Raw genomic sequence first — 70,210 nt, 5'->3', positions numbered from 1 at the left:
GAACCCCCAGACCCCCCCAGGGACCCCCAGACCCCTCCAGGGACCCCCAGACCCCCCCCAAAGGATCCCAAACCCCCCCAGGAACCCCCCAGACCCCTCCAGGGACCCCCCCAAATCCCCTCAGGGCACCCCAGACCCCCCCAGGAACCCCCAGACCCCCCCCAAAGGATCCCAAACCCCCCCAGGAACCCCCAGACCCCCCCAGGAACCCCCAGATCCCCCCCAAAGGATCCCAAACCCCCCAGGAACCCCCCAGATCCCCCCAGGACCCCCCAGACCCCCCCCAAAGGATCCCAAACCCCCCAGGAACCCCCAAACCCCCCCAGGACCCCCCAGATCCCCCCCAAAGGATCCCAAACCCCCCCAGGACCCCCGAGACCCCTCCAGGGACCCCCTCAAACCCCTCAGGACCCCCCCAGGAACCCCCAGACCCCCCCCAAAGGATCCCAAACCCCCCCAGGAACCCCCAGACCCCCCCAGGAACCCCCAGATCCCCCCCAGGGAACCCCCAGACCCCCCCCAGGAACCCCAGACCCCCCCCAAAGGATCCCAAACCCCCCCAGGACCCCCCGAGACCCCTCCAGGGACCCCCCAGACCCCACCCAGGGCATCCCAGATCCCCCCAGGAACCCCCAGACCCCCCCCAGGGCATCCCAAACCCCCTCAGGACCCCCCCAGACCCCTCCAGGGACCCCCCAAATCCCCTCAGGGCACCCCAGACCCCCCCAGGAACCCCCAGACCCCCCCCAGGGAACCCCCAGACCCCCCCCAAAGGATCCCAAATCCCCCCAGGAACCCCCCAGACCCCCCCAAAGGATCCCAAACCCCCCCAGGACCCCCCAGATCCCCCCCAAAGGATCCCAAACCCCCCCAGGAACCCCCAGACCCCTGAAGGGACCCCCCAGATCCCCCCCAAAGGATCCCAAACCCCCCCAGGACCCCCGAGACCCCTCCAGGGACCCCCTCAAACCCCTCAGGACCCCCCCAGGAACCCCCAGACCCCCCCCAAAGGATCCCAAACCCCCCCCCGGGCCCCCCAGATCCCCCCAGGGACCCCCCAGACCCCCCCCGCAAAGGATCCCAACCCCCCCAGGAACCCCCAGACCCCCCCAGGACCTCTCAAACCCCTCAGGACCCCCCCCGACCCACCCAGGGAACCCCAAAACCCCCCCCGGACACCCCAGACTTCCCCAGGACCCCCCAAACCCCCTCAGGACCCCCCCAGACCCCTCGAGGGAAACCCCAGACCCCCCCCCGGACACCCCAAATCCCCCCCCAAACCTCCCCCACCCCCCCTCGGATGCCCCAAACCCCCCCAGAACCCCCTCGGGACCCCCCAGAGCCCTCCAGGGAACCCCAGAGCCCCCCCAAAGGATCCCAAACTCCCCCAGGACCCCCCCAGATCCCCCGCTCAGGACCCCCTCAAATCCTCCAGACCCCTCACGGACCCCCCACAAACCCCCTCAAATCCCCCCAGGAACCCCCCAGACCCCTCCAGAGACCCCCCCAAATCCCCTCAGGGCACCCCAGACCCCCCCCAGGAACCCCCATATCCCCCCCAAAGGATCCCAAACTCCCCCAGGAACCCCCAGACCCCTCCAGGGAACCCCCAGACCCCCCCAGGACCCCCCAAACCCCCTCAGGACACCCCAGACCCCTCCAGGGAACCCCCAGACCCCCCCAGGACCCCCCAAACCCCCTCAGGACACCCCCAGACCCCTCCAGGGACCCCCCAGATCCCCCCCAGGGGATCCCAAACTCCTCCAGGACCCCCCAGACCCCTCCAGGGACCCCCCAGACCCCCCCAAAGGATCCCAAACTCCCCCAGGACACCCCCAGACCCCTCCAGGGAACCCCCAGACCCCCCCAGGACCCCTCAACCCCCCCCAGGACCCCCCAGACCCCTCCAGGGACCCCCCAGACCCCCCCCAGGGGATCCCAAACTCCTCCAGGACCCCCCAGACCCCTCCAGGGACCCCCCAGATCCCCCCCAAAGGATCCCAAACTCCCCCAGGAACCCCCAGACCCCTCCAGGAACCCCCCAGATCCCCCCCAAAGGATCCCAACCCCCCCCCAGACACCCCCAGACCCCTCCAAGGAACCCCCAAACCCCCCAGGACCCCCCAGACCCCCGCTCAGGACCCCCCCAAATCCTCCAGACCCCTCACGAACCCCCCACAAACCCCCTCAAATCCCCCCAGGACACCCAAGGACCCCCCCAGACCCCTCCAGGGACCCCCCAGACCCCTCCAGGGAACCCCAAGACCCCCCCAGGACCCCTCAACCCCCCCCAGGACCCCCCAGACCCCTCCAGGGACCCCCCAGACCCCCCCCAAAGGATCCCAAACTCCCCCAGGACACCCCCAGACCCCTCCAGGGAACCCCCAGACCCCCCCAGGACCCCTCAACCCCCCCCAGGACCCCCCAGACCCCTCCAGGGACCCCCCAGACCCCCCCCAAAGGATCCCAACCCCCCCCCAGACACCCCCAGACCCCTCCAGGGAACCCCCAGACCCCCCTCAGGACCCCCCAAACCCCCCCAGGACACCCCAGACCCCTCCAGGGACCCCCCAGACCCCCCCCAAAGGATCCCAACCCCCCCCCAGACACCCCCAGACCCCTCCAGGGAACCCCCAGACCCCCCTCAGGACCCCCCAAACCCCCCCAGGACACCCCAGACCCCTCCAGGGAACCCCCAGACCCTCCCCAGGACCCCTCAAACCCCCCAGCACCCCCCAAACCCTACAGACCCCCACCCAGGACCCCCCAAAACCCTTTCAGGACTCCCCCAGACCCCTCCAGGGAACCCCAAGACCCCCCAGGACACCCCAGACCCCCCCCCCAGGACCCCCTAAACCCCCCAGGACCCCCCCAGACCCCTCCAGGGAACCCCAAAACCCCCCCCCAGGACCCCCCAAACCCCCTCAGGACCCCCCCCGGACCCCTCCCCAACCCCTCTGGACCCCCCCATTTTCTCAGCCCCTCCCAGCCCCCCCCCCCAAACCCCTCCCATCCCCCCCCCAGGGCTTTATCAGCCCCCCCCAGACCCCCCCAAACCCCTCCCAAACCCCCCCGGCTCTATCAGCCCCCCCCAGCCCCTCCCCCGCTCCCCCAGATAAGCCTTATCAGCTCCCCCCCCCCCGGGCCTTATCAGCTCCCCCCGGGCCTTATCAGCCCCCCCCGGGCTGGATTTGACACCTCCCCCCCACAGTTCCCCGGGACCCCCAAATCCTGGGAACCCCCCCCACCCCCCCAATTCCCAGGGATCCCTAAAGTTCAGGAATTCCCCCCAAATCCCCAGGAACCCCAAATTCCAGGGGATCCCTAAACTTCAGGAATTCCCCCAAATCCTCGGGAACCCCAAATCCCTGGGATCCCCCAAATTCCTGGGGTCCCCCAACTCCCCCAGTTTCCCCCTTTTTGGGGTCTCCCCATTCCCGTTTTTGGGGTCTCCCAACTCCCCCAATTTCCCCCCTTTTTGGGGTCCCCCCATTCCCGTTTTTGGGGTCTCCCAACTCCCCCAATTTCCCCCATTTTTGGGGTCCCCCCATTCCCGTTTTTGGGGTCCCCCAACTCCCCCAATTTCCCCCATTTTTGGGGTCCCCCCATTCCCGTTTTTAGGGTCCCCCAACTCCCCCAGTTTCCCCATTTTTGGGGTCCCCCCGTTCCCGTTTTTGGGATCCCCCAACTCCCCAATTTCCCCCATTTTTGGGGTCCCCCCGTTCCCGTTTTTGGGGTCCCCCAACCCCCCAATTTCCCCCATTTTTGGGGTCCCCCCATTCCCGTTTTTAGTGTCCCCCAACCCCCCCAGTTTCCCCCTTTTTGGGGTCCCCCCGTTCCCGTTTTTGGGGTCCCCCAACCCCCCAGTTTCCCCCTTTTTGGGGTCCCCCCGTTCCCGTTTTTGGGGTCTCCCAACTCCCCCAATTTCCCCCATTTTTGGGGTCCCCCCGTTCCCGTTTTTGGGGTCCCCCAACTCCCCCAATTTCCCCCATTTTTGGGGTCCCCCATTCCCGTTTTTAGGGTCCCCCAACTCCCCCAGTTTCCCCATTTTTGGGGTCCCCCCGTTCCCGTTTTTGGGATCCCCCAACCCCCCCAGTTTCCCCATTTTTGGGGTCCCCCCGTTCCCGTTTTTAGGGTCCCCCAACTCCCCCAATTTCCCCCATTTTTGGGGTCCCCCAAACCCCCCAATTTCCCCCATTTTTGGGGTCACCCATTCCTGTTTTTAGGGTCCCCCAACTCCCCCAATTTCCCCCATTTTTGGGGTCCCCCCGTTCCCGTTTTTGGGGTCTCCCAACTCCCCCAGTTTCCCCCTTTTTGGGGTCCCCCCATTCCCGTTTTTAGGGTCCCCCAACTCCCCCAATTTCCCCCCTTTTTGGGGTCCCCCCGTTCCCGTTTTTGGGGCCTCCCAACCCCCCAATTTCCCCCATTTTTGGGGTCCCCCATTCTCGTTTTTAGGGTCCCCCAACTCCCCCAATTTCCCCCATTTTTGGGGTCCCCCCATTCCCGTTTTTGGGGTCCCCCAACCCCCCCAGTTTCCCCCTTTTTGGGGTCCCCCCATTCCCGTTTTTGGGGTCTCCCAACTCCCCCAATTTCCCCCATTTTTGGGGTCCCCCCGTTCCCGTTTTTGGGGTCCCCCAAACCCCCCAGTTTCCCCCATTTTTGGGGTCCCCCCATTCCCGTTTTTGGGGTCCCCCAAACCCCCCAATTTCCCCCATTTTTGGGGTCCCCCCATTCCCGTTTTTAGGGTCCCCCAACTCCCCCAATTTCCCCCTTTTTGGGGTCCCCCCGTTCCCGTTTTTGGGGTCCCCCAACTCCCCCAATTTCCCCCATTTTTGGGGTCCCCCCGTTCCCGTTTTTGGGGTCCCCCAACTCCCCCAATTTCCCCCATTTTTGGGGTCCCCCCATTCCCGTTTTTAGGGTCCCCCAACCCCCCCAGTTTCCCCATTTTTGGGGTCCCCCCGTTCCCGTTTTTGGGGTCCCCCAACTCCCCCAATTTCCCCCATTTTTGGGGTCCCCCCGTTCCCGTTTTTGGGGTCCCCCAACCCCCCAATTTCCCCCATTTTTGGGGTCCCCCCATTCCCGTTTTTAGTGTCCCCCAACCCCCCCAGTTTCCCCCTTTTTGGGGTCCCCCCGTTCCCGTTTTTGGGGTCCCCCAACCCCCCAGTTTCCCCCTTTTTGGGGTCCCCCCGTTCCCGTTTTTGGGGTCCCCCAACCCCCCAGTTTCCCCCTTTTTGGGGTCCCCCCGTTCCCGTTTTTGGGGTCCCCCAACTCCCCCAATTTCCCCCATTTTTGGGGTCCCCCATTCCCGTTTTTAGGGTCCCCCAACTCCCCCAGTTTCCCCATTTTTGGGGTCCCCCCGTTCCCGTTTTTGGGATCCCCCAACCCCCCCAGTTTCCCCATTTTTGGGGTCCCCCCGTTCCCGTTTTTAGGGTCCCCCAACTCCCCCAATTTCCCCCATTTTTGGGGTCCCCCAAACCCCCCAATTTCCCCCATTTTTGGGGTCCCCCCATTCCCGTTTTTGGGGTCCCCCAAACCCCCCAGTTTCCCCCATTTTTGGGGTCCCCCCATTCCCGTTTTTAGGGTCCCCCAACCCCCCCAGTTTCCCCATTTTTGGGGTCCCCGTCCCCGTTTTTGGGGTGTCCCGTACCCTGCTCCAGCGCCAGCCCCAGCGTGGCCCGCCCGGTCCTGCCGGTGGCCCCGAAGATGGCGATCTTCATCCCCTCTGCCATGGCCCGCTCCGGGACCGGACCGAACCGAACCGAACCGGGATCGGGATCGGGATCGGGATCGGGATCGGGATCGGGATCGGGATCGGGATCGGTACCGGGAGCGCTCCGGGACCGAGATCGGGACTGGAAACGGAACCGGCACTGGGAGCGCTCCGAGACCGCTCCGGGACCGGGATCAGCACCGGGATCGGCACCGGGATCGGCTCCGAAACCGCTCCGGGATCGGCTCCGGGATCGGCACCGGGATCGGCTCCGAAACCGCTCCGGGATCGGCTCCGCGATCGGTTCCGGGACCGGGATCGGCTCCGGGACCGGGATCGAGATCGGCACCGGGACCGGCTCCGGGACCGGGATCAAGATCGAGATCGGCTCCGGGATCGGCACCGGGACCGGGATCGGCTCCGGGACCGGGATCGAGATCGGCTCCGGGATCAGCACCGGGATCGGCTCCGAGACCGGGATCGAGATCGGGATCGCTCCAGGACCTCCGCGTTCGTTCCGGGCAGTTTTGGCCGCGCCCCCGGGCGGGACTGGGCGGGACTGGGCGGGACTGGGAGGGACTGGGCGGGACTGGGTGGGGCCCCCCCGGTTCGTATCGCGCGGGTCCAGGCGGGCCCGGTCCGTACGGGGCTGGCTCGGCCCCCTCGGTCCGTACGGGGCTGGGCTGACTGGTCCCAGTCCAGGGGATCCCAGTCCGGGGTATCCCAGTACGATCCCAGTCTGGGTTATCCCAGTCCGGGTTATCCCAGTACGATCCCAGTCCAGGGGATCCCACTCCGGGTTATCCCAGTCCGGGGTATCCCGGTACGATCCCAGTCCAGGTTATCCCAGTCCAGGTGATCCCAGTCCCTATGATCCCAGTCCAGTTTATCCCAGTAAAATCCCAGTCCAGGTTATCCCAGTACGATCCCAGTCCAGATTATCCCAGTCCAGATTTTCCCAGTCCGGGGTATCCCGGTAGGATCCCAGTCCGGGTTATCCCAGTATGATCCCAGTCCAGGTTATCCCAGTCCGGGGTATCCCGGTATGATCCCAGTCTGGGTTATCCCAGTCCAGGTTATCCCAGTAAAATCCCAGTCCAGGTTATCCCAGTACGATCCCAGTCCAGGTGATCCCAGTACAAGCCCAGTCCAGGTTATCCCAGTATGATTCCAGTCCAGGTTATCCCAGTATGATTCCAGTCCAGGTTATCCCAGTCCAGATTATCCCAGTCTGGGGTATCCCAGTATGATCTCAGTCTGGCTTATCCCAGTCCGGGTTATCCCAGTAGGATCCCAGTCCAGTTTATCCCAGTCCGGGGTATCCTGGTACGATCCCAGTCCGGGGTATCCTGGTACGATCCCAGTCCAGGTTATCCCAGTCCGGGTTATCCCAGTATGATCCCAGTCCAGGGGATCCCAGTCCGGGGTATTCTGGTATGATCCCAGTCCGGGTTATCCCAGTCCCTATGATCCCAGTCCAGGTTATCCCTGTCTGATCCCAGTCCAGGTTATCCCAGTACGATCCCAGTCCCTATGATCCCGGTCCAGTTTACCCCAGTACAATCCCAGTCCAGGGGATCCCAGTCCGGGGTATCCCAGTACGATCCCAGTCCAGGTTATCCCGGTATGATCCCAGTCCAGGTGATCCCAGCACAAACCCAGTCCAGGTGATCCCAGTCCGGGTTATCCCAGTCCGATCCCAGTCTGGGCTATCCCAGTACAATCCCAGTCTGGGTTATCCCAGTCTGGGTTATCCCGGTCCAGGTTATCCCAGTCCAGGTGATCCCAGTCCGGGTTATCCCAGTCCGATCCCAGCCTGGGCTATCCAGTACAATCCCAGTCTGGGTTATCCCAGTCTGGGTTATCCCAGTCCAGGTGATCCCAGTCCAGGTGATCCCAGTCCGGGTTATCCCAGTCCGATCCCAGTCTGGGTTATCCCGGTCCAGGTGATCCCAGTCCAGGTGATCCCAGTCCGGGTTATCCCAGTCCGATCCCAGTCTGGGTTATCCCAGTCCAGGTGATCCCAGTCCGGGTTATCCCAGTACAATCCCAGTCCAGGTGATCCCAGTCCAGGTGATCCCAGTCCGGGTTATCCCAGTACGATCCCAGTCCAGGTGATCCCAGTCCGGGTTATCCCAGTACAATCCCAGTCCAGGTGATCCCAGTCCAGGTGATCCCAGTCCGGGTTATCCCAGTACAATCCCAGTCCAGGTGATCCCAGTCCGGGTTATCCCAGTACGATCCCAGTCCAGGTGATCCCAGTCCAGGTGATCCCAGTCCGGGTTATCCCAGTCCGATCCCAGTCTGGGTTATCCCAGTCCAGGTGATCCCAGTCCGGGTTATCCCAGTACAATCCCAGTCCAGGTGATCCCAGTCCAGGTGATCCCAGTCCGGGTTATCCCAGTACAATCCCAGTCCAGGTGATCCCAGTCCGGGTTATCCCAGTACGATCCCAGTCCGGGTTATCCCAGTCCACTTTATCCCAGTACAATCCCAGTCCAGGTGATCCCAGTCCGGGTTATCCCAGTCCGATCCCAGTCTGGGCTATCCCAGTACAATCCCCCCACTGGGTGGGCGATCCCACCCCTGTACGGGGACTCCGTGAATGGCGTAACTGGGATAACTGGGATAACTGGGATAACTGGGATACTGGGATACTGGGGAAACTGGGATACTGGGGAGGATGGGATAATGGGAATACTGGGATAAAGGAGGGAAACTGGGATAATGGGGAACTGGGATAGTGGGGAACTGGGATAATGGGATAGTGGAGAGGACTGGGAGGCCGGGATAAGGGGAATTCCGGGATAAGGGGAATTCCGGGATAACGGGGACACAAACCGGGATAACGGGAATTTTGGGATAATGGGGACACCGGGATAACGGGAATACCGGGATAACACCAGGAATTCTGGGATCATGGAAATACCGGGATAACGGGAATTCCAGGATAACGGGAATACCGGGCTAACAGGAATTTCGGGATAATGGGAATTTCGAGATAAGGGGAATTCCGGGATAACGCTGACGCAAACCGGGATAACGGGGACACCGGGATAACGGGAATAACAGGGTAACAGGGAAATTGGGATAACGGGAATTCCGGGATAATGGGAATTCCGGGATAACGGGAATTTCGGGGATAACACTGACACAAACCGGGATAACGGGGACACCGGGATAACGGGAATTTCGGGATAACGGGAATTCGGGGATAACACTGACACAAACCAGGATAATGGGGAAATTGGGATAACGGGAATTCCGGGATAACGGGAATTCCGGGATAACGGGAATTTCGGGATAACGGGGAATTCCGGGATAACACAGACACAAACCGGGATAACGGGAATTCCAGGATAACGGGAATTCGGGGATAACACTGACACAAACTGGGATAACGGGAATTCCGGGATCATGAAAATACCAGGATAATGGGAATTCCGGGATAACGGGGACACCGGGATAACGGGAACACCGGGATAACACTGACACAAACTGGGATAACGGGAATTTCGGGATAACGGGAATTCCGGGATCATGAAAATACCAGGATAATGGGAATTTCGGGATAACGGGAATTCCGGGATCATGAAAATACCAGGATAACGGGAATTCCGGGATAACGGGAATTTCGGGATAACGGGAATTTTGGGATAACACTGACACAAACCGGGATAACGGGAATTCGGGGATAACGGGAATTCGGGGATAACACTGACACAAACTGGGATAACGGGGACACGGGGATAACGGGAATTCCGGGATCATGAAAATACCAGGATAATGGGAATTCCGGGATAACGGGGATTCCGGGATAACGGGAATTCCGGGATCATGAAAATACCAGGATAACGGGAATTCCGGGATAACGGGAATTTCGGGATAACGGGAATTCGGGGATAACACTGACACAAACCGGGATAACGGGAACACCGGGATAACGGGAATTCCGGGATCATGAAAATACCAGGATAATGGGAATTCCAGGATAATGGGGAATTCCGGGATAAAACTGACACAAACCGGGATAACGGGAATTCCAGGATAACGGGAATTCGGGGATAACACTGACACAAACTGGGATAACGGGAACACGGGGATAAAGGGAATTCCGGGATCATGAAAATACCAGGATAACGGGAATTTCGGGATAACGGGGATTCCGGGATCATGAAAATACCAGGATAACGGGAATTCCGGGATAACGGGAATTCGGGGATAACGGGAATTCCGGGATAACGGGAATTCGGGGATAACACTGACACAAACCGGGATAACGGGAACACCGGGATAACGGGAATTCCGGGATAACGGGGAATTCCGGGATCACGGAAATACCGGGATAACGGGGAATTTCGGGATAACGGGGAATTCGGGGATCACGGCAATCCCGGGATAACGCCGGGATATCGGGGTCCCCATCCCGGTTTGGGAATGGGATTGGGAATGGGGGGGGGGGGTGGGGTGGGGGAGGGGCGTGTCCCGGTGCGGGGGTGGGGGAGGGGCGCGGGCGGCGTCGCGCGCTCCGGGCGGGACCGGCGGCGGCAGCGGCGGCTGCGACCCCTCCCCCACCCCCCAAAAAACCGGTGAGTGGAGACCCCCACCCCCACCCCGGGACACCCCCCCCCCTTCATTCCCAGCATTCCCAGAATTCCCAACATTCCCAGAATTCCCGGCATCCCCCTCCCCCCCCCAATCCGGGCAGGTGATGGATGAGGATGAGGGAGGGGGAGGGGGGGGGATTTTGGGGGGTCCTGGGGGGGATTTTGGGGATCCTGGGGAGGGATTTGGGGGGGTCCGGGGGTGGTTGGGGGATGGGGGGGTCCCTCAAGGTCACCGGCGGGAGGGGCCGGGCCTTGGGGGGGGGGGGGTGGATTTGGGGAATTTGGGGGATTTGGGGGAATTTTAAGGGGTTTGGGGGAATTTGGGGGGGGTTTGGGGGGGTTTTAGGGGGGCCAGGAGGGGTTTTGGGGGGATTTCAGGGGGTCCTGGGGGGGTCTGGGGAGGGGAGAGGGGGATTGGGGGAAAATTTGGGTGATTTTGGGGGGTCCTGCGGGGGTTTTTTGGGGGTGACTTAGGGGGAGATTTTTGGGAGGGGTCCTGGGGGGATTTTGGGGGTCTCATGGCTGGATTTTGGGGGGGTTCCTGAGGGGATTTTGGGGGTCTCTGAAGATTTTTGGGAGGGGTCTCAGCTCCTTCTGGGGGTCCTGGGGGATTCTGGGGAGGGGAGAGGGGGATTTGGGGAAATTTTGGGTGATTTTGGGGGGGCTCCTGGGGGGATTTTGGGGGTCTCATGGCTGGATTTTGGGGGTCTCTGAAGATTTTGGGGTGGGGAGAGGGGGATTTGGGGAAATTTTGGGTGATTTTGGGGGGTCCTGGGGGGTTTTTTTGGGGGTCTCGGGGGGAGATTTTGGGGAGGGGTCCTGGGGGGATTTTGGGGGTCTCTGGAGATTTTTGGGAGGGGTCTCAGCCCCTTCAGGGGGTCCTGGGGGTTTCTGGGGAGGGGAGAGGGGGATTTGGGGAAATTTTGGGTGATTTTGGGGGGTCCTGCGGGGATTTTTTGGGGGTGACTTAGGGGGAGATTTTTGGGAGGGGTCCTGGGGGGATTTTGGGGGCACTTAGGGGGGGGATTTTGGGGGTCTCTGAAGATTTTTGGGAGGGGTCTCAGCCCCTTCAGGGGGTCCTGGGGGGTTCTGGGGAGGGGAGAGGGGGATTGGGGGAAATTTTGGGTGATTTTGGGGGGGCTCCTGGGGGGATTTTGGGGGTCTCATTTCTGGATTTTGGGGGTCTCTGAAGATTTTTGGGGGGGTCTCAGCCCCTTCTGGGGGGAGCCTAAAACAATTTGAGGGGTGGGGGGGGTCTCAGCCCCCACCCCCCAAACCTGAAGCCCCACCCCCAAATCTCTTCCAGGCTCCCCCTGAGGTCTTTGTGGGACCCTTCCCCAATTTGGGGGACCGCCCCCCACCCCCCCGACCCCGATGGCGGCCGAGCTGGACAACATGGACCCCGCCCCCCCCCCCAACAACAACAACGGCCCCTGGGACCCCCCGGACCCCCGCGGGTGGGGGGACCCCAAAATCTTCGAGTGCTCCCGGATCAAGGCCTTGGCTGGTGGGTGAAGCCCCCCTCCCCCCCCCAAAAAAAAACCCCCAACCCCCTCCCAAAAGAAACCCCAAAAAACTCCCCCCCCCCCCAAAAAAAACCCCAAAAAACCCCACATTTCACCAAAAAACCCTGGACCACCCCCCCAAAAAAATGCCCAAAAGACCACCCCCAAAAATGCCCCGAAAACACCCAAAAAAACCCTGGACCACTCCCTAAAAAATCGCCCCCAAAAAACCCCGAAAGTCCCCCAAATTTTCCCAAAAAACCCTGGACCACCCCCGCCAAAAATCCCAAAAAAACCCCCGCCAAAAAAACCCGCCCAAAACCCCCCAAAAAATCCTGGACCACCCCCCAAAAAAAAGCCCATAAAAACCCCAAATTTCCCAAAAAAACCCTCTGGACCAACCCCCCCCAAAAAAACCCAAAAATTTCCCCCCAAAACCACCAAAAAACCCCCAAATTTCCCCAAACAACCCTGGACTGACCCCCCCCAACAATCCCAAAATTCTCCCCCCCAAAAAACCCAAAAACCCCCAAACTTTCCCCAAAAATTCCTGGACCACCCCCAAAAAAGCCCTAACAATCTCCCCCCCAAAAAACCGCCAAAAATCTCCCCCCCAAAAAACCCCAAAAATCTTCCCCCAAAAAGCCCAGAACATCCCCAAATTTACCAAAAAAAATCCTGGACCACCCTCCAAAAAAAAGTCCAAAAAACCCCCAAATTTCCCCAAAAAATCCTGGACCATCCCGTCAAAAAAAACCCCAAAATCTCCCCACACTCTCCAAAAAACCCCCCTGAGACCCCAAAACCCCCAGACCCTCCCCCCAAAAAAAAGCCCCAAACCCCCAGACCCCCCAAAAACCCCCCCAGACCCTCCCCGAAAAAAACCCTGGATTTTTGGGGGGTCCTGAGTTCCGTGAGGGTCTCAAGGGTGGTTTTGGGGTGGATTTGGGGTGGATTTGGGGTGGATTTGGGGTTGTTTTGGGGTGGATTTGGGGTGGTTTTTGGGTGGATTTGGGGTGGATTTGGGGTTGTTTTGGGGTGGATTTGGGGTGGTTTTGGGGTGGATTTAGGGTGGATTTGGGGTGGATTTGGGGTCCCAGGGTGGATTTGGGGTGGATTTGGGGTGGTTTTGGGGTTGTTTTGGGGTGGATTTGGGGTGGTTTTGGGGTGGTTTTGGGGTGGTTTTGGGGTGGATTTGGGGTGGATTTGGGGTGGTTTTGGGGTGGATTTGGGGGTGGATTTGGGGTGGTTTTGGGGTCCCAGGGTGGATTTGGGGTGGATTTGGGGTGGATTTGGGGTTGTTTTGGGGTGGTTTTGGGGTGGATTTGGGGTGGTTTTGGGGTCCCAGGGTGGATTTGGGGTTGTTTTGGGGTGGATTTGGGGTGGTTTTGGGGTGGATTTGGGGTGGTTTTTGGGTGGATTTAGGGTGGATTTGGGGTGGATTTGGGGTGGTTTTGGGGTGGTTTTGGGGTCCCAGGGTGGATTTGGGGTTGTTTTGGGGTGGATTTGGGGTGGATTTGGGGTCCCAGGGTGGTTTTGGGGTGGATTTGGGGTGGATTTGGGGTGGTTTTGGGGTCCCAGGGTGGATTTGGGGTTGTTTTAGGGTGGATTTGGGGTGGTTTTGGGGTGGATTTGGGGTGGTTTTTGGGTGGATTTAGGGTGGATTTGGGGTGGATTTGGGGTGGTTTTGGGGTGGTTTTGGGGTCCCAGGGTGGATTTGGGGTTGTTTTGGGGTGGATTTGGGGTGGTTTTGGGGGCCCAGGGTGGTTTTGGGGTGGATTTGGGGTGGTTTTGGGGTGGATTTGGGGTCCCAGGGTGGATTTGGGGTTGTTTTGGGGTGGATTTGGGGTGGTTTTGGGGTGGATTTGGGGTGGATTTGGGGTCCCAGGGTGGATTTGGGGTTGTTTTGGGGTGGTTTTGGGGTGGATTTGGGGTGGATTTGGGGTGGTTTTGGGGTGGATTTGGGGTGGTTTTGGGGTGGTTTTGGGGTGGATTTGGGGTCCCAGGGTGGATTTGGGGTTGTTTTGGGGTGGTTTTGGGGTGGATTTGGGGTGGTTTTGGGGTGGATTTGGGGTTGTTTTGGGGTGGATTTGGGGTGGATTTGGGGTGGTTTTGGGGTGGATTTGGGGTGGTTTTGGGGTGGATTTGGGGTCCCAGGGTGGATTTGGGGTTGTTTTGGGGTGGTTTTTGGGTGGATTTGGGGTTGTTTTGGGGTGGTTTTTGGGTTGTTTTGGGGTGGATTTGGGGTCCCAGGGTGGATTTGGGGTGGATTTGGGGTGGATTTGGGATGGATTTGGGGTGGATTTGGGGTGGTTTTGGGGTCCCAGGGTGGATTTGGGGTTGTTTTGGGGTGGATTTGGGGTGGATTTGGGGTGGTTTTTGGGTGGTTTTGGGGTGGTTTTGGCGTGGATTTGGGGTGGTTTTGGGGTGGATTTGGGGTGGTTTTGGGGTCCCAGGGTGGATTTAGGGTGGTTTTGGGGTGGTTTTGGGGTGGATTTGGGGTCCCAGGGTGGATTTGGGGTGGTTTTGGGGTGGTTTTGGGGTGGTTTTGGGGTGGTTTTGGGGTGGATTTGGGGTGGTTTTGGGGTGGATTTGGGGTGGTTTTGGGGTCCCAGGGTGGTTTTGGGGTGGATTTGGGGTGGATTTGGGGTGGTTTTGGGGTGGTTTTGGGGTGGATTTGGGGTGGATTTGGGGTGGTTTTGGGGTGGATTTGGGGTGGATTTGGGATGGATTTGGGGTGGATTTGGGGTGGTTTTGGGGTCCCAGGGTGGATTTGGGGTTGTTTTGGGGTGGATTTGGGGTGGATTTGGGGTGGATTTGGGGTGGTTTTGGGGTGGATTTGGGGTCCCAGGGTGGATTTGGGGTGGTTTTGGGGTGGTTTTGGGGTGGTTTTGGGGTGGATTTGGGGTGGTTTTGGGGTGGATTTGGGGTGGATTTGGGGTCCCAGGGTGGATTTGGGGTGGATTTGGGGTTGTTTTGGGGTGGATTTGGGGTGGATTTGGGGTGGTTTTGGGGTGGATTTGGGGTGGATTTGGGGTGGATTTGGGGTGGTTTTGGGGTCCCAGGGTGGATTTGGGGTTGTTTTGGGGTGGATTTGGGGTGGTTTTGGGGTGGATTTGGGGTGGTTTTTGGGTGGATTTAGGGTGGATTTGGGGTGGATTTGGGGTGGATTTGGGGTGGATTTGGGGTGGTTTTGGGGTTCCAGGGTGGATTTGGGATGGATTTGGGGTGGATTTGGGGTCCCAGGATGGTTTTGGGGTGGATTTGGGGTGGATTTGGGGTGGTTTTGGGGTCCCAGGGTGGTTTGGGGTGACCCCAATGACCCCCAGACGATCAGTGCAGAAGGAGATCTCCGCCAAGGGGGTGAACGCACACCTGGGGTGGGGTCCTGAGTTCCGTGGGGGTCTTAGGGTGCTTTTGGGGTGTTTTTGGGGTGCATTTGGGGGTCCCGAGATGTTTTTGGGGTGACCCCGCTGTCCCACCCCCCAGATGAGCGGGATGCGGTGCAGAAGAAGACCTTCACCAAGTGGGTGAACGCGCACCTGGCGCGCGCCGCCTGCCGCGTCGGGGACCTGTACTCGGACCTGCGCGACGGCTTCGTGCTCACGCGGCTGCTCGAGGTGCTCTCGGGGGAGACCCTGGTGAGAGGAGAGCCGCCGGCGTCTTCATCGCCATCATCATCGGCATCGTCATCATCATCATTGCCATGAGCGGCGTTGTTGTCATCATCATCTTCTACCATCCTCATCATCGTCACCATCATCATCATCATGAGTGGCATCGTCATCATCATCATTGCCCTCTGTCATCTTCATTATCATTGTCACCATCATCATCGTCATCATTGTCACCATCATTGTCATCGTCATCGTCATCATCATCGTCATCTTCATTACCATGAGCGGCGTTGTTGTCATCATCATCTTCTACCATCCTCATCATCATCACCATCATCATGAGTGACATCATCATCGTCGTCCTCTATCATCTTCATTATCATCGTCACCATCGTCATCGTCATCATCATCATCGTTGTCATCGTCATCATCGTCACCATCATCGTCATCATCTTCATTACCATGAGCGGCGTTGTTGTCATCATCATTTTCTGCCATCCTTATCATCATCACCATCATCATCATCATGAGTGGCATCATCATCATCATCGTCGTCCTCTATCATCTTCATTGTCATTGTCACCATCGTCATTGTCATCATCATCATCATTGTCATCGTCATCATCGTCACCATCATTGTCATCGTCATCATCATCATCATCGTCATCATCTTCATTACCATGAGCGGCGTTGTTGTCATCATCATCTTCTACCATCCTTATCATCGTCACCATCATCATGAGTGACATCATCATCGTCATCCTCTATCATCTTCATTGTCATTGTCACCATCATCATTGTCATCATCATCATCGTTGTCATCATCGTCATCATTGTCACCATCATTGTCATCATCTTCATTACCATGAGCGGCGTTGTTGTCATCATCATCTTCTACCATCCTCATCATCATCACCATCATCATGAGTGGCATTGTCATCATCATCGTCGTCCTCTATCATCTTCATTGTCATTGTCACCATCATCATTGTCATCATCATCATCATTGTCATCATCATCATCATCGTCACCATCATTGTCATCGTCATCATCATCATCATCATCGTCATCATCATTACCATGAGCGGCGTTGTTGTCATCATCATCTTCTACCATCCTTATCATCATCACCATCATCATGACTGGCATCATCATCATCATCGTCGTCCTCTATCATCTTCATTGTCATTGTCACCATCATCATTGTCATCATCATCATCGTTGTCATCATCGTCATCATTGTCACCATCATTGTCATCATCTTCATTACCATGAGCGGCGTTGTTGTCATCATCATCTTCTACCATCCTCATCATCATCACCATCATCATGAGTGGCATCATCATCGTCGTCCTCTATCATCTTCATTGTCATTGTCACCATCATCATTGTCATCATCATCATCATTGTCATCATCATCATCATCGTCACCATCATTGTCATCGTCATCATCATCATCGTCATCATCATTACCATGAGCGGCGTTGTTGTCATCATCTTCTACCATCCTCATCATCATCACCATCCTCATCATTATGAATCTCATCATCGTCATTGCCGTGAGTGCCATCGACGTCGTCAAACTGAGCACCATCTTCTACCATCGCGAACGTCATCATCATCCTCATCCTCATCATCATCGTCATCATCACTGTGGGCGCCATCATCATCTAGACGTCATCATCATCATCATCACCGTGAGCATCATCATCACCATCGTTATGAGCAGCATCACCATCAGCATCACCATCATCATCTACCATCACCAGCACCACCATCATCATCATCACCATTGCCATGAGCAGCACCAGCATCATCAACATGAGCATCATCATCATCATCATCATCATGAGCGTCATCACCAGCATCATTGTCACCATCATCATCACCGTGAGCATCATCGTCAACATCGTTATGAGCAGCATCACCATCATCATCACCATCATCATCATCATCATCTGCCATCACCAGCACCATCCTCATTTTTACCGTGAGCATCATCATCTACCATCACCAGCACCACCATCATCATCATCATCACCATTGTCATGAGCAGCATCATCAACATGAGCATCATCATCATCATCATCATCGTGAGCGTCATCAACATCCTTATGAGCAGCATCACCATCATCATCATCATCATCTGCCATCAGCAGCACCATCATCATCATCACCATTGCCGTGAGCATCATCATCATCATCTACCAGCACCACCATCATCATCATTGCCACCATTGCCATGAGCAGCACCAGCATCATCAACATGAGTGTCATCATCATCATCATCATCATCATCATCATCATCATCGTGAGCGTCATCACCGGCATCGGCATCGTCATCACCGTGAGCATCATCGTCAACATCATTATGAGCAGCATCATCATCACCATCATCATCATCATCTGCCATCACCAGCACCATCATCATCATCATCGTCACCATTGCCATGAGCAGCACCAGCATCATCAACATGAGCATCATCATCATCATCATCATCATCATCATCATGAGCGTCATCATCACCGGTATTGTCACCGTCATCACCGCGAGCATCATTGTCAACATCGTTATGAGCAGCATCACCATCATCATCATCATTTGCCATCACCAGCACCATCATCATCGTTACCATGAGCATCATCATCATCATCTACCAGCACCAACGTTATCATCATCATCATCATCATCATCTGCCATCACCAGCACCATCATCATCATCATCATCATCTGCCATCACCAGCGCCATCATCATCGTTCCCATGAGCATCATCATCATCATCTGCCATCACCAGCACCATCATCATCATCATCATCATCATCTGCCATCACCAGCGCCATCATCATCGTTCCCATGAGCATCATCATCATCATCTGCCATCACCAGCACCATCATCATCATCATCATCATCATCATCATCATCATCTGCCATCACCAGCACCATCATCATCATCATCATCATCATCATCATCATCATCTGCCATCACCAGCGCCATCATCATCGTTCCCATGAGCATCATCATCATCATCTGCCATCACCAGCACCATCATCATCATCATCATCATCATCATCATCTGCCATCACCAGCGCCGCCATCATCGTTCCCATGAGCATCATCATCATCATCTGCCATCACCAGCACCATCATCATCATCATCATCTGCCATCACCAGCGCCATCATCATCGTTCCCATGAGCATCATCATCTACTATCGCCAACATTATCGTCATCATTATCACCATCATCACCATCTACCATCACCAACGTTATCATCATCACCATCATCATCACCATCATCTACCATCGCCAACGTTAGCATCATCATCATCACCATCACCATCATCACCACCATCACCATCATCATCACCATCATCATCATCACCATGAGCAGCATCACCAGTTTGGGTTGATCTGGGACCTCCCCATCACCCCTCACCTCCCACCACCACCAGTTTGGGACCACTTCTGGTGGGGTGGGGGTGGCAGGACCCTCTCCGAGCTGGGGGTCCCCGGTGTCCCCTCCCCCCCTCTCCCAGCCCAAGCCGACGCGGGGCCGGATGCGGATCCACTCCTTGGAGAACGTGGACAAGGCCCTGCAGTTCCTCAAGGAGCAACGCGTCCACCTGGAGAACGTCGGCTCCCACGACATCGTGGACGGCAACCACCGCCTGACCCTCGGCCTCATCTGGACCATCATCCTCCGCTTCCAGGTGCCACCAGGGTCCCGTCCGTGTCCATCCCCCCCACTTTGTCCCCTCCGGCCACCCCTCGGTGTCCCCTGACCGTCCTCCCCCAGATCCAGGTGATCAAAATCAAGACCGAGGACAACCGGGAGACGCGCTCGGCCAAGGACGCGCTGCTGCTCTGGTGCCAGATGAAGACGGCGGGGTGAGGACCAGAGCTGGTGGTGTGGACCTCCCAGAAGGTCTGGTGACCCCTGGTGACCTCCTCGTGTCCCTCACAGCTACCCCGAGGTCAACATCCAGAACTTCACCACCAGCTGGAGGGACGGCCTGGCCTTCAACGCCCTCATCCACAGGCACCGGTCAGCGCCGGGGGGTGGACACTGGGGAGGACCTCCTGGATGTCAGGGTCACCTCTGAGGGTTTGGTGGGGGTCAAGGTGATCGTGTCCCTCCCCACCCCACCCCATCCAGGCCGGATCTCATCGACTTCCACAAGTTGACCAAGTCCAACGCCACCTACAACCTCCAGCAGGCCTTCAACACGGCCGAGCAGCACCTGGGGCTCAGCAAACTGCTGGACCCCGAAGGTACGGATGGGGTCCATCTGTCCATCTGTCCATCCGTCCATCCGTCCATCTGTCCATCTGTCCATCATCTGTCCGGTCACAGGGCCTGGGGCATCTCCACCCATCCAGTTTTCCACCTCCAAGTGCTTTTTTGGGAGTCGGGGTTTTTTTGGGAAGGGTCAAGGTTGAGGGATCAGCCCCAGCGTTGGTGGGACCATCCCTGGTGGTCCTGGGGGTGGGGGTTTGGGGGGTGGCCTGACCCTCTGCTCCCCACCAGATGTCAACATGGAGGACCCCGACGAGAAGTCCATCATCACCTACGTGGTGTCCTTCTACCACTACTTCTCCAAGATGAAGGCGCTGGCGGTGGAGGGGAAGCGCATCGGGAAGGTGGGGTTGACCCCCGTCCTGGGGGTCTCCATCCTTTGCTCCATGAGGTGTCCATCCCTCTGTCCAGCCCTTGGTCCATCCCTTTGTCCATCCCATTGTCCATCCCCATCTCCATGGATGTCCCATCCATTACTCCATCCATGTCCCATCCGTTGGTCCATCCCTCTGTCCATCCCATTGTCCACCCCCATCTCCATGGATGTCGTGTCCATCCCTCCATCCATCCCATTGTCCATCCCCATCTCCATGGATGTCGTGTCCATCCCTCCATCCATCCCATTGTCCACCCCCATCTCCATGGATGTCGTGTCCATCCCTTTGTCCATCCCATTGCCCATCCCCACCTCCATGGATGTCCCATCCATTATTCCATCCATGTCCCATCCCTCCGTCCATCCCTTTGTCCATCCCATTGTCCACCCCCATCTCCATGGATGTCGTGTCCATCCTTCAGTCCACCCCTCGGTCCACCCCTCAGTCCATCCCTTGGTCCATCCCTCCATCCATCCCATTGTCCATCCCCATCTCCATGGATGTTGTGTCCACCCCTCCGTCCATCCCATTGTCCATCCCATCTCCATGGATGTCATGTCCATCCCTCGGTCCATCCCTTTGTCCATCCCTTGGTCCATCCCATTGTCCATCCCATTGTCCATCCCCATCTCCATGGATGTCCCATCCATTACTCCATCCATGTCCCATCCCTTGGTCCATCCCTCCATCCATCCCATTGTCCACCCCCATCTCCATGGATGTCGTGTCCATCCCTCTGTCCATCCCTTTGTCCATCCCATTGTCCACCCCCATCTCCATGGATGTTGTGTCCATCCCTCCGTCCATCCCTTTGTCCATCTCATTGTCCACCCCCATCTCCATGGATGTCCCATCCATTACTCCATCCATGTCCATCCCTTTGTCCATCCCTCCATCCACCCCTTTGTCCACCCTCACCTCCATGGCCATCCCACCCCTCCTCCCTGGCCACCAGCCAGGCCACGACCACCCAAGTCCTCAGCCTGGCTGGACCCTGGTGACCCCTCCAGCCCCGTGTGACTCTCAGAGGGCTCCTGTAGGACCTCACCAGGTCCTCTTGGAGGACTCCGGTGGGACCTCCCCAGGCCTTCCAACCCCACCCCAAAATCCCACCAGGTCCTCTTGGGGGACTCCTGTAGGACCTCCCCAGGCCCTCCAACCCCACCCCAAAATCCCACCAGGTCCTCTTGGGGGACTCCTGTAGGACCTCCCCAGGCCCTCCAACCCCACCCCAAAATCCCACCAGGTCCTGGACCAGGTGATGGAGATTGCGGCCATCACGGCGCGCTACGAGGCGCTGGCGGCCGAGCTGCTGGCCTGGATCCACCACACCATCACCATCATCACCAACCAGAAGTTCGCCAACTCCCTGACGGGCGTCCAGCAGCAGCTCCAGGCCTTCACCGCCTTCTGCACCCTGGAGAAACCCGTCAAGTGAGGACCTCCTGGGCTGGGGTGGGCTGGGACCTCACCCTGCTGGTGGTGGTGGGAATGGGGAGGTCCCAGTTCAGCCTGAACTGGTGGTGGTGGGACCTGGGAGGTGGTTATGATGTCCCAGCTCGTGGTGGTGGTGATGGTCATGGGGAGGTCCCAGCTCATGGTGATGGTCATGGGGAGGTCCCAGCTCATGGTGGTGGTGGTAGGACCTGGGAGGTGGTGGGGATGCCCAGCTCATGGTGGTGGTGGTCATGGGGAGGTCCCAGTTCAACCTGAACTGGTGGTGGTGGTGGTGGTGGTGGTCATGGAGAGGTCCCAGTACAGCCTGAACTGGTGGTGGTGGGACTCGGGGGGTGGTGGGGAGGTCCCAGCTCATGGTGGTGGTGGTCATGGGGAGGTCCCAGTTCAACCTGAACTGGTGGTGGTGGGACCTGGGGGGTGGTGGTGATGTCCCAGCTCGTGGTGGTGGTGGTGGTCACGGGGAGGTCCCAGTTCAGCCTGAACTGGTGGTGGTGGTGGGGATGTCCCAGCTCATGGTGGTGGTGATGGTCATGGGGAGGTCCCAGCTCATGGTGATGGTCATGGGGAGGTCCCAGCTCATGGTGGTGGTGGTAGGACCTGGGAGGTGGTGGGGATGCCCAGCTCATGGTGGTGGTGGTCATGGTCATGGAGAGGTCCCAGTTCAGCCTGAACTGGTGGTGGTGAGACCTGGGGGGTGGTGGGGAGGTCCCAGCTCATAGTGGTGGTCATGGGAAGGTTCCAGCTCATGGTGGTGGTCATGGAGAGGTCCCAGTTCAGCCTGAACTGGTGGTGGTGGGACCTGGGAGGTGGTGGGGATGCCCAGCTCATGGTGGTGGTGGTGGTCATGGGGAGGTCCCAGCTCATGGTGATGGTCATGGGGAGGTCCCAGCTCATGGTGGTGGTGGTAGGACCTGGGAGGTGGTGGGGATGCCCAGCTCATGGTGGTGGTGGTGGTGGTCATGGAGAGGTCCCAGTTCAGCCTGAACTGGTGGTGGTGGGACCCGGGGGGTGGTGGGGATGTCCCAGCTTGTGGTGATGGTCATGGAGAGGTCCCAGCTCATGGTGGTGGTGCTCATGGGGACATCCCAGTTCAGCCTGAACTGGCAATGGGACATCAGGGTGGTGATGATGGTGGTGATGTCCCAGCTCATCGTGGTGGTGATGGGCAGGTCCCAGTTGAGCCCAAACTGGTCATGGATGGTACCTGGAGGGTGGTGATGTCCCAACTCATTGTGGTGGTGGTGTTGAGGAGGTCCCAGTTGAGCCCAAACTGGTTTCAGTGGGACCCGGGGGCCGATGGTGACATCCCAGTTCGTGGAGGTGGTGACAGGGGACCTCCCCACCGGTGCCACCCCACAGGTTCCAGGAGAAGGGGAACCTCGAGGTGCTGCTCTTCACCATCCAGAGTAAACTCCGGGCCACCAACCGCAAGCTCTACGTGCCCAGCGAGGGCAAAAGCATCTCCGACATCAACAAGGTGAGGACGTGGCCATGGAATCCCACCACCCTTGGGGACACGCCCGTGGGGTTGGGGACACCAGTGACGAGCCCATGTCCTCACCCACCAGGCCTGGACCTGCCTGGAGAAGGCGGAGCATGAGCGGGAGGTGGCCTTGAGGAACGAGCTGATCCGGCAGGAGAAGCTGGAGCTGCTGGCCCAGCGCTTCGACCACAAGGCCATCATGAGGGAGACGTGGCTCAACGAGAACCAGCGCCTCGTCTCGCAGGTGGGGTGGGCTGGGCTGGGCTGGGAGGGTCGTGGGGGACCTTCAGCCTGGGGTGGAACAATCCCTGGGTGGGGTGGGGGTGAGGAGCACGGTGGTGGATGGTGGGACCTCATCGGTGGTGGTGGGATCTCATTGGGTTCCTTGTTGACCATGGATGGAGTGGTGGGACCTCCTTGACCAGGGAAGGGAGGGTTGGATCTCATTGGGCTCCTTGTTGACCATGAAGGGCTGGTGGGATCTCCTTGACCAGGGATGGAGTGGTTGGACCTCATTGGGCTTCTCCTTGACCAGGGATGGAATGGTGGGACCTCCTTGACCAGGGAAGGGGTGGTGGGATCTCCTTGACCAGGGGAGGGGTGGTTGGACCTCATTGGGCTTCTCCTTGACCAGGAATGGAGTGGAGGGATGTCCTTGACCAGGGAAGGGAGGGTTGGACCTCATTGGGGTCCTTGTTGACCGTGGAGGGCCGGTGGGACCTCCTTGACCAGGGAAGGGGTGGTTGGACCTCATTGGGCTTCTCCTTGACCAGGGATGGAATGGTGGGACCTCCTTGACCAGGGAAGGGGTGGTTGGACTTCATTGGGCTTCTCCTTGACGAGGGATGGAGTGGTGGGACCTCCTTGGCCAGGGAAGGGGGTGGTTGGACATCACTGACCAAGGAAGGATGGTGGGACCTCATTGAGGTCTTCACTGAGGACCAGAGAGGAGTAGTTGGACCTCATTGGGCTCCTCCTTGACCATGGAGAGCTGGTGGGACCTCCTTGAGCTCCTCCTTGACCGCTGAGGACCCCACCCCACCCTGCGTCACCTCCCGCCCCTTCAGGACAACTTCGGCTACGACCTGCCGGCGGTGGAGGCGGCCATGAAGAAGCACGAGGCCATCGAGGCTGACATCTCCTCGTACCAGGAGCGCATCCAGGTGGTGGTGGAGCTGGCCCTGGAGATGGAGTCCGAGGGCTACTACGACACGCGACGCATCGGCGCCCAGAAGGACAACATCCTGCGCCAGTGGGCGCTGCTGACCGAGCTGGTCCGCGCCCGCCGTGCCCGCCTCGAGCAGAACCTGGCTCTCCAGAAGATCTTCCAGGAGATGGTCTACATGATCGACTGGATGGAGGAGATGCAGGTAGAGACGGAGGAGATTCGGGAGTGGCGGCAAAATTTGGGCGGCGTCGGATGAGGCGGTGTCGTTCTTTTCCAGGTTCTTCTGGTCTCCAAGGATTTGGGGAAGCATCTGCTGGAGGTTGAGGACCTCCTGCAGAAGCACGGGCTGCTGGAGGCCGACATCTCCGCCCAGACCGAGCGCGTCCAGGCCCTCAACGCCGCCGCGCTGAAGTTCTCGGAGCTGGAGGGTAACGGGGGCCACCGGGGTGGGCGACGGGGAGAGGGAGATGCTTGGCCTTGGGAAGGGTCAACCAAGGTCTTGGTGGGCCATGGAAGGGTCAACCCAAGGTATTGGTGGAGAAGGGTCAGCCCAAGGTCTTGGTGGGCCATGGAAGAAAGATCAACCAAGGTCTTGGTGAAGGCTCAACCCAAGGTCTTAGTGGGCCATGGAAGAAAGGTCAACTCAAGGTGTTGGTGGGCCATGGAAGAAAGGTCAACCAAGGTCTTGGTGGACTATGGAAGGGTCAACCAAGGTCTTGGTGAAGGCTCAACCCAAGGTCTTGGTGGGCCACAGAAGAAAGGTCAACTCAAGGTCTTGGTGGACCATGGAAGGGTCAACCAAGGTCTTGGTGAAGGCTCAACCCAAGGTCTTGGTGGGCCACAGAAGAAGGGTCAACTCAGGGTGTTGGTGGGCCATGGAAGGGTCAACCAAGGTCTTGGTGGAGGCTCAACCCAAGGTCTTGGTGGGCCACAGAAGAAGGGTCAACTCAAGGTGTTGGTGGGCCATGGAAGGGTCAACCAAGGTCTCAGTGGACCATGGAAGGGTCAACCAAGGTCTTTGTGGACCATGGAAGGGTCAACCCAAGGTGCTGGTGGGCCACAGAAGAAAGGTCAACTCAAGGTCTTGGTGGGCCATGGAAGGGTCAACCCAAGGTCTTGGTGGAGAAGGGTCAGCCCAAGGCCTTGGTGGGCCATGGAAGAAAGGTCAACTCAAGGTCTTGGTGGACCATGGAAAGGTTGACCCAAGGCTTTGGTGGATTATAGAAAGGTCAACCCAAGGTTGTGGTGGGCCATAGAAAGGTTGGCCCAAGGTCACGGTGGACTTTAGAAGGCTCAAACCAAGGTCTCGGTGAGCCATGAAAGGGTCAATCCAAAATCTTGATAGACCATGGAAAAAGGATCAACCCAAGGTCTTGGTGGGCCATGGAAGGGTCAACCCAAGGTCCTGGTGGGCCACCTCCAAGAATCCCCACAGAACCAATGAGCTTGAAAAACCCCTCTGAGATCTTCAAGTCCAACCTACGACCGGACCCCGCCCTGTCCCCCAGAGTGCCACGTCCGGTCCTTCCTTGGACACCCCTGGGGCCACCACTCCCTGGACACCCCGTCCCGACATCTGAAACTCCTTCTCTCGGTCCAGGCTACCAACCCTGCGACCCCCAGATCATCTGCAACCGTGTCAACCACGTCCAGACGTGCCTGGAGGAGCTGGAGGAGCTGGCGGCCAAGAGGCGGAAGGAGCTGGAGGATTCCCGCCAGCTCTGGACCTTCTTCCAGGAGATGGAGGAGGCCGAGGCTTGGATCCGCGAGAAGGAGAAGATCTTGGCCGCCAAGACCTGCGGCCGCGACCTCAGCAGCGTCATGACCTTGACCAACAAACACAAGACCATGTTGGGCGAGCTGGGCAACCGCCGGGCGCTGCTGCACCAAACCATGAAGAAAGGCGAGAAGATCTTGGCCAAGAAGTCCTTCAGCTCCGTGGGCATCCAGGAGAAGATGCGGGAAGTGTGCCTGCGGTGGAAGAAGCTGGAGGAGGTCACGGGGCTTCACCAGCAGCGCCTGGAGGACGCCCTCAACTTCTTCCAGTTCAGCGCCGAGACGGACGACCTGGTGGCCTGGCTGCAGGACATGTACCGCATCGTGTCCAGCGACGACTTCGGCCACGACGATTACTCCACCCAAGCCCTCCTCCGCAAGCACCGCGCGGTGGTGGAGGAGGTGGAGAAGCACCGGGCGTCCGTCTTGTCCCTCCGGAAGCAGTTGGCTCTCCTGGCACCCGACCACCGGCAAGGGGTGGACGTCCAGATCCGCGTGGTGGAGGTGGAGCAGCTCTACGGGGAGGTGGCCGAGGTGGCCGTGCTGAGGACGCAGTGGCTGCAGGACGCGCTGGCCGTCTACAGGATGTTCAGCGAGGTCCACGCCTGCGAGGTGTGGGTGGATGAGAAGGAGCAGTGGCTGGAGAAGATGGAGGTGCCTGAGGAGCTCGATGAGGTCGAGGTGGTCCAGCATAGGTGGGTGGAGGTGGGGTGGGATGGGACAGGGCCGGACCTTGAGGTCCATCGTGCCGTGATGGACCTGCCCGTGTCCATCTGCTCAGGTTCGAGAGCCTGGACCAGGAGATGAACAGCGTCATGGGGCGGATCCTGGACGTCAACCAGGTGGTGCAGCAGCTGGTGGACGGAGGCCACCCCAGCTCGGACGAGGTCCGGTCCTGCCAGGACCACCTCAACAGCCGGTATGGGTGCGGGGGGGAACCCAAGGTGGACCTTGACCTTCTTGAGGTCTCCTTGGTGGGGGTGGCTTGGAGACCCCCAACCTTGTGGTTGTCCAGTGGTGGGATGTCCCCATGGGTTCCAGATCTCCAGGACAATGAGCCAAGCCCATCCTGGGGGTCCCAAGGTGGTCCTTGACCTTGGGGTCTCCTTGGTGGGGGTGGCTTTGAGACCTCCAACCTTGTGGTTGTCCAGTGGTGGGATGTCCCCATGGGTTCCATCTCTCCAGGACAATGAGCCAAGCCCATCCTGGGGGTCCCAAGGTGGACCTTGACCTTCTTGAGGTCTCCTTGGTGAGGGTGGCTTGGAGACCCCCAACCTTGTGGTTGTCCAGTGGTGGGATGTCCCCATGGGTTCCACCTCTCCGGGACAATGACCCAAGCCCATCCTGAGGGTCTCAAGGTGGACCTTGACCTTCTTGAGGTCTCCTTGGTGGGGGTGGCTTTGAGACCCCCAACCTTGTGGTTGTCCAGTGGTGGGATGTCCCCATGGGTTCCAGATCTCCAGGACAATGAGCCAAGCCCATCCTGAGGGTCCCAAGGTGGACCTTGACCTTCTTGAGGTCTCCTTGGTGAGGGTGGCTTGAAGACCCCCAACCTTGTGGTTGTCCAGTGGTGGGATGGATGTCCCCATGGGTTCCAGATCTCCAGGACAATGAGCCAAGCCCATCCTGAGGGTCCCAAGGTGGACTTTGACCTTCTTGGGGCCTCCTGGATCAGATGAACTTTGTTTGGGGCTGCCTGGAGACCCCCAACTTGTGGTTCTCCACTGGTGGGACATCCCCATGGAGTCCAGGTCTCCAGGCCAACATTCCCAGCCCATCCCAAGGCTTGGTGCTGATCCTGGTGGGCTCCATCCCAGCTCGGGGCAGGTCTCACCCCGCTCCTGTCCCCGTCCCCAGCTGGAACCGGGTGGTGGAGCTGGTGGAGAACAAGAAGGGCCAGCTCAGCTCCGTGCTGAAGATCCAGAACTTCCTCCTGGAGTGCAGCGAGATGAAGGCGCAGGTGCGGGAGAAGAGGAAAGCCATCGAGGCCACCCAGTCCGGTGGCAGCGACCTGGGCGGGGTCCTGGCCCTGCAGCGCCGCCTGTCCACCATGGAGGCCGCCCTGGTGGTCCTGGAGCCGCGACTGGTGGAGCTCCAGCAGGAGGGAGAGGCTTTGGCCGCCGCCCACCCCGGCCGCGCCCTGGAGATCCTGCTGCCCTTCGAGGAGATCAGCGAGGAGTGGGACAACCTCAAGAGGGCCCTCCAAGGGTGTGAGGACACCTTGACCATCGCTGGCCGCCTCCAGCAGTTCATCCAGGACCTGGACAACTTCTTGGGGTGGTTGGTGAAGACGCAAGCGGCCGTGGGCTCCGAGGAGGTCCCCGACAGCTTGGCCGAGGCCGAGAGGCTGCTGAACGTCCACGTGGCCCTCAAGGAGGAGATCAATGGCTACGAGGAGGACTACGCCAAGATCCAGGCGGCCAGCGAGCTGCTGGCCGTGGAGGAGATGGAGGTGCCCTACCTGTCCCTCCAGCAGTGGCTGCAGAAGTTGGACGCGGGCTGGGGGAAGCTCCTGCAGAGCTGGGAGATGAGGAGGGAGGTCCTGGTGCAGTCCCACGTCTTCCACCTCTTCCTCCGGGACGTCCAGCAGTGCCAGAACAGCCTCTACAACCAGGTCTGGGAGGAGGTGGTCTTGGGTGGTGGGAATGGGTGGGAGAAGGTCTGGAGTGATGGAGATGATGGGTGGGAGAAGGTCCTGGTTGATGAGGTTGGGTGGGGGAAAGTCCTGGTTGATGGAGGTTGGGTGGGAGAAGACCTTGGATGATGGAGATGATGGATGGGTGATGGAGATGATGGGTGGGAGAAGGTCCTGGTTGATGGAGGTTGGGTGGGAGAAGATCTTGGATGATGGAGATGGGTGGGAGAAGGTCTGGAGTGATGGAGATGATGGGTGGGTGGTGGGGATGATGGGTGGGAGAAGGTCCTGGTTGATGAGGTTGGGTGGGAGAAGATCTTGGATGATGGAGATGATGGATGGGTGATGGAGATGATGGATGGGTGATGGAGATGATGGGTGGGAGAAGGTCTGGAGTGATGGAGATGATGGATGGGTGATGGGGATGATGGGTGGGAGAAGGTCCTGGTTGATGGAGATGGGTGGGAGAAGGTCTGGAGTGATGGAGATGATGGGTGGGAGAAGGTCCTGGTTGATGAGGTTGGGTGGGAGAAGGCCCTGGTTGATGAGGTTGGGTGGGGGAAAGTCCTGGTTGATGGAGGTTGGGTGGGAGAAGACCTTGGATGATGGAGATGATGGATGGGTGATGGAGATGATGGATGGGAGAAGGTCCTGGTTGGTAGCAATGAGTGGTAGCAGGTCTTGGGTGGTGGCAATGGTTTGTAGAAGGTCTTGGGTGATGAGGTTGAGTAGGAAAAGGTCTTGGATGATGGGTTTGGGTGGGAGAAGATCTTGGATGATGGAGATGATGGATGGGTGATGGAGATGATGGGTGGGAGAAGATCTTGGATGATGGAGATGATGGATGGGTGATGGGGATGATGGGTGGGAGAAGGTCCTGGTTGATGAGGTTGGGTGGGAGAAGGTCCTGGTCGAAGGAGATGGGTGGGAGAAGGTCTTGGATGATGGAGTTGATGGATGGGAGAAGGTCCTGGTTGACGGAGATGGGTGGGAGAAGGTCTTGGATGATGGAGATGATGGATGGGAGAAGGTCCTGGTTGATAGCGATGAGTGGAAGCAGGTCTTGGGTGGTGGCAATGGTTTGTAGAAGGTCTTGGGTGATGGATTTGGGTGGGAGCAGCTCCTGGTGGATCTCCTGTGGCGTTGGGGTGACCACACCAAGGGCAGCGTAGAGGTCACCACCCCCACCAACACCCCCCCCCCCCCCCCAGGAGACCACCCTGGCCCACGCCGAGCTGCCGGACACGGTGGAAGGGGTGACCAAGGCGCTGAAGAAGCACAAGGACTTCACCACCACCCTGGAGCTGAACCTGCAGAAGGTCCAGCTGGTCCTGCAGGCCGGCGAGAGCCTCCGGCGCCAGCGCAACCTCCACAGCGACCGCGTGGCCGAGGCCATGGAGGCGCTCCGGGCCAAGTAGGTGCCCACCACGGAGACGCCCGACCCACCAGGACCACCCAGCAGCACCCAGGAGCCACCAAACACCACCTGGGACCCCAAAACACCACCCAGGAGCCACCAAACACCACCCAGGACCCCAAAACACCACCCAGGACCCTCCATCCTGACCCAGGACCCCAAAACACCACCCAGGACCCCAAAACACCACCCAGGACCCACCATCCTGACCCAGAACCCACCACCAGCACCCAGGAGCCACCAGCAGCACCCAGGACCCCAAAACACCACTCAGGAGCCCCCAATCACCACCCAGGACCCTCCATCCTGACCCAGGACCCCAAAACACCACCCAGGACCCCAAAACATCACCCAGGAACCCCCATCCTTACCCAGGACCCCAAAACACCACACAGGAACCCCCACCAGCACCCAGGAACCCCATCCTGACCCAGAACCCCAAAACACCACCCCAGGACCCTCCATCCCGACCCAGAACCCACCACCAGCACCCAGGGCCCACCAAACACCACCCAGGACCCCCATTCTGACCCCAAACCCTGCACTAACACCCAGGAACCACCAGCAGTTCCCAAGACCCCAAAACACCACCCAGGACCCACCAAACATCACCCAGGAGCCTCCATCCTCACCCAGGAGCCACCAAACACCACCCAGGACCCCCATCCTGACCCAGGACCCCAAAACACCACCCAGGACCCTCCATCCTGACCCAGAAGCCACCACCAGCACCCAGGAGTCACCAGCAGCTCCCAGGACCCCAAAACACCACCCAGGACCCTCCATCCTGACCCAGGACCCCAAAACACCACCCCAGGACCCCAAAACACCACCCAGGACCCCAAAACACCACCCAGGACCCTCCATCCTGACCCAGGACCCCAAAACACCACCCAGGACCCCAAAACACCACCCAGGACCCACCATCCTGACCCAGAACCCACCACCAGCACCCAGGAGCCACCAGCAGCACCCAGGACCCCAAAACACCACTCAGGAGCCCCCAATCACCACCCAGGACCCTCCATCCTGACCCAGGACCCCAAAACACCACCCAGGACCCCAAAACATCACCCAGGAACCCCCATCCTTACCCAGGACCCCAAAACACCACACAGGAACCCCCACCAGCACCCAGGAACCCCATCCTGACCCAGAACCCCAAAACACCACCCCAGGACCCTCCATCCCGACCCAGAACCCACCACCAGCACCCAGGGCCCACCAAACACCACCCAGGACCCCCATTCTGACCCCAAACCCTGCACTAACACCCAGGAACCACCAGCAGTTCCCAAGACCCCAAAACACCACCCAGGACCCACCAAACATCACCCAGGAGCCTCCATCCTCACCCAGGAGCCACCAAACACCACCCAGGACCCCCATCCTGACCCAGGACCCCAAAACACCACCCAGGACCCTCCATCCTGACCCAGAAGCCACCACCAGCACCCAGGAGTCACCAGCAGCTCCCAGGACCCCAAAACACCACCCAGGACCCTCCATCCTGACCCAGGACCCCAAAACACCACCCCAGGACCCCAAAACACCACCCAGGACCCCAAAACAGCACCCAGGACCCTCCATCCTGACCCAGGATCCCAAAACACCACCCAGGACCCCAAAACACCACCCAGGACCCCAAAACATCACCCAGGAACCCCCATCCTTACCCAGGACCCCAAAACACCACACAGGACCCTCCATCCTGACCCAGAAACCCAAAACACCACCCAGAACCCCACAACACCACCCAGGACCCCAAAACACCACCCAGGACCCTCCATCCTGACCCAGAACCCACCACCAGCACCCAGGGCCCACCAAACACCACCCAGGACCCCCATTCTGACCCCAAACCCTGCACTAACACCCAGGAGCCACCAGCAGTTCCCAGGACCCCAAAACACCACCCAGGACCCACCAAACACCACCCAGGAGCCTCCATCCTCACCCAGGAGCCACCAAACACCACCCAGGACCCCCATCCTGACCCAGGACCCCAAAACACCACCCAGGACTCCAAAACACCACCCAGGACCCTCCATCCTGACCCAGAAGCCACCACCAGCACCCAGGAGTCACCAGCAGCTCCCAGGACCCCAAAACACCACCCAGGACCCTCCATCCTGACCCAGGACCCCAAAACACCACCCCAGGACCCCAAAACACCACCCAGGACCCCCCATCCTCACCCAGGACCCCAAAACACCACTCAGGACCCCAAAACACCACCCAGGACCCACCATCCTGTCCCAGAACCCCAAAACACCACCCAGGACCCTCCATTCTGACCCAGGACCCCAAAACACCACCCAGGACCCTCCATTCTGACCCAGAACCCCAAAACACCACCCAGGAGCCTCCATCCTGACCCAGGACCCCAAAACACCACCCAGGACCCTCCATTCTGACCCAGAACCCCAAAACACCACCCAGGAGCCTCCATCCTGACCCAGGACCCCAAAACACCACCCAGGACCCCAAAACACCACCCAGGACCCCCCATCCTGACCCAGAACCCACCACCACCACCCAGGAGTCACCAGCAGCTCCCAGGACCCCAAAACACCACCCGGGACCCCAAAACACAACCCAGGGCCCCCCATCCTGACCCAGAACCCCAAAACACCACCCAGGACCCCAAAACACCACCCGGGACCCTCCATCCTGACCCGGGACCCCAAAACACCACTCAGGACCCCCCCATCTCCACCCAGAACCCACCATCAGCACCCAGGAACCACCAGTAGCTCCCAGGTCCCCAAAACACCACCCAGGACCCCAAAACACCACCCGGGACCCTCCATCCTGACCCGGGACCCCAAAACACCACTCAGGACCCCCCCATCTCCACCCAGAACCCACCATCAGCATCTGAGACCCCACTTCTCCACCCATGACCCCCCCAGCAGCACCCAGGACCCCAAAACACCACCCCAGGACCCCAAAACACCACCCCAGGACCCCAAAACACCACCCGGGACCCTCCATCCTGACCCAGAACCCACCACCAGCACCCAGGAACCACCAGTAGCTCCCAGGTCCCCAAAACACCACCCAGGACCCCAAAACACCACCCGGGACCCTCCATCCTGACCCGGGACCCCAAAACACCACTCAGGACCCCCCCATCTCCACCCAGAACCCACCATCAGCATCTGAGACCCCACTTCTCCACCCATGACCCCCCCAGCAGCACCCAGGACCCCAAAACACCACCCCAGGACCCCAAAACACCACCCCAGGACCCCAAAGCACCACCCAGGAGCCTCCATCCTGACCCAGGACCCCAAAACACCACCCAGGACCCCAAAACACCACCCAGGACCCCCCATCCTGACCCAGAACCCCAAAACACCACCCAGGACCCCAAAACAGCACCCAGGACCCCAAAACACCACCCAGGACCCTCCATCCTGACCCAGGACCCCAAAATACCACCCAGGAGCCTCCATCCTGACCCAGGACCCCAAAACACCACCCAGGACCCCAAAACACCCCCCAGGAGCCACCAAACACCACCCGGGACCCCTCCATCTCCACCCAGAACCCACCATCAGCATCTGAGACCCCACTTCTCCACCCAGGACCCCCCCAACAGCCCCCAGGACCCCAAAACACCACCCAGGACCCCAAAGCACCACCCAGGATCCTCCATCCTGACCCAGAACCCCAAAACACCACCCAGGACCCCAAAACACCACCCAGGACCCCCCATCCTGACCCAGAACCCCAAAACACCACCCAGGACCCCAAAACAGCACCCAGGGCCCCCCATCCTGACCCAGAACCCCAAAACACCACCCGGGACCCCAAAACAGCACCCAGGACCCTCCATCCTGACCCAGGACCCCAAAGCACCACCCAGGAGCCTCCATCCTGACCCAGGACCCCAAAACACCACCCAGGACCCCAAAACACCATCGAGGACCCTCGATCCCGACCCAGGACCCCAAAACACCACCCGGGACCCCAAAACACCACCCAGGACCCTCCATCCTCACCCTGGACCCCAGAACACCACCCAGGACCCTCCATCCCGACCCAGAACCCCAAAACACCCCCCAGGACCCCCCCAGGAGCGAGGACGGAGCTGGATCTGCTGGTGGATCCCAGATGGAACCTCGTGACTCAGTTTCCCTTTTGAGGGGACGTTCAGGGGTTCATTAGGGGTTCATTAAGGGTTCATTAGGGGTTCAGGAAGGGGTCATTAGGGAGTTCATTAGGGGTTAATGAAGGGGTCATTAGGGGGTTCATTAGGGGTTAATTAGGGAGTTCCCCTCCCCCCACCCGCAGGAGCCAACGCAACCATCAGCTGGCCCAGGAGTGGACGCGGCGGCTCCAGGACCACCTCGAGCTCCAGAGGTTCCTCCAGGACTGCCGCGAGGTCAGACCCGGCCTCCCGACCCCCCCCCGAGACCCCCGGACCCTCCCCCCAAAAACTCTGAGACCCCCCCCCCCCCAAAATTATCCATGGTGGGGGGCGAGCTCCAGGTTCTCCTGCAGGTGGGGAGTGGCCAGACCCCCTTGGTGTCACCTCTGGTGTCACCTGCAGGTCCATGGTGGGGTCCACATCAGGTCACTGGTGGGTTTTGGGGTGGGAGACCCCAAAAATCCCCCCCATAGTTGGACTGGGGGGGTCCCACCAGCCCCAGAGAGGCTCCTCAGCATCTCAGGGGGCTTCACCGGTGGTCGGGGTGGGACCTTCTGTGGTCCATCCTCAGCAGCTGCAAGGTCGGGGGGAGACCCAAAAATGTCCCCCCATGGATTTGAGGTCGGGCTTGGGGGTCCTCAAGACCCTCGGTGGTCCCCAAGATGCTCCTCAGCATCTCAGGGGGCTTCACCGGTGGTCAGGGTGGGACCTTCTGTGGTCCATCCTCAGCAGCTGCAAGGTCGGGGGGAGACCCAAAAATGTCCCCCCATGGATTTGAGGTCGGGCTTGGGGGTCCTCAAGACCCTCGCGAGTCCCACCAGCCCCACAGAAGCTCCTCGAGCCCCACAGATGCTCCTCAGCATCTCGGGGGGCTTCACCGGTGCTCAAGGTGGGACCTTCTGTGGTCCATCCTCAGCAGCTGCAAGGTCGGGGAGACCCAAAAATGTCCCCCCATGGATTTGGGGTCGGGGGGTCCCCAAGCCCTCCCCGGGTGTCCCCGCGCTGCTCCTCTGGGGGGGGGGCAATTCCCAGGATTTTGGGGGTGGGGGATTCCCAGGATTTTGGGGGTGGGGGATTCCCAGGATTTTGGGGTTGGGGATTCCCAGGATTTTGGGGTGAGGGAGTCCCAGGATTTTGGGGCTGGGGAATTCCCAGGATTTTGGGGTGAGGGAGTCCCAGGATTTTGGGGTGAGGGATTCCCAGGATTTTGGGGTTGGGGAGTCCCAGGATTTTGGGGTTGGGGAATTCCCAGGATTTTGGGGTGAGGGAGTCCCAGGATTTTGGGGTTGGGGAGTCCCAGAATTTTGGGGGTGAGGGAGTCCCAGGATTTTGGGGTGAGGGAGTCCCAGGATTTTGGGGTTGGGGGATTCCCAGGATTTTGGGGTGAGGGAGTCCCAGGATTTTGGGGTTGGGGGATTCCCAGGATTTTGGGTTGGTGGGGGGGGTCCATCCCCGGCAGCCCCGTTCCGGGAGGTTTGGCCGGATCCCGGCGGAGGCTCCTCGGGGCTCATCCGGCGCTCGCGCTCCGCCCGGGATCTGCTGCATCACGGCCGAGCCGCCACCGTCCTCATCCTCAGCCTTCATCCTCCATCCTCCCGCAGCCTCCGGGCAGCCTCCAGCGCCTTCCTCTTCCTCCTTCTCCATCCTCTTCGTCCTCCGTTCTCCATCCTCGTCCTCCGTTCTCCATCCTCATCCTCCTTTTCCATCCTCTTCATCCTCCTTCCCCATCCTCATCCTCCTCCCCCATCCTCTTCATCCTCCTCCCCCATCCTCTTCATCCTCCTTCCCCATCCTCATCCTCCTCTTCCATCCTCACCCCCCCCTCCACCATCTTCACCCCCCTCCATCCTCCCCCTCCTCCTCCATCATCCTCACCCCCCCTCCCCTCCCCCCCCGACCCTTCCAACCCCAAATCCGCCGGTTTTTGGGAAAAAAAAAAAAAAGGGGGGGGGGAGTGAGGGGGGAGAGGAGGAGGGGGCTCCTCTCGCCCTTTCCCTTCCTCTTTTTTTTGGGGGTTTTTTTTGGGGGGGGGAGGAAAGGGAAAAAAAAAAAAAGCGGGGGGGGGTCCTCCTCTTGCCCTTTTTCCGCTTTTTTTTTTGGAAAGGGGGGGGGGGAAACCCTGGATCGGGGGGGTGCTGAGCCGCCCCTCCCCCCGCAGCTGGATGGCTGGATCCGCGACAAGGCGCTGATGGCGGGGGACCCCTCGAGGGACCCCCCCCCGCGCCCCCCGAAACCGTGGCTGCAGCACCCCGCGTTCCTGGCCGAGCTGGCGCAGAACCGGGAATGGCTCGAGAGGATCGAGAAGGTTCGACGGGATTCGGGGGAGGGGGGGGGGATAAAAAAAAAATCATGGAAGGGGGCGGGTGGTCGCGGGGTGGGGGGGGGAGGGGCTGGGGGCGCTGTTGGGGAGGGGGGGGTTGGGGGTTCTGTTTCCCCCTCCCCCTCCCCTCCCCCCCCCCAGCGCGTTGCTGCAGCCCCCCCCCCCCCCCTCCCAGCCCCTCCCCCCCCCGTGGTTGCGTCGTTCGCCGCTGCAGCGCTGCAGCCCCCGCGTGGCCCCCCCGGGGGTCCCCAGGGTCCCCCCCCCCTCCCCCCGAGGTGTCCCCCCCCCCCACTGTCCCCGTGTCCCCTCCCCCCCCCCCCGGCGGTATCGCGATATTTCCCCCCCCCCCTCCAATTCCCAAAAAACCCCCCCCCGGTTGTCCCCCAGCCCAGCTGCCCCCCCCCAGCCCTGCACCCCCTTTTTTGCAGCCCCCCCTTCCCCCCCAAGCGACCCCAAAGATCCCCCCCACCCCCCCCCCCCCATATCCAACATCTCCTCCCCACCCCACCCCAAACGCCCCTCGTGATGAATTTGGGGGCCCCCCTGGACCCCCAAAACCCCCCCTTGACCCCATCACCCCCCCAGGGGAGAAGAAACTGCACCAACATCTCCCCAAACCCCCTCATGACAAATTTGGGGTCCCCCCTGGACCCCCAAAACCCCCTTGACCCCATCACCCCCATGAGAGGAGAAGAAGCTGCACCAACATCTCCCCAACCCCCTCGTGATGAATTTGGGGTCCCCCCCGGACCCCCAACCCCCCCCTTGACCCCATCATCCACCCCAGGAGGAGAAGAAGCTGCACCAACATCTCCCCAACCCCCTCGTGATGAATTTGGGGTCCCCTCTTGACCCCCAAAACCCACCCCAGGAGGAGAAGGAACTGCACCAACATCTCCCCAAACCCCCTCATGACAAATTTGGGGTCCCCCCTTGACCCCCAAACCCCCCCTTGTCCCCATCACCCCCACGAGAGGAGAAGGAGCTGCACCAACATCTCGCCAACCCTCTCGTGATGAATTTGGGGTCCCCTCTTGACCCCCAAAACCCCCCCCAGAGGAGAAGAAGCTGCACCAACATCTCCCCAACCCCCTGATGACAAATTTGGGGTCCCCCCTTGACCCCCAAACCTCCCCTTGACCCCATCACCCACCCCAGGAGGAGAAGAAGCTGCACCAACATCTCCCCAAACCCCCTCATGACAAATTTGGGGTCCCCCCTTGACCCCCAAACCTCCCCTTGACCCCATCAACCCCCATGAGAGGAGGAGCTGCACCAACATCTCCCCAACCCCCTCGTGATGAATTTGGGGTCCCCCCTGGACCCCCAAAACCCCACCTTGACCCCATCACCCACCCCAGGAGGAGACGGAGCTGCACCAACATCTCCCCAACCCCCTGATGACAAATTTGGGGTCCCCCCTGGACCCCCAAAACCCCCTTGTCCCCATCACCCACCCCAGGAGGAGAAGGAACTGCGCCAACATCTCCCCAAACCCCCTCATGACAAATTTGGGGTCCCCCCTGGACCCCCAAACCCCCCCTTGACCCCATCAACCCCCATGAGAGGAGAAGGAGCTGCACCAACATCTCCCCAACCCCCTCGTGATGAATTTGGGGTCCCCCCTGGACCCCCAAAACCCTCCTTGACCCCATAACCCCCATGAGAGGAGAAGGAGCTGCACCAACATCTCCCCAACCCCCTCGTGATGAATTTGGGGCCCCCCTTGACCCCCAAACCCCACCTTGACCCCATCACCCACCCCAGGAGGAGAAGAAGCTGCACCAACATCTTCCCAAACCCCCTCATGACAAATTTGGGGTCCCCCCTTGACCCCCAAAACCCCCTTGACCCCATCACCCCCATGAGAGGAGAAGAAGCTGCACCAACATCTCCCCAACCCCCTCGTGATGAATTTGGGTTCCCCCTGGACCCCCAAAACCCCCCTTGACCCCATCACCCACCCCAGGGGAGAAGAAACTGCACCAACATCTCCCCAAACCCCCTCATGACAAATTTGGGGTCCCCCCTTGACCCCCAAACCCCCCCTTGTCCCCATAACCCCCACGAGAGGAGAAGGAGCTGCACCAACATCTCGCCAACCCCCTCGTGCTGAATTTGGGGTCCCCTCTTGACCCCCAAAACCCACCCCAGAGGAGAAGAAGCTGCACCAACATCTCCCCAACCCCCTGATGACAAATTTGGGGTCCCCCCTGGACCCCCAAAACCCCCTTGACCCCATCACCCCCATGAGAGGAGGAGAAGCTGCACCAACATCTCCCCAACCCCCTGATGACAAATTTGGGGTCCCCCCTTGACCCCCAACCCCCCCTTGACCCCATCAACCCCCATGAGAGGAGAAGGAGCTGCACCAACATCTCCCCAACCCCCTCGTGATGAATTTGGGGTCCCCTCTTGACGCCCAAAACCCCACCTTGACCCCATCACCCACCCCAGGAGGAGAAGGAGCTGCACCAACATCTCCCCAACCCCCTCATGACAAATTTGGGGTCCCCCCTGGACCCCCAACCCCCCCCTTGACCCCATCACCCCCATGAGAGGAGGAGCTGCACCAACATCTCCCCAACCCCCTCGTGATGAATTTGGGGCCCCCCTTGACCCCCAAACCCCACCTTGACCCCATCACCCACCCCAGGAAGGTGAGGAGCTGGTGCAGGCCAAGCCGGAGCTGAGCGGGGCCGTGCGGCGGCAGCTGGAGGAGCTGCGGCGATGTTGGCTCGAGCTGGAGACCACGAGCCAGGCCCGGAGCCGGCGCTTGGCCGAGGCCGCGGCCGCCGAGCGCCTGGCGCGGAGCTACGCCGACATGGAGGCGCGGCTGGGCCGGCTCGAGGAGCAGCTGGAGACCGTGGGCAGCGGCTCCGCCGACCTGCGCAGCGTCAGCCGCCAGCTCAAGAGGCTGCAGGTGGGACTGGGGGGGAGACGCCAGGGACACCAGGTCTTGGGGGGATACCAGGTCTTGGGGGGATACCAGGTCTTGGGGGGATACCAGGTCTTGGGGGGACATCAGGTCTTGGGGGGATACCAGGTCTTGGGGGGACATCAGGTCTTGGGTGGACGTTGGGTGTTGGGAGGGATGTTGGGTGTTGGGGGTAGGTTCCAAGTCTTGGATGGTCATTGGGTGTTGGGGGGACATTGAGTGGTAGTGGGACACCAGGATGTGGACGGGACACCAGGATGTGAGGGGACACCAGGTCTTGGGGGGACACCAGGTCTTGGGGGGACGTTGGGTGTTGAGGGATGTTGGGTGTTGGGGGTAGGTTCCAAGTCTTGCATGGTCATCGGGTGTTGGGGGGACATTGGGTGTTGGAGGGACATCAGAATATGGGGGGACGTTGGGTGGTAGTGGGACACCAGGATGTGGAGGGGACACCAGGATGTGAGGGGACACCAGGTCTTGAGGGGACACCAGGCCTTGGGGGGACATTGGGTGGTGGGGGGAGAGAAGCTATGGAGAACACCAAGTCTTGGATGGTCATCGGGTGTTGGGGGGACATTGGGTGGTAGTGGGACACCAGGATGTGGAGGGGACCCCAGGTCTTGAGGGGACACCAGGATGTGAGGGGACACCAGGTCTTGAGGGGACACCAGGTCTTGGGGGGACACCAGGTCTTGGGGGGACGTTGGGTGTTGGAGGGATGTTGGGTGTTGGGGGTAGGTTCCAAGTCTTGCATGGTCATCGGGTGTTGGGGGGACATTGGGTGTTGGAGAGACATCAGGTCTTGGGAGGACGTTGGGTGGTAGTGGAACACCAGGATGTGAGGGGACACCAGGTCTTGGGGGGACATAGGGTGCTGGAGGGAGAGAAGCTATGGAGAACACCAAGTCTTGGATGGTCATTGGGTGCTGCGGGGACGTTGGGTGGTAGTGGGACATCAGGTCTTGGGGGGACGTTGGGTGGTAGTGGGACACCAGGATGTGGAGGGGACACCAGGATGTGAGGGGACACCAGGTCTTGAGGGGACACCAGGCCTTGGGGGGACATTGGGTGGTGGGGGGAGAGAAGCTATGGAGAACACCAAGTCTTGGATGGTCATCGGGTGTTGGGGGGACATTGGGTGGTAGTGGGACACCAGGATGTGGAGGGGACCCCAGGTCTTGAGGGGACACCAGGATGTGAGGGGACACCAGGTCTTGGGGGGACACCAGGTCTTGGGGGGACGTTGGGTGTTGAGGGATGTTGGGTGTTGGGGGTAGGTTCCAAGTCTTGCATGGTCATCGGGTGTTGGGGGGGACATTGGGTGTTGGAGAGACATCAGGTCTTGGGAGGACGTTGGGTGGTAGTGGAACACCAGGATGTGAGGGGACACCAGGTCTTGGGGGGACATAGGGTGCTGGAGGGAGAGAAGCTATGGAGAACACCAAGTCTTGGATGGTCATTGGGTGCTGCGGGGACGTTGGGTGGTAGTGGGACACCAGGATGTGGAGGGGACACCAGGATGTGGAGGGGACACCAGGTTTGGAGGGGACACCAGGTCTTGAGGGGACATTGGGTGCTGGGGGGAGAAAAGTTATGGAGAACACCAAGTCTTGCATGGTCATTGGGTGTTGGGGGGACATTGGGTGTTGGAGGGACATCAGAATATGGGGGGACGTTGGGTGGTAGTGGGACACCAGGATGTGGAGGGGACACCAGGATGTGAGGGGACACCAGGTCTTGGAGGGACGTTGGGTGTTGGAGGGACATTGGGTCTTGGGGGGACATTGGGTGCTGGGGTGAGAAGTTATGGAGAACACCAGGTCTTGGATGGTCATTGGGTGTTGTGGGGGACAACGGGTGTTGGAGGGACACCAGAATATGGGGGAACTCCAGGTTGTGGGGGACACCAAGTTATGAGGTAACACCAGGTTATGGGGGGACACCAGGTGCTGGGTGGACTTTGGGTGGCGTTGGGACATGAGGTTATGGGGGGACACAAGAGTTTGGGGGACACCAGATTATGGTGGACAGCAAATTATGAGGGGACACCAGGTTATGGGGTGACACCACAGTTTGGGGGACAGCGAATTATGGTGGACACCAAGTTATGGGGAGGACACCTGGTTTGGGTGGACACGAGATTATGGGGGGGGACACCACGTTATGGGAGGGACACCAGGTTATGGGGGTGACACCTGGTTTGGGGGGACACCAGATTATGGGGGGGGACACCACGTTAATAGAGGGACACCAGGTTATGGGGGTGACACCTGGTTTGGGGGGACACCAGGTTATGTGGAGACACCCAATGATGGGAGGGACACCAGATTATGGTGGACACCAAATTATGGACGCACCACGTTTTATGGGGAACACTCCATTGTGGTGCTGGAGGTCCCACCCTGGCCATCGTGGCCACCTTCCCGACCCCGTGTGTCCCCCGCGTGTCCCCAGACGATGGAGTCGCAGGTGGAGGAGTGGTACAAGGAGGTGGGCGAGCTGCAGGCGCAGGCGGCGGCGCTGCCGGCGCAGGCGGCCGGGCGGGACGTGGTGGGCGAGCGGCAGAGCGCGGTGGGGACGCGCATCGTGCGCCTCATCGAGCCCCTCAAGGAGCGCCGGAGGATCTTGCTGGCCTCCAAGGAGGTCCATCAGGTCAGCCATGAGCTGGAGGACGAGGTGGTGAGTACCGGGGTGAGGTAAGGTGGGGTGGGGTGGAAATGGGCGTGGAGTGGAGGTGGAGATGGAGATGGAGATGGGGATGGGGTGGAGATGGAGATGGGTGGAGATGGAGATGGGATGGAGATGGGTGGAGATGGGTGGAGATGGAGATGGAGATGGGGTGGGGTGGAAATGGAGATGGAGATGGAGATGGAGATGGAGATGGAGATGGAGATGGAGTGGGGACGGGGATGGGGAAGGGGATGGGTGGAGATGGAGGTGGAAATGGAGATGGAGATGGATGGAGATGGAGATGTGATGGAGATGGATGGGGGGAGATGGGTGGAGATGGGATGAGGGTGGAGATGGGATGGAGATAGATGGGGATGGAGATGGAAATGGGAAGGGGTGGAGATGAGATGGGATCGGGGTGGAGATGGGGATGGGGATGAAGATGAGGTAGGGATGGAGATGAAGATGGGATGAAGTTGGAGATGGATGCGATGGGGATGGAGATGAAGATGGGATGGGACGGGATGAAGTTGGAGATGGATGGGATGGAGATGGAGATGGGGTGGAGACGGAAATGGGGATGGGTTGGTCCTAAACTCCACCCAGTTGGTCCTAAACTCCCCCTGGCTGGTCCTTAACTCCACCTAAACCCCAGCCAGTCAGTCTTAAACTCCCGGTCAGTCCTAAACACCCCCTGATTACTCCTAGACCCCACCCAATCGGTCCTAAACCCCACCCGATTGGTCCTAAACTTCCCCAGTTGGTCCTAAACTCTCCCTGGTTGGTCCTAAACGCCACGTGCTCTACTCTAAACACCTGGTCAGTCCTAAATTCCCCCAGGTCAGAGCTGGGATGGAGACGGGATGGAGATGGAACTGGGGATGGGATGGAGATGAACACAGCAATGGGGATGGGGTGGGATGGGGGACACAGATGACGCCGAGGTCCACCCCCATCCCCAGATGTGGGTCCAGGACCGCCTGCCCTTGGCCATGCTGAAGGACCACGGCACCAACCTCCAGACCGTCCAACAGTTCATCAAGAAGAACCAGGTCAGCGCCCGCACCGCGGGAGAGGCGGGGGGACGCCCCACCCTGACCCCCCCACCCACCTCCACCCCACCCCACCCCTGCAGAACCTGCGCCGAGAGATCCAGGTGCACCGGCCCCGCGTGGACGAGGTGCTGGAACGCGCCGCCGCCGTTGCCTCCATCAAGAGCCCCGAGGCCGAGGGCGTCCGCTGCCTCCTGGAGCGGTTGGGGACGATGTGGGCGGAGCTGCAGGAGCAGACGGAGCGCCGGCAGCAGGCCCTGGATGCCACCTACCAGCTGGAGCAGTACTACTTCGACGTGGCCGAGGTGGAGTCGTGGCTGGGCGAGCAGGAGCTGCTCCTGATGAACGAGGAGAAGGGGAAGGTGCCCGTGGGGTTGGGTGGTTGGATTGAGTTGGTTGGGTTTGGTGGTTGGGTGAATTGGGGGTTGGGTTGGGTTGGTTGGGTGAGGTTGGGTTGGGGCCGTTGGGATGGTTTGATCAGGTGGATTGGGTTTGTTGGGTTGGTTGAGTTGGTGGGGTTGGGTTGGGTTGGTTGGGTGGGGTTGGTTGGATGAGTCGGGTTGGGTTGGTGGGGTCGGGTTGGTTGGGTTGGTTGACTTGGTTGGGTTGGTTGGATTGGTGGGGTGGTTGGATGAGTTGGGTTGGGTTGGTTGGGTGGTTGGGTTGGGTTGAGTGCATTGTTTGGGTGGCGGGGTTGAGTTGAGTGCTGTTGGGTTGAGATGGTTGGCTTGGTTGAGTTGGATTGAGTGCATTGATTGAGTTGGTTGGGTTGGGTTGGGTTGGGTTGGTTGGATTGGGTTGGTTGGGTGGGTTGGGTTGTTTGAGTTGTTGGGTTGGTTGGGTTGGGTTGGTTGGGTGGTTGGGTTGGTTGGGTTGGTTGGTTGGGTTGGTTGGGTTGGTTGAGTGGTTGGGTTGGGTTGGTTGGGTTGGGTTGGGTTGGGTTGATTGAGTGGTTGGTTGGGTTGGTTGAGTGGTTGGGTTGGCCAGGTTGGGTTGGGTTGGTTCGGTGGTTGGGTTGGGTTGGGTTGAGTTAATTGAGTTTCTTGGGTTGGTTGGGTGGTTGGGTTGGTTGGTTGGGATGGGTTGGGTTGGTTGAGTGGTTGGGTTGGTTGGTTGGGTTGGGTGGTTGGGTGGGGTTGGTTGGGTTGGGTTGGTTGGGTTGACTTGGTTGGGTTGGTTGGGTTGGGTTGGTTGAGTGGTTGGGTTGGGTTGGGTTGGGTTGGTTGGGTTGGGTTGGGTTGGTTGAGTGGTTGGTTGGGTGATTGGGTTGGTCGGGTTGGGTTGGGTTGGGTTGATTGAGTGGTTGGTTGGGTTGGTTGAGTGGTTGGGTTGGGTTGGGTTGGTTGGGTTGGGTTGGTTGCTTGAGTTGTTGGGTTGGTTGGGTTGGTTGTTTGAGTTGTCAGGTCGAGTGGGTTGGGTCAGGTTGGGTTGGGTTGGTCAGGTTGGGTTGGTCGGGTTGGGTTGGGTTGGTCGGGTTGGGTTGGGTTGGTCGGGTTGGGTTGGTCAGGTTGGGTTGGGTTGAGTTGAGTTCATTGAATTTCTTGGGTTGGTTGGGTGGGCTCTAATCTAAGACCCCCCCAACCCCTCCCCCCCCCCCCAGGACGAGCAGAGCACCCTCCAACTCCTCAAGAAGCACCTCCTCACCGAGCAAACCATCGAGAACTACGAGGAGACCATCGCCCAACTCTCCCGCCAGTGCCGCGCCCTCCTGGAGCTCGGCCACCCCCAGAGGTGCGCCCACCCCCCGCTCACCCCCGGCCCCCCCGGGCGCCGCCGCGGTGCCGCCGGGGCTGACGGGCGCTGTGTCCCTTGCCCAGCGAACAGGTCAGCAGGCGGCAGTCGCAGGTTGACCGGCTGTACGTGTCTCTGAAGGACCTGGTGGAGGAGCGCAAGGTCAAGCTGGAGCAGCAGTACTGGCTCTACCAGCTCAACCGCGAGGTGGACGAGCTGGAGCACTGGATCGCCGAGAAGGAGGTGGTGGCCGGCTCGCCCGAGCTGGGGCAGGACTTCGAGCACGTCACGGTGAGGACGGAGGGATGGACACGGCCAGGAGTGCGGTGGGGTGGCTTTTGTGCCGTGGTTGAGGGGGATGGAATGGTTGGTGGGGGTCGTGGTGGAGGTTCTGTGTCATGGTGGGGTCTTGATACCATAATGGGGGTTCTGGGGACTTTTCATGGTCCATGTTGGGTGTCCTGGCACCATCTTGGTGGTCCTGGGCACCATCCCTGCTCCATGTTGGGTGTCCTGGCACCGTTCTGGTGGTCCTGGGCACCATCCCTGCTCCATGTTGGGTGTCCTGGCACCATCTTGGTGGTCCTGGGCACCATCCCTGCTCCATGTTGGGTGTCCTGGCACCGTTCTGGTGGTCCTGGGCACCATCCCTGCTCCATGTTGGGTGTCCTGGCACCGTTCTGGTGGTCCTGGGCACCATCCCTGCTCCATGTTGGGTGTCCTGGCACCGTTCTGGTGGTCCTGGGCACCATCCCTGCTCCATGTTGGGTGTCCTGGCACCGTTCTGGTGGTCCTGGGCACCATCCCTGCTCCATGTTGGGTGTCCTGGCACCGTTCTGGTGGTCCTGGGCACCATCCCTGCTCCATGTTGGGTGTCCTGGCACCATCTTGGTGGTCCTGGGCATCATCCCTGCTCCATGTTGGGTGTCCTGGCACCGTTCTGGTGGTCCTGGGCACCATCCCTGTCCTGTGGTGGGTGTCTTGATACCATAATGGGGGTTCTGGGGACTTTTCATGGTCCATGTTGGGTGTCCTGGCACCGTTCTGGTGGTCCTGGGCACCATCCCTGCTCCATGTTGGGTGTCCTGGCACCGTTCTGGTGGTCCTGGGCATCATCCCTGCTCCATGTTGGGTGTCCTGGCACCGTTCTGGTGGTCCTGGGCACCATCCCTGCTCCATGTTGGGTGTCCTGGCACCGTTCTGGTGGTCCTGGGCACCATCCCTGTCCTGTGGTGGGGGTCTTGATACCATCATGGGGATTCTGGGGACCATCCATGAACCATGAGGGGTGTCCTGGCATCATCCTGGTGGTCCTGGGCACCATCCTGGTCATCTTGGGCACCATCCCAGCCCTACACCAGGGCTCCTGGCCATCATCTCGGTCCCCTGGCTGGAGGTCCTACCACCATCCTGGTGGTCCTGGTGGTCCTGGGCACCATCCTGATCATCTTGGGCACCATCCCAGCCCCACACCAGGGGTTCTGGACATCCCCTGGCTGGAGGTCCTACCACCATCCTGGTGGTCCTGGTGGTCCTGGGCACCATCCTGATCATCTTGGGCACCATCCCAGCCCCACACCAGGGGTTCTGGACATTCCCTGGCTGGAGGTCCTACCACCATTCTGGTGGTCCTGGTGGTCCTGGGCACCATCCTGGTCATCTTGGGCACCATCCCAGCCCCACACCAGGGGTTCTGGACATCCCCTGGCTGGAGGTCCTACCACCATTCTGGTGGTCCTGGTGGTCCTGGGCACCATCCTGATCATCTTGGGCACCAATCCAGCCCCACACCAGGGGTTCTGGACATCCCCTGGCTGGAGGTCCTACCACCATCCTGGTGGTCCTGGTGGTCCTGGGCACCATCCTGATCATCTTGGGCACCATCCCAGCCCCACACCAGGGGTTCTGGACATCCCCTGGCTGGAGGTCCTACCACCATCCCTGCCCCACCCCGGGGGTCCCAACCCCTGCCCACCCCTGACCCCTGCCCTACACCCCCCCTGGCCCACCTCAGCTGCTGCAGGAGAAGTTCCTGGAGTTCGCCAGCGAGACGGGCAGCGTGGGGCAGGAGCGCATCGCCGCCGTCAACCAGATGGTGGACGAGCTGATCGACTACGGCCACACGGACGCCGCCACCATCGCCGAGTGGAAGGACGGCGTCAACGAGGCCTGGGCCGACCTCCTGGAGCTGATGGAGACCCGCGCCCAGATGTTGGCGGCGTCCCACGAGCTGCACAAGTTCTTCAACGACTGCAAGGAGGTTTTGGGGCAGATCGAGGAGAAACGGCAGCGCCTGCCCGAGCTGGCGGCAAGGGAGGGCAGGACCTCGGCCGGCGCCTTGCAGAGGGCGTTGGGCGCCTTCGAGCACGACGTGGAGGTGCTGGTGACCCAGGTGAGGCAGCTGCAGGAGGGCGCGGCCCAGCTGCGGACGCTCTACGCCGGGGACAACGCCGAGGCCATCGCGGGGCGCGAGCAGGAGGTGCTGCGGGCGTGGAAGGAGCTGCTGGCGGCGTGCGAGGAGTGCCGGCTGCACGTGGCCAGCGTGGCCGACAAGATCCGCTTCGTGGGCACCGTCAGGGATCTGCTGGCCTGGATGGACGGGGTGCTCCACCAGATGGGCGCCGGGGAGAAGCCCAGGTAGGGGAGGTGACCAAGGACCAAGCCCTGGTCCATCCTAAGGTCCTGTGTCCTGGTCTGTCTGAGGATCTGTGTCCTGGTCCATCCATGGAGCCAAGGATCATGTCCTGGTCCATCCCAAAGCCCCATGTCCTGGCCCATCTAAGGACCTGTGTCCTGGTCCATCCATGGAGCCAAGGACCATGTCCTGGCCTCTTGTGGTGCCACCACCCCATGTCCTGGTCCATCTGAGGATCTGTGTCCTGGTCCACCCGTGGAGCCAAGGACCATGTCCTGGTCCATCCTAAAGCCCCACATCCTGGTCCATCCCAAAGCCCCATGTCCTGGTCCATCCCAAAGCCCCATGTCCTGGTCCACCATGACACCAAAGATCCATGTCCTGGTCCATCCCAAAGATCCACGTCCTGGTCCATCTCAAAGCCCCATGTCCTGGTCCATACCAAAGATCCACATCCTGCTCCATCATGACACCAAAGATCCATGTCCTGGTCCACCATGACACCAAGGATCCATGTCCTGGTCCATCCCAAAGATCCATGTCCTGGTCCATCATGACACCAAGGATCCGTGCCCTGCTCCACCATGACACCAAAGATCCATGCCCTGCTCCACCATGACACCAAAGATCCATGCCCTGGTCCATCATGACACCAAAGATCCATGCCCTGGTCCATCCCAAAGATCCATGCCCTGCTCCACCATGACACCAGAGATCCATGTCCTGGTCCACCATGACACCAAAGATCCATGCCCTGGTCCATCATGACACCAAAGATCCATGCCCTGGTCCATCATGACACCAAAGATCCATGCCCTGCTCCACCATGACACCAAAGATCCATGTCCTGGTCCATCATGACACCAAAGATCCATGTCCTGGTCCATCATGACACCAAAGATCCATGCCCTGCTCCACCATGACACCAAAGATCCATGTCCTGGTCCATCATGACACCAAAGATCCATGCCCTGCTCCACCATGACACCAAAGATCCATGTCCTGGTCCATCATGACACCAAGGTTCCATGCCCTGCTCCACCATGACACCAAAGAGCCATGCCCTGGTCCATCCCAAAGATCCATGTCCTGGTCCACCATGACACCAAAGATCCATGTCCTGGTCCACCATGACACCAAAGATCCATGCCCTGGTCCATCCCAAAGATCCATGTCCTGGTCCATCATGACACCAAGGATCCATGCCCTGGTCCACCATGACACCAAAGATCCGTGTCCTGGTCCACCATGACACCAAAGATCCATGCCCTGGTCCATCCCAAAGATCCATGCTCTGCTCCACCATGACACCAGAGATCCATGTCCTGCTCCACCATGACACCAAGGATCCGTGTCCTGCCCCATCAGGAGAACCCCACACCCTTCCAAGTTCCAAGGTCCCCTCCCAGCTGCCAAGGACCCCCCCCTCCATCCCCACCCCATGTCTGGGGTTTGGGACCATCCCTGTCCCTCCCCTGCCCCAGGGACGTGTCCTCAGTGGAGCTGCTGATGAACGACCACCAGGCCCTCAAGACCGAGATGGAGGCCCGGGCCAAGAACGTGGCCACCTGCCTGGAGCTGGGCAAGACCCTCATCCTCAGCAAGAGCCCAGCGGCCGACGAGGTGCCCGGGGAGGGTGGGTGATGTCGGCATGGGGCGTGGTGGAACTTTTGGGGTGTCCTGAGCCATCTGCCCCCTCCCCGCAGATCAAATCCCACATGGAGAAGCTGCTGGCAAAGAAGAAGGAGATGACGGACAAGTGGGACAAGCACTGGGAGTGGCTGCAGCAGAGTGAGTGCCACCCCGAGAGGACACCAGGGGGTCATCGGGTGTTGGGGTGGACATCGGATATCGGGGTGACATTGGGTGTTGGTAGGAACACCAGGTTTTGGGGGGGGGGGGGTGTTGAGTCTTGGAGGGACACCAGGTTTTGGGGTGGGGACACCAGATTCTGGGTTGACACCAGATTCTGGGGGACCATCAGATTCTGGGGGGTCACCAGATTATGGGGATCACCAGATTTTGGAAGTCACCAGATTATGGAGGAACCCCCAGGTCTTGGGGGGACATTGAGTAGTTGGAGAACATCAAATTATGGAGGACACCAAATTGGGGGGGGCACCAAATTATGGGGACCCACCAGATTATGGGGGCCACCAAATTGTGAGGGTCACCAGGTTATGGGGAACACCAAGAGACACCAGATCTTGGGGTGGGGACATTGGGTAGTGGGAGACAACCGATTATGGGGTGACACCAGCCTATGAAGGACACCAGCCTATGGAGGCCACCAAATGATGGGAAACACCAGTCTATGGGTGCCACCAGCTTATGGGGGGACACCAACCTCTGGAAGACACCAGACTATGGGTGACACCAGACTCTGAGGTGACCCCAACCCCCGCGGTGACCCCGTGTGGGTGACGGGCGGCCCCGGCTGTGCCGGCAGTGCGCGAGGTGCACCAGTTTGCGCAGGAGGCCGTGGTGGCCGACGCGTGGCTGACGGCCCAGGAGCCGCTGCTGAAGAGCCAGGAGCTGGGCAGCAGCGTGGACGAGGTGGAGCAGCTGATCCGGCGGCACGAGGCCTTCCGGAAGGCGGCGGCCGCCTGGGAGGAGAGGTTCAGCTCCTTGAGGCGCCTCACCACGGTAGGGCCACCGCGGGATGGGGACACCCCTGGGGTTGGGCCCTGCTCGGGGTCGGGGCAGCTGTGGGCTCAGCAGAACCATCTCCTCATCCCACCTTGATCTTCATCCTGTTCTCGTCTTCATCGCTGTTGCCATGGCTGGCTTCATCCTCATCTTCATCTCCATCTCCGTCTCCGTCTCCATCTCCGTCTCCGTCTCTGTCTTCGTCTTTGTCTCCATCTCCATCTCCATCTTCATCCCCATCTCCATCTCCGTCTCTGTCTTCGTCTTTGTCTCCATCTCCATCTCCATCTTCATCCCCATCTCCATCTCTGTCTCCGTCTCCATCTTTGTCTTCGTCTCCATCTCCATCTCCATTTCCATCTCCATCTCCGTCTCTCTCTCCATCTCTGTCTCCGTCTTTGTCTTCATCTCCATCTCCGTCTCCATTTCCATCTCCATCTTCATCCCCATCTTCATCTCCATTTCCATCTCCATCTTCATCCCCATCTTCATGTCCATTTCCATCTCCATCTCCATCCCATCTCCATCTCCTTCTCCATCTCCATCCCCATCCCCATCTTCATCTTCGTCTCCATCCCTGTCCCATCCCCAACTCCATCCCCGTCCCCATCCTTGTCCCCATCTCATCTCCATCAACATCTCCATCGTCTCCATCTGACCTCCATCATCACCACCTCCATCTCCATCTCCCATCTCCATCCCAAATCCCATTCCCACCCCATTCCCGCCCCGCAGATCGAGAAGCTCAAAGCCGAGCAGAACAAGCAGCCGCCGACGCCGCTCCTCACCCGGAAATTTCTGGGGGAACCCCCGGGAGGTCCCGACCCGCGCCGGCCGGAGCCGCGCGTCGCCTACGTCCGGCACGAGCTGCGGCCGGAGCGCCTCCAGCCCAAGCTCGACCGCGTCCAGGCACCTCTGACCGACGGGGCACCCACAGAGCCACCTCCTACCACCGCCACCACCGCTGCCACCCCCGCCGAGTCCCCGGCGCCCGCCAAGGCCGAGGAGCCCAGTGAGGTCCGACCGGGGCCGCCGGAGCGGCGTCGGGAGCGCCGGGAGCGCCGGCTGGAGCGGCAGGAGTCCAGCGAGCCGGAGCCGCCGCGGCACGATGGCAAGGGCGGCGGGTGAGCCAGGGGACGCCGCGGGGATGCCGCGGGGACGTTGAGGGGTCACCGGTGAGGGGACGGCGCTGACGTGACCCTGCCGTGGTCCCCAAATGTCCCCCAGCAGCAAAGCCACGCTGGCCGACATCGTGGAGCAGCTGCAGGAGAAGGAGGCAGGCGGCGCTGTGCCGGCTTCTGTGAGTCCTTGGTGGCCCCTTGGTGGCCCCTTGGTGGCCGCTTGGTGTCCCCTTGGTGGCCCCTTGGATTCCCCATTGTGTCCCCTGGGAATGCCCTTGGAGTCCTCTGAATGTCCCCTCGGTGTCACGTTGGTGTCCCCTCCGTGTTCCCCTGCTTGTGGGTGTCCCCTTGCTTGACCCTGGACATGCCCTCAGTGTCTCCTCAATGTCCCCTTGGGGTCCTCTGGGTGTCCCCTCAGTGTCCCCTCAGTGTCCCACTGGAGACCCCTCAGTGTCCCCTCATCGCTGTCTTCACCCTCATCTTCATCTCCATCCCCATCCCCATCCCCATCTCCATCTCCATCTCCATCTCCACCCCCATCCCCATCTCCATCTCCACCCCCATCCCCATCTCCATCTCCACCCCCATCTCCATCTCCATCCCCATCTCCATCTCCATCTCCATCTCCATCTCCATCTCCATCTCCATCTCCATCCCCATCCCCATCTCCATCCCCATCTCCATCTCCATCCCCATCTCCATCCCCATCTCCATCTCCATCTCCATCTCCACCCCCATCCCCATCCCCATCTCCATCCCCATCCCCATCTCCATCTCCACCCCCATCCCCATCTCCATTCCCATCTCCATCTCCATCTCCATCTCCACCCCCATCCCCATCTCCATCCCCATCTCCATCCCCATCTCCATCCCCTCCATGCCCCACCCAGGACCCCCCACCCTGACCTTTGTCCTCTGCTGTCCCACCCAGCCCCGTGACCGCGACTCCCCCGCCCGTCTCCCCGCTGGCCCCGAGGCCCTCCCGGAGCGGACCCCTCGCCCCGACCGTCCCCGCGCCCGCGACCGGCCGAAGCCGCGGCGCCGCCCGCGCCCCAAGGACTCGGCGCAGGGTCCAGGGGAGCCGCGGCGCTCGCGGTCGGCCCCGGCGCAGGGCAGCGCCCCCCCACCCCCACCGCCCCCCACCCACACGGTGACGCACGAGGGGTTCCTGCTGCGCAAGCACGAGCTCGACGGTGCCGGCAAGAAGGCGTCCAACAGGTTGGGGGATGGTGGGGGACGGGGAGAGGTGACGAAGGGTCACCTTCCTGGCCAGGAAGGGGTGGGGGGATATCAATGGAGGGGGTTCACCAAGGGTTGGGGTTCACCAAGAGTTGGGGTTCACCAAAGGTTGGGGTTCACCAAGGGTTGGGGGTCCATCAATGGAGGGGTTCACCAAAGGTTGGGGTTCACCAAGAGTTGGGGTTCACCAAAGGTTGTGGTTCACCAAGGGTTGGGGGTCCATCAATGGAGGGGTTCACCAAGGGTTGGGGGTTCATGAAAGCTTGGGGTTCACCAAGGGTTGGAGTTCCATTAATGAAGAAGATTCACCAAGAGTTGGAGGTTCACCAAGGGTTGGGGTTCACCAAGAGTTGGGTTCCATTAATGAAGAGGGTTCACCGAGGGTTGGTGGTTCACCAGAGGTTGGGGTTCATCAAGGGTTGGGGTTCCATCCATGGAGGACATGCACCAGAATTTGGGGGTTCACCAACTGTTGGGGTTCACCAAGAGTTGCGTTTCCATCCATGGAGGACATCCACCAAGATTTGGGGGTTCATCAAGGGTTGGGGTTCACCAAGGGTTGAGGTTCCATCAGTGGAGGGGTTCACCAAGAGTTGGGTGTTCGCCAAGGGTTGGGGTTCACCAAGAGCTGGGTTTCCATCCATGGAGGACGTCCACCAGAATTTGGGGGTTCACCAAGGGTTGGGTTTCACCAAGTGTTGGGGCTCACCGAGGGTTGGGGTTCATCAATGAAGAGGGTCCACCAAGGGTTGGGTTTCACCAAGTGTTGGGGTTCACCAAGGGTTGGGGTTCACCAAGAACTGGGCTTCCATCCATGGAGGACATCCACCAGAATTTGGGGTTGGGGTTCACCAAGGGTTGGGATTCCATCCATGGAGGACATCCACCAAGATTTGGGGGTTCATCAAGGGTTGGGGTTCACCAAGGGTTGGGGTTCCATCAATGGAGACGTTTCACCAAGGGTTGGGGTTCACCAAGGGTTGGGGGTTTACCAAAGGCTGTAGGTCCATCAATGGATGGGGTCTATCAGTCTTTGGGGGTCCACCAAGGGTTGGGGTTCACCAAGGGTTGGGGTTCCATCCATGGAGGACATCCACCAGGATATGGGGCTTCACCAAGAGTTGGGGTTCACCAAGTGTTGGGGTTCACCAAGGGTTGGGGTTCCATCCATGGAGGACATCCACCAGAATTTGGGGGTTCACCAAGAGTTGGGGTTCACCAAGGGTTGGGGTTCATCAATGAAGAGGGTTCACCATGGGTTGGGGTTCCATCCATGGAGGACATCCACCAGAATTTGGGGGTTCACCAAGGGTTGGGGTTCACCAAGGGTTGGGGTTCCATCCATGGAGGACATCCACCAGAATTTGGGGGTTCACCAAGGGTGGGTTCACCAAGGGTTGGGGTTCCATCCATGGAGGACATCCCCCAGAATTTGGGGGTTCACCAAGGGTTGGGGTTCACCAAGGGTTGGGGTTCCATCCATGGAGGACATCCACCAGAATATGGGGCTTCACCAAGTGTTGGGATTCACCAAGGGTTGGGGTTCACCAAGTGTTGGGATTCCATCCATGGAGGACATCCACCAGAATTTGGGGGTTCACCAAGGGTTGGGGTTCACCAAGGGTTGGGGTTCACCAAGGGTTGGGGTTCATCAATGAAGAGGGTTCACCAAGGGTTGGGATTCCATCCATGGAGGACATCCACCAGAATTTGGGGGTTCACCAAGAGTTGGGCTTCACCAAGGCTTGGGCTCCACCAAGAGCTGCGATTCCATCCATGAAGAACCTCCACCAAAAATTTGGGGCTTCCCCAAGATTTGGATCCCCTCCAACCCTTGATGCTCACCCCATGGGCCACCCCGAGCAGGTCCTGGGTGAACCTCTACTGCGTCCTGGCCAAGGGCGACCTGGGCTTCTACAAGGACGCCAAGGGGCCGGCGGCCGGGGCCACCCACGGCGGGGAGCCCCTGCTGAGCCTGCACCGCGCCGCCAGCGAGGTGGCCAACGACTACAAGAAGAAGAAGAACGTCTTCAAGCTCAAGTGAGTTCGGGGCCAACGCCGTTTTTGGGGTGGCCAACACCGTCTTTGGGGTGGCCAGCGCCGTTTTTGGGGTGGCCAATGCTGTTTTTGGGGTGGCCGAGGCCATTTTCTAGGTGACCGATGCCGTTTTTGGGGTGGCCAATGCCGTCTTTGGGGTGGCCGAGGTCATTTTCGAGGTGACGCCGTTTTTGGGGTGGCCAATGCCGTTTTTGGGGTGGCCAATGCTGTTTTTGGGGTGGCCAATGCCGTTTTTGGGGTGGCCAATGCCGTCTTTGGGGTGGCCGAGCCCATTTTCGAGGTGACGCCGTTTTTGGGGTGGCCAATGCCGTTTTTGGGGTGGCTAATGCCGTTTTTGGGGTGGCCGAGGCCGTTTTTGGGGTGGCCGACGCCGTTTTTGGGGTGGCCGAGCCCATTTTCGAGGTGACCGATGCCATTTTTGGGGTGGCCAATGCCGTTTTTGGGGTGGCCAATGCCGTCTTTGGGGTGGCCATTGCCGTTTTTGGGGTGGCCAATGCTGTCTTTGGGGTGGCCAACGCCGTTTTTGGGGTGGCCGAGGCCGTTTTTGGGGTGGCCAACGCCGTCTTTGGGGTGGCCGAGGCCATTTTCGAGGTGACGCCGTTTTTGGGGTGGCCAATGCTGTTTTTGGGGTGGCCAACGCCGTTTTTGGGGTGACCGACGCCGTTTTTGGGGTGGCCGAGGCCATTTTCGAGGTGGCCAACGCCGTTTTTGGGGTGACCAATGCCGTTTTTGGGGTGGCCAATGCCGTTTTTGGGGTGGCCAATGCCATTTTTGGGGTGGCCAACGCCGTTTTTGGGGTGGCCAGCGCCGTCTTTGGGGTGGCCAATGCCGTCTTTGGGGTGGCCAACGCCGTTTTTGGGGTGGCCAATGCCGTTTTTGGGGTGGCCAATGCTGTTTTTGGGGTGGCCAACGCCGTTTATGGGGTGGCCGAGGCCGTTTTTGGGGTGGCCAACGCCGTCTTTGGGGTGGCCAACGCCGTCTTTGGGGTGGCCAACGCCGTTTTTGGGGTGGCCAATGCCGTTTTTGGGGTGGCCGAGGCCATTTTTGGGGTGGCCAATGCCGTTTTTGGGGTGGCCGAGGCCGTTTTTGGGGTGGCCAATGCCATTTTTGGGGTGGCCAATGCCATTTTTGGGGTGGCCAACGCCGTTTTTGGGGTGGCCAGCGCCGTCTTTGGGGTGGCCAATGCCGTCTTTGGGGTGGCCAACGCCGTTTTTGGGGTGGCCAATGCCGTTTTTGGGGTGGCCAATGCTGTTTTTGGGGTGGCCAACGCCGTTTATGGGGTGGCCGAGGCCGTTTTTGGGGTGGCCAACGCCGTCTTTGGGGTGGCCAACGCCGTCTTTGGGGTGGCCAACGCCGTTTTTGGGGTGGCCAATGCCGTTTTTGGGGTGGCCGAGGCCATTTTTGGGGTGGCCAATGCCGTTTTTGGGGTGGCCGAGGCCGTTTTTGGGGTGGCCAATGCCATTTTTGGGGTGGCCAGCGCCGTTTTTGGGGTGGCCAATGCTGTTTTTGGGGTGGCCGAGGCCATTTTCGAGGTGACCGATGCCATTTTTGGGGTGGCCGAGGCCGTTTTTGGGGTGGCCGAGGCCGTTTTTGGGGTGGCCGAGGCCATTTTCGGGGTGGCCAACGCCGTTTTTGGGGTGGCCGAGGCTGTTTTTGGGGTGGCCGAGGCCGTTTTTGGGGTGTCGTGTTGATTTTGGGGTTTCTGAGGGCACTTTTGGGGTGTCTGGTGCCATTTTTGGGGCATCTGATGCCACTTTTGGGTCTTGTGTTGATTTTGGTGGGGTCTGGTGCCACTTTTGGGTTCTCTGACGCCATTTTTGGGGTGTCTGATGCCTTTTTTGGGGTGTCTGATGCCATTTTTGGGGTGGCCGAGGCCGTTTTTGGGGTGTCGTGTTGATTTTGGGGTGTCTGAGGGCACTTTTGGGCTCTCTGGTGCCATTTTTGGGGCATCTGAAGCCACTTTTGGGTGTCATGTTGATTTTGGGGTGTGTGGTGCCTTTTTTGGAGCCTCATGTTGATTTTGGTGGGGTCTGATTCCACTTTTGGGGTCTCTGATGCCATTTTTGGGGTCTCTGGTACCATTTTTGGGCTCTCCGGTGCCATTTTGGGGGTGTCTGACACCACTTTTGGGGTCTTGTGTTGATTTTGGGGTGTCTGATGCCACTTTTGGGGTTCTGATGCCTTTTTTGGGGTGTCTGATGCCATTTTTGGCATGGCCGAGGCCGTTTTTGGGGTGTCGTGTTGATTTTGGGGTGTCTGACGGCACTTTTGGGGTTCTGGTGTCATTTCTGGGGTCTCCTGTTGATTTTGGCGGGATCTGGTGCCATTTTTGGGGTCTCTGATGCCATTTTTGGGGTCTGATGCCACTTTTGGGGTCACATGTTGATTTTGGGGTCTCTGGTGCCATTTTTGGAGTCTCATGTTCATTTTGGAGTGTCTGATGCCACTTTTGGGGTTTCTGATGCCATTTTGGGGTCTCTGATGCCATTTTTGGGGTCTTGTGTTGATTTTGGGGTGTCTGATGCCACTTTTGGGGTTTCTGATGCCATTTTGGGGTCTCTGATGCCATTCTGGGCTCTCCGGTGCCATTTTTGGGGTGTCTGACACCATTTTTGGGGTCTCCTGTCGATTTTGGGGCATCTGAAACCATTTTGGGGTCTCTGATGCCATTTTTGGGGTCTTGTGTTGATTTTGGGGTGTCTGATGCCACTTTTGGGGTCTCTGGTGCCATTTTTGGGGTCTCTGGTACCATTTTTGGGCTCTCCGGTGCCATTTTGGGGTTGTCTGACACCATTTTTGGGGTCTCCTGTCGATTTTGGGGCATCTGAAACCATTTTGGGGTCTCTGATGCCATTTTGGGGTCTCCTGGTGATTTTGGCGGGGTCTGATGCCATTTTTGGGGTCTCTGGTGCCATTTTTGGGGTCTCTGGTACCATTTTTGGGCTCTCCGGTGCCATTTTTGGGGTGTCTGACACCATTTTTGGGGTCTCCTGTCGATTTTGGGGCATCTGAAACCATTTTGGGCTCTCTGATGCCATTTTGGGGTCTCCTGGTGATTTTGGCGGGGTCTGATGCCATTTTTGGGGTCTCTGGTGCCATTTTTGGGGTATCTGGTACCATTTTTGGGCTCTCCGGTGCCATTTTTGGGGTGTCTGACACCACTTTTGGGGTCTCCTGTCGATTTTGGGGGGGCTCTGATGCCCCGCACCCCTGGAGGACACGGTGAGAACGTTCCTGTCTTGTAGGACCAGCGACGGGAGCGAGTTCCTGCTGCAGGCCAAGGACGAGGTGCGGCTTTGGGGGCTTTTGGGGGGCCTTTGTTGGGTTTGGGGGGGTCTCCTGGGGATTTTGGGGGGTCTGATGGGGGTTTTGGGGGTTTCATGGGGATTTTGGGGGGTTTCATGGTGGTTTTGGGGGTTTCATGGTGGTTTTGGGGGTTTCATGGGGGTTTTGGGGGTTTCCTGGGGATTTTGGGGGGTCTGATGGGGGTTTTGGGGGTTTCATGGGGGTTTTGGGGGTTTCATGGGGGTTTTGAGGGGTTTCATGGGGGTTTTGGGGGGTTTCATGGGGGTTTTGGGGGTTTCATGGGGATTTTGGGGGGTTTCATGGGGGTTTTGGGGGTTTCCTGGGGATTTTGGGGGGTCTGATGGGGGTTTTGGGGGTTTCATGGGGGTTTTGGGGGTTTCATGGGGGTTTTGAGGGGTTTCATGGGGGTTTTGGGGGGTTTCATGGGGGTTTTGGGGGTTTCATGGGGATTTTGGGGGGTTTCATGGGGGTTTTGGGGGTTTCATGGGGATTTTGGGGGGTTTCATGGGGTTTTGGGGGGTTTCATGGGGGTTTTGGGGGGTTTCATGGGGATTTTGGGGGGTCTGATGGGGGTTTTGGGGGTTTCATGGGGATTTTGGGGTTTTCATGGTAGTTTTGGGGGGTTTCAGGGTCGTTTTGGGGGTTTCATGGAGGTTTTGAGGGAATCTCATGGAGGTTTTGGGGGTTTCATGAAGGTTTTGAGGTGTTTCATGGGGTTTTGGGGGTTTCATGGAGGTTTTGGGGGATCTCATGGGGTTTTGGGGGATCTCATGGTGGTTTGGGGGGGTTTCATGGGGGTTTTGGGGGTTTCATGGGCGTTTTGAGGGTTCTCATGGGGATTTTGGGGGGTTTCATGGAGGTTTTGGGGGGTTTCATGGTCGTTTTGGGGATTTCATGGAGGTTTTGAGGGAATCTCATGGAGGTTTTGGGGGGTTTCATGATGGTTTTGGGGGTTTCATGGTGGTTTTGGGGGTTTCATGGAGGTTTTGAGGTGTTTCATGGGGTTTTGGGGGTTTCATGGAGGTTTTGAGGTGTTTCATGGTGGTTTTGGGGGTTTCATGGAGGTTTTGGGGGGGTTTCATGGGGGTTTTGGGAATTTCATGGGGTTTTGGGAATTTCATGGGGGTTTTGAGGGGTTTCATGGGGATTTTGGGGGGTTTCATGGTGGTTTTGGGGGGTTTCATGGGGGTTTGGGGGTTTCATGGTGGTTTTGAGGGATCTCATGCGGGTTTTGAGGGGTTTATGGGGATTTTGGGGGTTTATGGGGATTTTGGGGTTTTCATGGTTCTTTCGGGGGGTTTCATGGGGGTTTTGGGGGTTTCAAGGGGGTTTTGGGCGTTTCATGGTGGTTTTGGGGGGTTTCATGGGGGTTTTGGGTGTTTCATGGAGGTTTTGGGGGCCTCATGGAGGTTTTGGGGGTTTCATGGAGCTTTTGGGGGTTTCATGGTGGTTTTGGGGGATCTCATGGGGGTTTTGGGGGTTTCATGGGGATTTTGGGGTTTTCATGGTAGTTTTGGGGGGTTTCATGGTGGTTTTGGGGGTTTCATGGAGGTTTTGAGGGAATCTCATGGAGGTTTTGGGGGGTTTCATGATGGTTTTGGGGTTCTCATGTTGGTTTTGGGGGTTTCATGGTGGTTTTGGGGGATCTCATGGAGGTTTTGGGGGTTTCATGGAGGTTTTGAGGTGTTTCATGGGGTTTTGGGGATCTCATGGTGGTTTTGAGGGGTTTATGGGGATTTTGGGGGGTTTCATGGTTCTTTCGGGGGGTTTCATGGTGGTTTTGGGGGTTTCAAGGGGGTTTTGGGCGTTTCATGGTGGTTTTGGGGGGTTTCATGGTGGGTTTTGGGGGTTTCATGGAGGTTTTGGGGGCCTCATGGTGGTTTTGGGGAATCTCATGGGGTTTTGAGGGATCTCATGGTGGTTTGGGGGGGTTTCATGGGGGTTTTGGGGGATTTCATGGGGGTTTTTGGGGGTTTATGGGGATTTTGGGGTTTTCATGGTTCTTTCGGGGGGTTTCATGGGGGTTTTGGGGGTTTCATGGGGGTTTTGGGGGTTTCATGGGGATTTTGGGGGATCTCATGGAGGTTTTGGGGATTTCATGGAGGTTTTGGGGGTTTCATGGAGCTTTTGGGGTGTTTTATGGAGGTTTTGGGGGATTTCATGGAGGTTTTGGGGTGTTTCATGGTGCTTTTGGGGGTTTATGGGGGTTTGGGGGTCTCATGGCGGTTTTCGGGGTTTCATGGTGGTTTTGGGGGTTTCATGGGCGTTTTGAGGGATCTCATGGAGGTTTTGAGGTGTTTCATGGGGCTTTTGAGGGGTTTCAGGGTGGTTTTGGGGGAATCTCATGGAGGTTTTGGGGGGGTTTCATGATGGTTTTGGGGGTTTCATGGTGGTTTTGGGGGTTTCATGGAGGTTTTGAGGTGTTTCATGGGGTTTTGGGGGTTTCATGGAGGTTTTGGGGGATCTCATGGGGTTTTGAGGGATCTCGTGGTGGTTTGGGGGGGTTTCATAGGGGTTTTGGGAATTTCATGGAGGTTTTGGGAATTTCATGGGGGTTTTGAGGGGTTTCATGGGGGTTTTGGGGTTTTCATGGTAGTTTTGGGGGGTTTCATGGTCGTTTTGGGGGTTTCATGGAGGTTTTGAGGGATCTCATGGAGGTTTTGGGGGTTTATGGGGATTTTGGGGTTTTCATGGTAGTTTTGGGGGGTTTCATGGTGGTTTTGGGGGTTTCATGGAGGTTTTGAGGGAATCTCATGGAGGTTTTGGGGGGTTTCATGATGGTTTTGGGGGTTTCATGGAGGTTTTAGGGGTTTCATGATGGTTTTGGGGATTTCATGGGGGTTTTGGGGGTTTCATGGAGGTTTTGGGGTTTCATGGTGGTTTTGGGGGATCTCATGGGGTTTTGAGGGATCTCATGGTGGTTTTGGGGGATTTCATGGCGGTTTTGGGGATTTCATGGGGGTTTTGGAGGGTTTCATGATGGTTTTGGGGGATCTCATGGAGGTTTTGTGGGTTTCATGGAGGTTTTGAGGTGTTTCATGGGGTTTTGGGGGATCTCATGGTGGTTTTGGGGGGTTTCATGGGGGTTTTGGGGTTCTCATGGAGGTTTTAGGGGTTTCATGGAGGTTTTGGGGGATTTCATGGTGGTTTTGGGGGTTTCGTGGTGGTTTTGGGGGTTTCATGGGGGTTTTGGGGGATTTCATGGTGGTTTTGGGGGGTTTCATGGGGGTTTTGGGGTTCTCATGGAGGTTTTAGGGGTTTCATGGAGGTTTTGGGGGATTTCATGGGGGTTTTGGGTGTTTCATGGGGGTTTTGGGGGTTTCATGGTGGTTTTGGGGGCTTTCATGGAGGTTTTGAGGTGTTTCATGGGGCTTTTGAGGGGTTTCAGGGTGGTTTTAGGGGGTTTCATGGGGATTTTGGGGGGTTTCATGACGTTTTGAGGGATCTCGTGGTGGTTTTGAGGGTTCTCATGGGGATTTTGGGGGGTTTCACGATGTTTCTCGGGGGTTTCATGAGGTTTTTGGTGGTTTCATGGTGGATTTTGGGGTGGTTCATGGTGGTTTTGGGGGTTTATGGGGGTTTGGGGGTTTCTTGGTGGTTTTGAGGGATCTCATGGTGGTTTTGAGGGTTCTCATGGGGATTTTGGGGGGTTTCATGAGGTTTTGGGGGTTTCATGGTGTTTTGAGGGATCTCATGGTGGTTTTGAGGGTTCTCATGGGGATTTTGGGGGGTTCTCATGGGGATTTTGGGGAGTTTCATGAGGTTTTGGGGTGTTTCATGGGGGTTTGCGGGATCTCATGGTGGTTTGAGGGTTCTCATGGGGATTTTGGGGAGTTTCATGACGTTTTGGGGGGGTTTTATGGTGGTTTGAGGGATCTCATGGGGGTTTTGAGGGTTCTCATGGGGATTTTGGGGGGTTTCACGACGTTTCTCGGGGGTTTCACGACGTTTTTGGCGGTTTCATGGTGGATTTTGGGGTGGTTCATGGTGGTTTTGAGGGGGTTTATGGAGGTTTGGGGGGTTTCATGGTGGTTTTGAGGGTTCTCATGGTGGTTTTGGGGGTTTCATGGAGATTTTGGGGGATCTCATGGTGGTTTTGAGGGATCTCATGGGGGATTTTGGGGGGTTTCATGACGTTTTGAGGGATCTCATGGGGGTTTTGAGGGTTCTCATGGGGATTTTGGGGGGTTTCATGAGGTTTTGGGGGGGTTTCATGGTGGTTTGAGGGATCTCATGGGGGTTTTGAGGGTTCTCATGGGGATTTTGGGGGGTTTCATGACGTTTGGGGGGGGTTTCATGGTGGTTTTGGGGGGTTTCATGGTGGTTTTGGGGGATCTCGTGGTGGTTTTGCCGGTTCTCATGGGGATTTTGGGGGGTTTCATGACGTTTTGGGGGGTTTCACGACGTTTTGAGGGATCTCATGGTGGTTTTGCGGGTTCTCACGGCGATTTTGGGGGGTTTCACGACGTTTTGAGGGATCTCATGGGCGTTTTGCGGGTTCTCATGGGGATTTTGGGGCGTTTCACGACGTTTCTCGGGGCTTTCACGACGTTTTTGACGGTTTCGTGGTGGATTTCGGGGCGTTCCCCCCCCGGTTCAGGACGACATGCAGGGCTGGCTGCGGGCGCTGGCCGCCAGCGTGCAGGAACACGCCGAGCTGGCGCGGTGGAACCAGGGCCTCCTCACCACCTCCTCCACCGACGAGGGGCTCCCCCGGCGCGACCCCGAGCGGCCCCGACGGAAGTGACCCCGCCCCGAGCCCCCGATTTCGGGGTCCCGGCCCCCTCCCCACCCCCCCTTTGCCCCAGCACAAGCCATAGAGCCGGGGGGGGCCCCGCGCGCCGCCGTTGTACAAATGTAATAAAGCACCCGCTGCACCCCCACGTCGGCCTGCGGGGGCTTTGGGGGTGGCCGGGGGGGGTTGGGAGAGACTTGGGGGGGTTGGGAGTGACTTGGGGGGGGGTTAGGAGCGATTTGGGGGGGTTTAATAGCGACTTGGGGGGGGTTGGGATGGACTGGGGGGGGTTGGGAGCGACTTGGGGGGGTTGGGAGAGACTTGGGGGGGGTTGGGAGTGACTTGGGGGGGGTTAGGAGCGATTTGGGGGGGTTTAATAGCGACTTGGGGGGGGTTGGGATGGACTGGGGGGAGTTGGGAGAGACTTGGGAGGGTTGGGATGGACTGGGGGGGCTTTGGGAGTAACTGGGGGGGTTGGGAGCGACTTGGGGGGGTTGGGATGGACTGGGGTGGGTTGAGAGCGACTTGGGGGGGTTGGGAGAGACTTGGGGGGGTTGGGATGGACTGGGGGGGTTGGGAGCGACTTGGGGGGGTTGGGATGGACTGGGGGGGTTTGGGAGCGACTTGGGGGGGTTGGGAGCAACTTGGGGGGGTTTAGGAGCGACTTGGGGGGGTTGGGATGGACTGGGGGTGGTTTAGGAGCGACTTGGGGGGGCTTAGGAGCGACTTGGGGGGATTTAGGAGCGACTTGGGGGGGTTTAATAGCGACTTGGGGGGGGTTGGGATGGACTGGGGGGAGTTGGGAGAGACTTGGGGCGGTTTAGGAGCGACTTGGGGGGGTTGGGATGGACTGGGGGGGCTTGGGAAGGACTGGGGGGGTTTAGGAGCGATTTGGGGGGGTTGGGAGTGACCTGGGGGGGTTTGGGAGCGACTTGGGGGGGTTTAGGAGCGACTTGGGGGGGTTGGGATGGACTGGGGGGGTTTAGGAGCGATTTGGGGGGGTTGGGAGAGACCTGGGGGGGGGTTGGGAGCAACTTGGGGGGGGTTGGGAGAGACTTGGGGTGGTTTAGGAGTGACTTGGGGGGGTTGGGAGCGACTTGGGGGGGTTGGGAGCAACTTGGGGGGGTTGGGATGGACTGGGGGGGAGTTGGGAGCGACTTGGGGGGGTTGGGATGGACTGGGGGGGTTTAGGAGCGACTTGGGGGGGTTGGGAGCGACTGGGGGGGTTTAGGAGCGACTGGGGGGGGTTTAGGAGCGATTTGGGGGGGTTGGGAGTGACCTGGGGGGGTTTTGGAGCGACTTGGGGGGGTTGGGATGGACTGGGGGGGTTTAGGAGCGACTTGGGGGGGTTGGGAGAGACTTGGGGGGGTTTAGGAGCGACTTGGGGGGGTTGGGAGTGACCTGGGGGGGTTTAGGAGCGACTTGGGGGGGTTGGGAGTGACCTGGGGGGGTTTAGGAGCGACTTGGGGGGGTTGGGAGAGACTGGGGGGGGGTTAAGGAGCGACTTGGGGGGGGTTGGGATGGACTGGGGGGGTTTAGGAGCGACTTGGGGGGGTTGGGATGGACTGGGGGGGCTTTGGGAGTGACTGGGGGGGTTTAGGAGCGACTTGGGGGGGTTTGGGATGGACTGGGGGGGGTTGGGAGAGACTTGGGGGGGTTGGGATGGACTGGGGGGGGTTTAGGAGCGATTTGGGGGGGTTGGGATGGACTGGGGGGGTTGGGAGTGATTTGGGGGGGCTGGATCTGACTCGGGGCGGTTTCAAATCAACTTGGGGGCAGTTTAGGACTGACTTGGGGCGGTTTAGGAGCGACTTGGGGGGGTTTAGGAGCGACTTGGGGACTTTGGGCTGGATTTTAGGCCCACTTGGGTGGATTTGGGGCCTCTTTGGATGATTTTAGGCCAAACCAGAGGGGTTTAGGCCGGATTTTAGGCCTCTTTGGCCAATTTTAGGCCGGTTTGGGTGATTTTAGACCAAACCAGGTGGTTTTAGGCCAGATTTGAGGCCTCTTTGGGGGATTTTAGGCCTCTTTGGGTGATTTTAGGCCAAACCAGAGGTGTTTAGGCTGCATTTTAGGCCCTTTTGGCCAATTTTAGGCCAGTTTGGCTGATTTTATGCTGCATTTTAGGCCCCTTTAGTCAATTTTAGACCAAACCTGATGGGTTTTAGGCCCTTTTGGCCGATTTTAGGCCGCTTTGGGTGATTTTAGGCCAAACCAGGTGGGTTTTAGGCCGGATTTTAGGCCCCCTTGGGTGATTTTAGGCCAAACCAGGTGGGTTTAGGCCGAATTTTAGGCCGGTTTGGGTGGTTTTAGACAAAATCAGTGAGTTTTAGGCTGGATTTTAGGCCCCTTTGGGTGATTTTAGGCCAAACCAGGTGGCTTTAGGCCGGATTTTAGGCCGGTTTGGGTGATTTTAGGCCTCTTTGGGTGATTTTATGGTGCATTTTAGGCCCCTTAAGCCGACTTTAACCCAAACCTGATGGGTTTTAGGCTGGATTTTAGGCTCTTTTGGCCAATTTTAGGCCAGTTTGGCTGATTTTAGGCCCAACCAGGTGGTTTTAGGCTGGATTTTAGGCCGCTTTGGCCGATTTTAGGCCTCTTTGGGTGATTTTAGGTCAAACCCGATGGGTTTTAGGCCGGATTTTAGGCCCCCTTGGCTGATTTTAGGCCAAACCAGGTGGTTTTAGGCTGGATTTTAGGCCGGCTTGGGTGATTTTAGCCCAAACCAGGTGGGTTTAGGCCGGATTTTAGGCCTCTTTGGCCAATTTTAGGCCCTTTTGGCTGATTTTAGGCCAAACCAGGTGGGTTTAGGCTGGATTTTAGGCCCCTTTGGGTGCTTTTAGACCAAACCAGGTGGTTTTAGGCTGGATTTTAGGCCTCTTTGGGTGATTTTAGACCAAATCTGATGGCTTTTAGGCCGGATTTTAGGCCGGCTTGAGTGATTTTATCCCAAACCTGATGGCTTTAGGCCGGATTTTAGGCCGGCTTGGGTGATTTTAGCCCAAACCTGATGGGTTGAGGCCGGATTTTAGGCCCTTTTAGGTGATTTTAGGCCAAACGGGGCCCTTTTAGGACCGCGCGCCGCTTTGGCCACGCCCCTTCCCTTAACCCCGCCCCCTCCCCCTCATAATTCCCGCCCTTCCCTCGCTCCCGCCCCTTCCATTCATAATTCCCGCCCATCCTTTAGCCCCGCCCCCTTCCATTCACAACCACGCCTCCCTCAAGCCACGCCCCCTTCGCGATCAAGCCACGCCCATCTCCTGGCGCGGCCCCGCCCGCGCATGCGCAGAGCACCCGGAAGTTGCTCCCCCTGGGCGCCGCCATCTTTGCTCCCGGTCCCCCGGCCCGGCTCCAGCATGTCCGAGACCTACGGTGGGAGCGGGGGGGGGCTATAGGGGATCTATAGGGGATCTATAGGGGCCTAGAGGGGGTCCAGAGGGTCGGGGTGGCCCTAAAGGGGGTCTGGGGTCCCTATAGGGGATTTGAGGGTCCCTATAGGGGATTTGGGGGCGCTTTAAGGGCTCTTTGAGGGGTTTGGGGGGGTCTATAGGGGATCTATAGGGGGTCCCGGGGGGCCTAGAGGGGGTCCAGAGGGTCGGGGTGGCCCTAAAGGGGATTTGGGGGTCCCTATAGGGGATTTGAGGGGGGTCTGAAGGTCCCTATAGGGGATTTGGGGGGGCTTTAAGGGGTCTTTGAGGGGTTTGGGGGGGTCTATAGGGGATCTATAGGGGATCCTGAGGGGCCTGGAGGGGGTCCAGAGGGTCGGGGTGGCCCTAAAGGGGGTCTGGGGTCCCTATAGGGGATTTGAGGGTCCCTGAAGGGGATTTGAGGGGGCTTTAAGGGCTCTTTGAGGGGTTTGGGGGGGTCTATAGGGGATCTATAGGGGGTCCTGGGGTCCCTATCGGGGGTTTGGGGGGGTCTATAGGGGATTTGGGGGGGGTCTGGGGTCCCTCTAGGGGGTCTGGAGGGGCCTGTAGGGGGTTTGGGGGGGTCTATAGGGGATCTATAGGGGGTCCCGGGGGGCCTAGAGAGGGTCCAGAGGGTCGGGGTGGCCCTAAAGGGGATTTGGGGGTCCCTATAGGGGATTTGGGGGGGCTTTAGGGGGTCTTTGAGGGGTTTGGGGGGGTCTATAGGGGATCTATAGGGGGTCTGGGGTCCCTCTAGGGGGTCTGGAGGGGCCTGTAGGGGGTTTGGGGGGGTCTATAGGGGATCTATAGGGGGTCCTGGGGGGCCTAGAGGGGGTCCAGAGGGTCGGGGTGGCCCTAAAGGGGTTCTGAAGATCCCTATAGGGGATTTGAGGGGGGTCTGGGGGTCCCTATAGGGGATTTGGGGGCGCTTTAAGGGCTCTTTGAGGGGTTTGGGGGGGGCTATAGGGGATCTATAGGGAGTCCTGAGGGGCCTAGAGGGGGTCCAGAGGGTCGGGGTGGCCCTAAAGGGGATTTGGGGGTCCCTATAGGGGATTTGAGGGGGGTCTGGGGGTCCCTAAAGGGGGTTTGGGGTCCCTATAGGGGATTTGAGGGTCCCTATAGGGGATTTGAGGGCGCTTTAAGGGGTCTCTGAGGGGTTTGGGGGGGCTATAGGGGATTTAAGGGGGTCCTGGGGTCCCTATCGGGGGTTTGGGGGGGGCTATAGGGGATCTATAGGGGATCTATAGGGGGTCCCGGGGGGCCTAGAGAGGGTCCAGAGGGTCGGGGTGGCCCTAAAGGGGATTTGGGGGTCCCTATAGGGGATTTGAGGGTCCCTATAGGGGATTTGGGGGCGCTTTAAGGGCTCTTTGAGGGGTTTGGGGGGATCTATAGGGGATCTATAGGGGGTCCCGGGGGTCTTAGAGAGGGTCCAGAGGGTCTGGGTGGCCCTAAAGGGGATTTGGGGGTCCCTATAGGGGATTTGAGGGGGGTCTGAAGGTCCCTACAGGGGGTTTGGGAGGTTTGGGGTCCCTATAGGGGATTTGAGGGTCCCTATAGGGGATTTGGGGGCGCTTTAAGGGCTCTTTGAGGGGTTTGGGGGTCCCTATAGGGGATTTAAGGGGGTCCTGGGGTCCCTATAGGGGATTTGAGGGGGGTTTGAGGGTCCCTATAGGGGGTTTGGGGGCGCTTTAAGGGGTCTTTGAGGGGTTTGGGGGGGTCTATAGGGGATCTATAGGGGGTCCTGGGGTCCCTATCGGGGGTTTGGGGGGGTCTATAGGGGATTTGGGGGGGGTCTGGGGTCCCTCTAGGGGGTCTGGAGGGGCCTGTAGGGGGTTTGGGGGGGGCTATAGGGGATCTATAGGGGGTCCCGGGGGGCCTAGAGGGGGTCCAGAGGGTCGGGGTGGCCCTAAAGGGGATTTGGGGGTCCCTATAGGGGATTTGAGGGGGGTCTGAGGGTCCCTATAGGGGATTTGAGGGGGGTCTGAGGGTCCCTATAGGGGATTTGGGGGCGCTTTAAGGGGTCTTTAAGGGGTTTGGGGGGGTCTATAGGGGATCTATAGGGGGTCCCGGGGGGCCTAGAGAGGGTCCAGAGGGTCGGGGTGGCCCTAAAGGGGGTCTGGGGTCCCTATAGGGGATTTGAGGGGGGTCCCTATAGGGGATTTGAGGGGGCTTTAAGGGGTCTTTGAGGGGTTTGGGGGGGTCTATAGGGGATCTATAGGGGGTCCTGGGGTCCCTATCGGGGGTTTGGGGGGGTCTATAGGGGATTTGGGGGGGGTCTGGGGTCCCTCTAGGGGGTCTGGAGGGGCCTGTAGGGGGTTTGGGGGGGTCTATAGGGGATCTATAGGGGATCTATAGGGGGTCCTGGGGGGCCTAGAGGGGGTCCAGAGGGTCGGGGTGGCCCTAAAGGGGATTTGGGGGTCCCTATAGGGGATTTGAGGGGGTCTGAGGGTCCCTATAGGGGATTTGGGGGCGATTTAAGGGGTCTTTGAGGGGTTTGGGGGGGTCTATAGGGGATCTATAGGGGGTCCTGGGGTCCCTATCGGGGGTTTGGGGGGGTCTATAGGGGATTTAAGGGGGTCTGGGGTCCCTCTAGGGGGTCTGGAGGGGCCTGTAGGGGGTTTGGGGGGGGCTATAGGGGATCTATAGGGGGTCCTGGGGGGCCTAGAGGGGGTCCAGAGGGTCGGGGTGGCCCTAAAGGGGGTCTGGGGTCCCTATAGGGGATTTGAGGGGGGTCTGAAGGTCCCTGAAGGGGATTTGGGGGCGCTTTAAGGGGTCTTTGAGGGGTTTGGGGGGGTCTATAGGGGATCTATAGGGGGTCCCGGGGGGCCTAGAGAGGGTCCAGAGGGTCGGGGTGGCCCTAAAGGGGGTCTGGTGGTCCCTATAGGGGATTTGAGGGGGGTCTGAAGGTCCCTATAGGGGATTTGGGGGCGCTTTAAGGGGTCTTTGAGGGGTTTGGGGGGGTCTATAGGGGATCTATAGGGGATCCTGAGGGGCCTGGAGGGGGTCCAGAGGGTCTGGGTGGCCCTAAAGGGGATTTGGGGGTCCCTATAGGGGATTTGAGGGGGGTCTGAGGGTCCCTATAGGGGATTTGGGGGCGCTTTAAGGGGTCTTTGAGGGGTTTGGGGGGGTCTATAGGGGATCTATAGGGGATCCTGAGGGGCCTAGAGAGGGTCCAGAGGGTCGGGGTGGCCCTAAAGGGGGTCTGGGGTCCCTATAGGGGATTTGAGGGGGGTCTGGGGGTCCCTATAGGGGATTTGGGGGCGCTTTAAGGGGTCTTTGAGGGGTTTGGGGGGGTCTATAGGGGATCTATAGGGGATCCTGAGGGGCCTAGAGGGGGTCCAGAGGGTCGGGGTGGCCCTAAAGGGGATTTGGGGGTCCCTATAGGGGATTTAAGGGGGTCTGGGGTCCCTCTAGGGGGTCTGGAGGGGCCTGTAGGGGGTTTGGGGGGGGCTATAGGGGATCTATAGGGGGTCCTGGGGGGCCTAGAGGGGGTCCAGAGGGTCTGGGGGTCCCTAAAGGGGGTCTGGGGTCCCTATAGGGGATTTGGGGGTCCCTATAGGGGATTTGAGGGGGGTCTGGGGTCCCTATAGGGGATTTGAGGGTCCCTATAGGGGATTTGGGGGCGCTTTAAGGGGTCTCTGAGGGGTTTGGGGGGGTCTATAGGGGATCTATAGGGGGTCCTGGGGTCCCTATCGGGGGTTTGGGGGGGTCTATAGGGGATTTAAGGGGGTCTGGGGTCCCTCTAGGGGGTCTGGAGGGGCCTGTAGGGGGTTTGGGGGGGTCTATAGGGGATCTATAGGGGATCTATAGGGGGTCCTGGGGGGCCTAGAGGGGGTCCAGAGGGTCGGGGTGGCCCTAAAGGGGGTCTGGTGGTCCCTATAGGGGATTTGAGGGGGGTCTGAGGGTCCCTAAAGGGGGTCTGGGGTCCCTATAGGGGATTTGGGGGTCCCTATAGGGGATTTGAGGGGGGTCTGAGGGTCCCTGAAGGGGATTTGGGGGCGCTTTAAGGGGTCTTTGAGGGGTTTGGGGGGGGCTATAGGGGATCTATAGGGGGTCCCGGGGGGCCTAGAGAGGGTCCAGAGGGTCGGGGTGGCCCTAAAGGGGGTCTGGGGTCCCTATAGGGGATTTGAGGGTCC

General features: G+C 59.3%; 2 protein-coding genes across 2 annotated transcripts in view; one reads left to right on the top strand and one right to left on the bottom strand.

The window, feature by feature from the left end:
* Positions 1–6,215, bottom strand: part of BLVRB (biliverdin reductase B) — a 19,041-nt gene extending 12,826 nt beyond the window's left edge. Inside the window, exon 1 of the mRNA XM_082299741.1 lies at positions 5,648–6,215. Within this exon, the coding sequence (XP_082155867.1) occupies positions 5,648–5,729 (82 nt within the window). The 5' untranslated portion in view covers positions 5,730–6,215. The remainder of the gene's footprint in view (positions 1–5,647) is intronic.
* Positions 6,216–11,691: 5,476 nt separating this feature from the next.
* On the top strand, positions 11,692–62,679 carry SPTBN4 (spectrin beta, non-erythrocytic 4; the record flags this gene model as incomplete). Its single annotated transcript, XM_082299662.1, has 34 exons — positions 11,692–11,824; positions 15,312–15,463; positions 18,980–19,153; positions 19,240–19,331; positions 19,408–19,488; positions 19,600–19,715; positions 19,972–20,084; positions 21,364–21,551; positions 22,935–23,052; positions 23,144–23,302; positions 24,126–24,428; positions 24,504–24,654; positions 25,827–26,697; positions 26,784–26,921; positions 27,860–28,616; positions 29,849–30,051; positions 34,357–34,447; positions 36,372–36,518; positions 39,190–39,456; positions 41,926–42,150; positions 43,104–43,193; positions 43,277–43,555; positions 44,794–44,924; positions 45,011–45,215; positions 46,939–47,561; positions 49,044–49,182; positions 49,266–49,350; positions 50,009–50,205; positions 50,944–51,332; positions 51,439–51,508; positions 52,261–52,547; positions 54,435–54,608; positions 57,872–57,914; positions 62,533–62,679. 34 exons carry the CDS (start codon positions 11,692–11,694, stop codon positions 62,677–62,679), a joined length of 7,338 nt encoding a protein of 2,445 aa, XP_082155788.1.
* Positions 62,680–70,210: the final 7,531 nt, after the last annotated feature.

This window comes from Coloeus monedula (assembly GCF_965178545.1).
Source record: "Coloeus monedula genome assembly, chromosome: 33".
Classification (NCBI taxonomy): Eukaryota; Metazoa; Chordata; class Aves; order Passeriformes; family Corvidae; genus Coloeus; species Coloeus monedula.
This window is presented reverse-complemented; position numbering and strand designations above follow the sequence as displayed.